This window comes from Lampetra planeri, chromosome 44, assembly GCF_965212315.1.
Source record: "Lampetra planeri chromosome 44, kcLamPlan1.2.h2, whole genome shotgun sequence".
Classification (NCBI taxonomy): domain Eukaryota; kingdom Metazoa; phylum Chordata; class Hyperoartia; order Petromyzontiformes; family Petromyzontidae; genus Lampetra; species Lampetra planeri.
In genome coordinates, this window is record NC_136150.1 from 4,529,877 (window position 1) to 4,593,917 (window position 64,041).

The 64,041-nt window shown below is 50.7% G+C and overlaps 5 protein-coding genes across 5 annotated transcripts in view; 2 read left to right on the top strand and 3 right to left on the bottom strand.

Annotated features, from left to right (window-relative positions):
* Positions 1-2,469: 2,469 nt before the first annotated feature.
* Positions 2,470-16,009, bottom strand: RBM17 (RNA binding motif protein 17). Its single transcript, XM_078614472.1, has 12 exons — positions 15,651-16,009; positions 14,296-14,434; positions 13,820-13,945; positions 13,469-13,638; positions 12,600-12,691; positions 12,171-12,227; positions 10,251-10,383; positions 9,229-9,383; positions 5,759-5,907; positions 5,376-5,474; positions 4,856-4,928; positions 2,470-3,961 (listed from the first exon to the last, which is right to left on the bottom strand). Exons 2-12 carry the CDS (start codon positions 14,416-14,418, stop codon positions 3,858-3,860), a joined length of 1,281 nt encoding a protein of 426 aa, XP_078470598.1. The 5' UTR covers positions 14,419-14,434; positions 15,651-16,009; the 3' UTR covers positions 2,470-3,857.
* A 4,124-nt stretch (positions 16,010-20,133) lies between these two features.
* On the bottom strand, positions 20,134-50,618 carry LOC144732848 (protein polybromo-1-like). Its single transcript, XM_078614473.1, is given in 30 exon segments — positions 20,134-24,286; positions 25,503-25,698; positions 26,578-26,648; positions 27,743-27,874; positions 30,356-30,523; positions 31,471-31,666; positions 32,049-32,283; positions 33,427-33,610; positions 34,206-34,366; positions 34,925-35,070; positions 35,621-35,995; positions 36,701-36,858; positions 37,489-37,668; positions 38,052-38,272; positions 39,007-39,757; positions 40,626-41,077; positions 41,907-42,016; positions 42,453-42,594; positions 43,171-43,462; positions 43,913-44,032; positions 45,081-45,181; positions 45,517-45,605; positions 45,931-46,029; positions 46,233-46,301; positions 46,888-47,001; positions 47,620-47,976; positions 48,721-48,868; positions 49,344-49,441; positions 50,477-50,569; positions 50,571-50,618. Coding segments are annotated over 30 exon segments (5,679 nt in total). The 3' UTR covers positions 20,134-24,113.
* Positions 50,619-54,883: 4,265 nt separating this feature from the next.
* Positions 54,884-57,701, top strand: UQCC5 (ubiquinol-cytochrome c reductase complex assembly factor 5). The gene is made up of 3 exons (XM_078614494.1): positions 54,884-54,973; positions 57,123-57,299; positions 57,562-57,701. The coding sequence occupies exons 2-3, from the start codon at positions 57,146-57,148 to the stop codon at positions 57,642-57,644; spliced, it is 237 nt and encodes a 78-aa protein (XP_078470620.1). The 5' UTR covers positions 54,884-54,973; positions 57,123-57,145; the 3' UTR covers positions 57,645-57,701.
* A 79-nt stretch (positions 57,702-57,780) lies between these two features.
* Positions 57,781-59,584, top strand: UQCC6 (ubiquinol-cytochrome c reductase complex assembly factor 6). Its single transcript, XM_078614495.1, has 2 exons — positions 57,781-57,955; positions 58,736-59,584. Exons 1-2 carry the CDS (start codon positions 57,848-57,850, stop codon positions 58,859-58,861), a joined length of 234 nt encoding a protein of 77 aa, XP_078470621.1. The 5' UTR covers positions 57,781-57,847; the 3' UTR covers positions 58,862-59,584.
* Positions 59,585-62,783: 3,199 nt separating this feature from the next.
* The window catches only part of LOC144732857 (endoplasmin-like), a 13,518-nt gene continuing 12,260 nt past the window's right edge, over positions 62,784-64,041 (bottom strand). Inside the window, exons 18-19 of the mRNA XM_078614493.1 lie at positions 63,720-63,857; positions 62,784-63,068 (exon numbers count right to left, since the gene is read on the bottom strand). Of these exons, the coding sequence (XP_078470619.1) occupies positions 63,030-63,068; positions 63,720-63,857 (177 nt within the window). The 3' untranslated portion in view covers positions 62,784-63,029. The remainder of the gene's footprint in view (positions 63,069-63,719; positions 63,858-64,041) is intronic.

Consider the following 64,041-nt stretch of genomic DNA (forward strand, 5'->3'; position numbering starts at 1 on the left):
ACCGGGTAAAAGGGTAAAGGTGTCGACATGCCAAGGGGTAAGGGTAAAGGGTAGGGTAAAAGGTAGGCTCGTTGCTTTTTACCTTTTACCTTACCTGCTAAAGGGTAAAAGGTAGGGTAGAGTGATTGTATTGTGGTAAGGTAAAAGGTAGGGTAAAGGTAGGCTCGTTGTTTTTACACTTTTACCTTACCTTGCCGAGGCCTACGGTGGAGTGAGGGCTCTCGTCACGGCTGTTAAATGTTCATTTCCTTACCAATCCAGTTTTACCGCCACCCCACGCCCAATGCCAAACTACCACCCAGCGGTCATCGCCTTGGTTATTTCGGTTCTGTTTTTTTCTACTTGACGCAAACCAAAACACTCGCACGTCCCTTGGACGTTACCACCCGTCCCTCCCTCTAGCCAGCCACATAGCGGAACGGGTTTATCCTGCGTATAGAACGACACCAAATATGGACCGTGTAACCGAGATTTAGTGGCCGAGGTGACGGGATGACGAGCTAGATGTCCCGGTGTACTTGAACGGCCGTCGGCTTCTTGGCGTCGGATGGCTCCACTCTGCCCTTTGAGGCCTGGACCTCGTGCCATCGATGACATCGTTCGCTCAAGATGTCTCCGCCTGTGTGGCCACATTGTAAAGCCGGAGAACTCTTCCGCACACCGTGCCCTGCTTCCGTCCACCTGGGTGAAGAACGGATTCTCCAACGGCTCCATCACGGCACCGTCCGGTCCGGCAGTCCGAGGGACGCGTTGGGGGGGGGGTCTCGTCAGATCTGTTGGTGCCACGACCTTTTGTCGCCTCCGGGTGGGACAGTGAGTGGCTCGATTGAGGGAGTGGAGGAGTGAGTAGGTGGTTGGGTGGGCGAGTGGTTGAGGGAGTGGGCGAGATAGTGGATGAGTAGGTGTCTATATATTTATACTGGTAGGAACCGCCAGGTTACACCAGCCCACAGGGGATTGTGTTCGTCCGTCGTGCAGGGAGGGGCTGGGTGGGGACGGTGGGGCTGGGTGGGGAGGGGCTGGGTGGGGGTGGGAGGGGTGGGGCTGGGTGGGGAGGGGCTGGTTACCCCGTGGTGCCCTTATAAAACGCAACGTTTAACCTACTCACGCCGGCTTGTGCCCACCCTCACAGTCGGCCATATTTGCGGAATACACCACGCCGCCGTTGACCCTGGCCATTGACCAAGCAACCCAACGTTCCTACCAGCTCCCTCCGCAGGAATGTGTTAATTTGAAAACGAATTTCTTTAGAACTGCTTTGTGTTTAGTTCGTTTTCCTTCCACCACGCCTCCGATTAGTGCGGTTTGTCGAGGATGTGGCCGTGCCGAGTGCATGCAGACTTCGCCAGTGGACTGGAGCAGGTGGAACCCATCACGGAGGAGCCACTGAAAACAAGATGCCATCGTGGGCAAAGCCGTCGATGCCACCCAGCCACGGTCAAAGTGAGAGGCATTACTGGAAGTGTGGGTGTGCCGGGTGTGAGCATTGCTCCGGCTGAAATCAAGCACCGATTGCCCAAAAAAAGTGGCAACACATACAAGTGACGCAAACGCAGTTGTTAGTATCGGCATCAGACGACCTTTGCTTATCTAATCTTATTAGAATTTATAGACCAATAAATAGTCTTTGCCCTTTGACGTTTAAATTACTTCACTGCCGATGGACGCACACAACACTCGCGTGCAGACCGGTGAATGGGGAGTTGCTGCTGCTGCACGTCTTATTGTTCGGGCTGCCAAACGCTCGAGTATCCCGAAGCAATGTGTCCCGGCTCAATGCATCTCTAGATTCGTGAGATAGGGGGGCAAGGGGGTTGTGGAAAGGGGGGGGGGGCCATCATCGGGAAGAGTGAAGCCCGCTATGGGCGAGATTAGCGGTCGAGTGAGCGTGCCTACGTAGGAGTGGCTATCTAGGAGTGACGTGGTTGACGGAGACGAAGAGGGGGGCTGGCAGCTCACCCACGTGTCACGGTTGAGTCGGCCAGAAATGTGGTAACTTTTAGCTATTGTCGGCCCAGGCAAGTGACTACGCGGTCGAGTGGCCCCACGTGCAAAACCAGGCAGCGATTCAGGTATATGGGCCACGCGACGCCATCCGCCTTATCATGGGTTCCACAAACAACGCAAGAATAACACGAGCAAGTCGAGACAGGAAAACGGCCTCTGTGGGGGGTGGAGGGAGGATAGGGTGACGAGCGGTGACGGTGGTGAAATGTCGTGGCCCGTGGTGATGGCGAGTGGCGGTTGTGATGGAGCTGAAGGTGGTGTTATTGATGCTGGTGATCATGGTGTTTGATAGCTTTCGTGGTGTTGAGTGCTCATGGTGTAGTTAAGAAGTTGACGATGATGGTGGCGGTAGTGATGCTGCTGCTGGTGACGATGGTGTTGGTGTTTGTGGTCATGGTAGCGGTAACGACGGTGCAGTTAAATCACGCCGGTTGCACAAAAACTCACTGCATTTGTCAGACAAATATTTAAAAGAAAATATATTGCAGGACGATTTGAACAACGCCTCTCCTCTGTGACAGGCGGACGGTCTCGCCATTCGGACACCGCACTTTACACCGTGGCGTCTTGAAAAAACACCGGTATAAACGTAAAGAAACCTGGACGCGCGGACAAGTCCCGAATCGACGTAAGATCAAAAGCTTTCCCCACTCGTAAACACCGAGCAACTTACAAACCCTTTCGAACAGTGAAAAAAAAACCAAGACGCGTACGCTCGTTTAAATAAAAAAATAAACGCATCAACCGGGAGACCGTGACACTGCAGCAGTTGCCGAGTGACCTCGCTCCTCTCACGCACGACCGTTTTGCACAGAGGAGAATTTGCAAACGGAGTTGTTTTTTTTTTTTACAAAAACGCGGCTTTCCGTAGCTGTGGCCGTTTTTCTGCGACCAGTTGACATTTGTGTTTGTGCACGCACGCACGCGTTAACTGTACACAAGGTCAACGACGTTACGTCTCTCTCACAAACGCACGCACGCAGGGAAATCACGTGGGCGTGGATAACGCGCGGCATGACCGCTCTCGTCCGTCGCGACCCAGGGATTTAATGCCGTGCCAGTGGTCGAGAGTAACAACGGAGTGGCAGGTGAAGGAGGGAACCTGCCCGAGAGGATGTGCATTGCGGAAATAAAGCGACAACGTTGGCTCGCGTGCAGGAGCTACACGGATTGTTACATTGCATGATCATGAAAAATGGTAAGAGTGTGGGGAAGCCTTTACCCAGCAGCGGTTAGCTTATGGCTGCTGAAGATGTAGTGTGTGATGAGCCCATATCACCCTTGCAGCCGCTAAAAGGTGCTGCCGTTTATTGCAATGTCAATAAAAATGAAGTTATCCGAGGAACGGATCGCGCCTCTGAGTGACGACATCTAATCGAATCACCCAGGTAGTGGTGGAGAAGTGTGGGTTGGGGGTGAATTGTGTCGACATTGTGGCCCCGTATATCCGTTTTTTCATTGGCACATCCGAGCTAAACCAGCACAAGTGATTTTCCATGGTTTTCCATCCTGAGCCGGAAAAAAACTTTGACACGCCGGCCTCGATTAGATATCCCAATCTGGCTCGTGGCCAAGCAGGGCCAGTGGCTGGAGCTAATGATGAGTTAATTGCATGAGACGTTCGTCAGTATGCTGTCAGGAAAGGGCATCACCACATCTACATCTGTCTCGACCAGTTTCACTGCTTGCTACATCAGTGGCAGAGCTCAGCTTCTGCACTCGGCTGGGACACAGCCCTGGCGTGGCTCGGTTGTGCAGTGGAAAAACGGTATGAGAACAACTTCCCTTGCGCGAGTGCGTGCGTGGGAGCGTGTGTGAGCGATTGTCTCCCGAGTCGAGAGAGCGTGGGGTCACACCGAGGTGGCCAGGTCGAGACGGCGAAACTTGTCGAGGTTGTAGAAGCCGGCTTTAACGATGCGACCGCCAAAGTAGCGTCCGTTCAGGTCAACGACAGCTGTCGGGGGTGGTGGGGGGGGGGGAAATGCAAGAATTTTGGGGGAAGCAGTCGGAGGAGGGGAAGTGTTAAACCGTTGCAAAATTACAAATGAGCAACTTGATCCACAACCTCCACAGAGATCCTAGCCAAGCAATGTGGTGAAATGTTATGATCCGATTTGAGAATGTGGCCAATTTATTTTTGTTGCTTTCTTCAATCCCGATTGTGAGAGGGCATGGTGTCACGAGAAAGAGTAGTCACGTGGCTCACAGAGCAGTGAGACCACCTCTCGCGCGCCAGAGAACGTCCGAAATCTCTTTCAAGCGACCTCTGATCCACACCGTGGGGGGGGGGGGGCAAACACCTTCCCACCCACCCTTCCACAGACCGTAATATTTGTCACACAACAGCCTAACCGATATCTTTAATTCTTAGAGCTGGAATTTAGCCAGAATAAGTGCAAAAATGATTTTAATGTGATCGGCTTTTTTTGTGTGTGTGCAGTCATTTGGCGACCAGGCCAAGAGCATCGACTTGCTACACTTAAGAACCCAGTTAAATTGTAGGTGGCCGGCACCTGAATTCAACCCTCAAGACCTCGGCAGCATTGGGTCAGTGCTCGGAAAATATTTATCAGCCCACCGAGCCACGCGGCCGCTAATCAGCGTTTTTTAATAAGAACGCACCAGCGGAGCAAAGGAGAAATGCGCGGGAAAGTTTCCTACAATGTCATTTATTGGCCTACAACAAATTATTCGTCAGCAACAATTTAACCGTGTCCACTGGACCACGTACGACCTGTCTGCTTGAGATGTTTGGGAAAACTTTATTGCACATTTCGCTGCCGTGGTGCTGCTGGTGGACGTGTGGAGGAGGAGGAGGCTGATGACGTCATCGGCCCACGAAGCTTACCTTTGATCGCCGACTCCATCCGCTCAAACTCGAGGAAAATCCGCACCGCGTCATCCTCGGGGGCCCCCGGCATCTTTAGGGAGGCAGAGCAATTTCACGGTGAGAAGGCGCGGGAACTCCAGGAGAACGCGACGGTACTTCCAGAAACACTCACAAAGCAACGAAACGCTCTCCCGAGTCACAGCACAAACACAGCAACACCGGCAGTGCCATGGCCGCTCTCCCGGATAGGAGCACTCGCGCAAGCAATACGCTCCCAACAACGCTCGGAAATAACCGCTCCGAGTCACAACACCCTCCTGAATGATACTCTCCTGGGTCATGAGACATAATACTCACCGGACAAAACTCACGACGCAGTGAGATATTGAAAGCGGAAAAGAATCTGACGAGTCACAACACTTGAGTCACAACACCCTGACGCGTCACAACACTCTTGACGAGACGTGACGTGACGTGACGACACACCCCCCTCCCGTACGTACGGAGCTGGAGCTGGGGTTCACCCCGCGGCGCTCACCTCGAAGATGACGCACTTGATCACCTTGCCGTACTTCTCGCACTCCTCCTTGGTCTCGCTCTCTAGGTCCTCGTCCACCTCGCCGGGCCCAACCATGTTCTGCTCACGAGAAGACGCAGCAGGGAGGTGGGGCTCACGCGGGTTCGAGTGGGTTGCCGCCGCTCCCCAAGGGTAAATACAGGTTCAGAGTTGCGAACCCAGCGACCACGAGCGAGTTTCCCGGCCACGGCCAACATCAATGGCGAGCGAGATCTGAACCAATCTTGGGCCCCTAACCGCCCCCCCCCACCACCACTTTGCCAACCCCAGTGGCTGACAGTGTGGAGGGAGGCCATCATCCAGCCGTGGATTGTACATGGCTGTCCCTGATGAGACCGACGTACCCGCAGCAGCACCACTTTGGTCGGGTTCTTCAGAATCTCCGTCAGGGGGTTTGGCTCCTGTTTTTTGACCGATGCTGGCGATGGCGACGCCGATGCCGCCGCTGCCGACGCCGCCGCAGCAGCCACCGCTGCCGCCGCTGCAGCTTCGGCTGTGGTGAAAGCCGGGGTGCGGAGGGGCGGTAGGAACGCACGGGACAAACGGAACGGGGAGCAGCGAGGAGAGAAGTCAGTTGCCGCACTCAAGAGGTCATTGGTGCCTGATCTCACATACGGCTACCACCCCTAGCCAAGCCTCCCTTGCTGAAGCCAGATCCCACAGTTATTGCACCGATGACACCCATCCCTCTGACGTTTCATCAAGACCACATTTTGTTTTTTGTCCTTCAAGGACCACTCTTCCAGGCTCATCACTGTCACCACCTGGCTTCAGGTCTTCCCCTTGGGTTGTCGACCTCTGGGTGCCACTGCAGTGCCCGTCTCGGTAACCTGCCCTCCTCCACCCTGCAAAAGCGTCCCACCCATCACAACCTCCTCCCCTCTTCCGCGATTATCAGAGCTTGAATTTTGCCGGTATTAAGTTTAGTCATTGGTGACCGAGCTAATCCCATCAACTCTCGGTATACTTCGTGTTGGTGGTCTACCATATGTGTAGTGATTTACAAACCAATATTTTCCCGACTCTAGTCATAACCGAACTCTAAATATAACCATAATATATCAACGACAGATAAGCAAAGACAAAAATAGCCAACTCGCGAGACTTGAGAAACCGGTTTCAATCACCGGATGCCTGAAACCTGAGTTCAAACCTAGTATCTCAACATCTCTGGAAGGTACGAGCTCCTCGCCATAAGCCATTGCTGTTAGGAAGAAACCACATCCCTCAATAGCACGATAATCCCCGTTTACAAGCTTATGAAAACAGCTGTTGACCACACTGCAATGCACAGGGTAAGGGGGGGGCAGGCAGGCACTTGCACAATCACGTGCAAGCCAAACACGCGGGGGGGCACGGGCGACAAAGGTGCAGCACGCTCGGCAAATACACGCTCGTTTCTAGGCAGGGGTGGTGTACGTGATCGGCTGGTTCATTTAATTGTTTGAGAGGAGAACTGATGACAGGCAAGAGAGATGATCGAAGTCACGATCCACGGCGGTGGTGATAGCAGCAGCTGTGTTGCCTTTTTCAATCCGGTTGGACTGCTTAGAATGGCTAGAGCCTGTGCCGATTTTTCCATTGCTACAGACTGGAGAGTATGCAAATGTATTTGCACGTGCACATGCAAGTGTGTATGTGTGCAAAAGTGTGTGTGTATGAGCGGTAGTGTAGCGGTTAGCGCGCTGCGCTATGAACCTAGCGATCCGGGTTCGATTCCCGCTCACGGCCAACACCAGTGACGATTATCTGAACCGGTCCTGGGCCTCCCCTAGGTCGACTCAGCCTGAAATGAGTACCTAGTGTGGTGTGTAAACATCGCCACTGGGGAGATAAAGGCGGTCGGGCGTGGTGCTGGCCACCCACCCCCTCGTGTACCGTTCCGGCCTTCATAGGTGCTCGCTAACAGCACTTGCCCCTACAGTCTGTTAAGGCTATACGGGGGATCTTTATCTTTATTTATCTTTATGCAGGGCATTGGGGTGGCCCATACTCCTCCCTGTGTACCGTGCCAGCCTTCATAGATGCTTGATAACAGCACTTGCCCCAACAGTCTGTTCAGGATATATGGGGGCTCTATCTTTGTATGTATTTGTATATGCCTGTCTGTGGGTATGTTTGCATGCAAGCTAGTACATGCGTGCGAGGAGTAGTGTTGTAGTGGTTAGCACTGCATTGCACTACAAACCCAACTACTGGAGTCTGTTAACCGGCCATGGCTGACATCAGTGGTGAAGATCTGAACCTGTCCCAAGCCCCCCCCCCCCCCCCCTAGGTTGACTCGGCTTTAAATGAGTACCTGGGACGGTGCGTAAACAAACATTAGCACTGTACCTCAACAGGTGCTCGCTAACAGCACTTCCCCCAACGGTCTGCTAAGGATATATGGGGGGCTCTGTCTTTGTATGTGTTTGTATACGCATGTCTGTGGATAACGCTACTCCCCGCACGCATGTACTAGCTTAAATGCAGACAAAGATCCCCCATATAGCCTTAACAGACTGTAGGGGCAAGTGCTGTTAGCGAGCATCTATGAAGGCCGGGACGGTACACGAGGGGGTGGGTGGCCAGCACCACGCCCGACCGCCTTTGTCTCCCTAGTGGCGATGTTTACACACACAGTTACATGCGCACATGCAAACACACTCTCTAGTATGTATCAATGGAAATAACGATCCATATGGTGGATCGTTGTTTTCTGCGTTTTTGTGGTGTAAATGATCAAATGGAATGTTTTAAGAGTTGTTTAAATTTAAGAGCACCGGGCAAACACACTTTGCCTGCTTTAACAAATGCTGCTCGATATTATTGGTTTGGAAAGCCAACATGCGTTCTAAATAATATTTGCATTCATATGTGGGGAGAAAGAATGGAGTTCTGCTTATATTTACTATCTCCAGGAAGCAGATGTTCATATAAAGATTCCATCCAATGTCCTTTAGGTCATTATTTATTTTACCCCGGTTAGCCTAAGTGCCCCCAGGGTATTTACATAGACAGAGTCGTTAACTTGTTTACATTTTAGTAAATTTGAATAATTGGGTTCTGGTCTGTTGACTGGATACAGTACCGAGCGATGTAAATTTAGAACACGGTCTAAATGTGACTGCATCTGGAGACGCTGCAAGTGAAGCAAGACTCTGGCATTATGGAAATTTGATTACTCAGCCCTGCCCTTAATTTAAAGTACACAGCACTCTCTCCAAAATGATCACTAGATGTACACAGTGTCCATAAATGTATCATCCATTATTAAACAATTATAATGACGCAGGCCGTTATGACAGACACAACCAGCAAACTCGCCCTGTCCACACACATACACCCACTACCAAGAGAATACACACAGATCCCTCATATCGCCTTTAACACACTGCTGGGGCAAGCGCTATTCGCGAGCACTTTCCCGCACATACGCACACAACACATCCATGACACACACACCTACCACCTTCTCGCGTCCCAAAGACAAAGATCCCCGCCTGTAGCCTTAACAGACTGTTGGGTCAAGTGCTGTTGAGCGAGCACCTATGAAGGCCGGCACAGCGCACGAGGGGGTGGGTGGCCAGCCCCTTGTACAGACACACGCGAGTGCGCGTGTGTCGCATCCTCAGTGAGCTACGTCCTTGTCGTGTCCCCTGCAAGTGCCCGGCCATGTCAACCATGTCTGGGGAAACCAAAGCTGCAGCCAGCTGGCCGAATCGTCATCCCGGTCAACACGTGATGACAGTTACACCTCCTGCCCAGGCCTGAGCTGGTGCTCTAACTGTGTAAAAGTCTCGTGTTTGCCGAATAATAAAAGCGAGCTCCTCACCCTCCTTGGGCACGTTGTCTCCGATGACGATCTTGCCGCCGCGCTTGCTGGTCTTCTCGACGGACAGCGCCGTGCTCAGGCCCTGCTCGTGCTTGCCCAGGCCCTGCCCCTCGCGGAAGCCGTACTTCTGCATGATCTTGTGCGCCACCGTGCCTCTGCAATGCACGCACGCACGTTCGTTCACACACGCACGCACACCCACGCACGCACGGACACAAGCACACACGCATGCACGTACACCCACAAACACACCGAGACACATGAACGTAAGAAAACACAGATTTGCACACACGCCGTCTAGCCTCTGTATGTGCTATGCGGCAGGGACATTGCCCACAATGTCACGTAATAAATAAATACAATATTTTAACGGCGCAGTGTTTTTGAAGAACGTGTTGAGTTTTTTTCTTTTACACGTGCACAAACAGGTGTAAAGTGGGCATGTGACGAATCATCAACGAGTTAACGCTTTGCAACTAACGATGAGGCCAATTATGCATTCGCTCTGTTCATCTGTTCGTAAGTGGGGGGGGGGGCAGCATAATTCTCATATATATGATCCAACAGGAACACAACTTTAGTACAGAGCCGTGTTGCATTTAAAGCGGAGGAAAATTCATCACATGCTGGTGTGACGTCAGTAAAAAGGGACTTGGTGGGTTCAAGTAGGAAGGGGAGAGGGTATGTCGGAGGGAGAGATGGACCATATTGTATTTGTGTATGTTGAACTTCTTTCGCACCATACTAATCGGAGGTGCGGGGGAAGGAGAGGTTGGAGAGGGAGTCCAAAGGATTGCAGGGGTAAGAGGAAGTGCGGGACATTCGGGTAAAGCAGTTGCCAGCAACCAGAAGGACCAGAAAAATCAGGAGCGGGAGGATCAGGAGGACCAGGTGTAGGAAGACCAGGAGGAGGACTAGGAAGAGGATCAGGAGGACGAGAATGAGAACATAGGACGAGGAGGATGAGGAGGTAGAGGGTCAGGAGGCCGACCAGGAGGAGGACGAGGTGTGGGAGAGCTCACCCCATGTTGGAGATGAAGGAGCTGGAGCCGCCGGGTGGGGAGCGCGGCCTCTCGCCCGAGTCCTCGTAGTTGGGGGGAGGGATGGCCGCTTTGCCCGACATCCGCCCGCGTTTGATCTCATCGTCAGGAGCCACTGTGCATGAGTCGGGGGGGGGGGCGAAGACACACAGGTCAGGTGTGCATTCACACGAACAGAAAGAAACTCGCCATAATAGCGAGCACCTATAACGGCGTGTGTGGGGCTGTCACGTTTAAGTGTATATGCAAAAGTGGCTCCCAGCTCAAACAAGCATTGATCAGATCGAACAGTGCGTGTAGAAATGGATTATTTACCATTCATGTATGCAAATTAATACAACTAATCTGAAACTATACGATTCAAATTATACGATTGAGATGAACAAAAAAAGGCATTGATTCTTAAAGTGAATAGTCACCCATAATCGTACGACATTCATCAGATCGCTCGCGAGTCTTTACACTCACACGCACAACCCAGCGCACGCATCACCCTCGGGATAATCTATTTCTACTGTGGAGATGATGCATCAATATCCAACCGCAGTACTGTCCAGATTATTAGATGCTCCGGAATGTAAAAAACTTGTGCCAGGTGTCAATAAAGTTACACAAATCTGGTCACACGCACAAACGGACACACTCCTGGATTGTAAGACATACCGCCAACTATCGTTGCATCAGGATAATACGGCAATTTATCTTATCCACTGGAAATTAATATGGTTTAATACCATGGTGCATTAAATTTCCCCATCTGCCAAATAATCATCAGCCATTCTCAATCCACTGCTTGATAGAATGATGATGCTCATAACACAGCGGTGTCACGTTGCACGGCAGCACGCACACACACACGCACGTACACCTACACGCCCGGTGGACCCCGGCCCCAAGGCCTCGGACGCAATGTGATAGCACAACATTAATAATACATGCGGCTCGCGGCACCTCCTCGTGTGCGGGCTCTAAAAATACGACGCATTGTCAACTATTACGGAGATGAAATTCGATCCACCGGTGTCGGGGGGAGGACTCGGGAGAGCTGGGTCTTCTCAGCCAGAGCGCTCTGTCGTCTGGCGACGTTTGTGCGTCTGCGTTCGCTAACAGCGGAGCAGTACCAGCTGGAGTAGTCCCTTCCCCGCTGCGCCGGGGGTCGCCTTACCACGCAGGGTCAGCGGGTCGCGCGGCGACAAAACGTCCTTGCGTGCGTGAACGTTACGCTGGCGGGCAGAGAGCCCATCGCGTAAAGATTTATCGCGACCTGATGAGGACGTGGGGGCTTGCGTTTCCTGACGGAATGAGTGTGGCAAGATGGATGGGGTAGGCTGATGGGAGGTACGATACTACTGATGGTGTGACCACACCACGGCTGTGTCCATAAGATTATATGACATTATCCTAGCCCTTCAGCTGTGGGGCCCTAGGTTCGATTGGAACGAGCAAAGCTATAAACGCAAGAAAACACGCTGTCACGTGGAGAAATAGCAACATTTTTACTTTGAGTTTTTCGATATCCAATGCCCCGATGTAGTTCATGATTATCATCCACTGTTGCGGGGGAGTTTGAAGCCAGGAAGGGCAAACGTTGGGTCGGCTGAGGCTCTAATAATGGCAACCTATATGTCGGCCTCCCTTGTAAACATTTATATTTTCACAATTTAAGCAAAAGGAACCATCATACTTCATATGAGGTGCATTATTGTGACGTTACTGTTTGAATTATCCAAAATGTCCTTTGGGGGAGGATTTCCCAGTCTAATCTGAAAATTGGGAAGATCCCCAATCCACGAGGTTGTAGTCGAACTCACGGGCCATAAGCACAGTCGAATCCTCATGCGAGGCATTTGCAGGAGACAAAGCGAGCAGTTAAATAACGGCACACAATGGCATTGGACTCACAGTCTTTGTCCCTCTCCATGAGCGATGATGGTGGCGCGATGGCAGCTCCCATTGTGCCTGGAACCACATTTCCGATAAATTGCATCAGTGCTGGATGTGGATATAATTGTGGCTGCAGTGATATGAACCCATCACATACAAATAATTTTAAATCGATTATAAAAACATTATTACACAGGTGGTACCTACGCGTGCATTACGTGAGGTTAGTAATCGATATTAATCGATATATCAATGCCTCGTACCCCATCGTTCACACACCACGAGCCTGTGTGACAGCAGTGTATGACCAATTTCCACTGCAGTATACCCCACGCTATATATATAGGAGTGACTGATTGTTACTAAAAGTCACCATAACACCGTCGCACAATATCATTGGTCGACCGATGTTGTTAAACATCCACGAGCAACGACGCGAGGCATCACCTCGTTTGCGTTTCTCCGCCTCGTACTCCTCTTCGTCGTCCGACTCGGGTCGCCGTGACATGCCGCTCGCCTCGTGACGCTCCTTCCGCCTCCTGCCATGTGAACGCAAACAGTTAGACAGTTACACACCTTGTCGTACATACCAAACGTACCTACTGGTACGTACCAAACGTACCTACTGGTACGTACCAAACGTACCTAGTCGTACGTACCAAACGTACTTACTGGTACGTACCAAACGTACCTACTGGTACGTACCAAACGTACCTAGTCGTACGTACCAAACGTACCTAGTGGTACGTACCAAACGTACCTAGTGGTACGTACCAAACGTACCTACTGGTACGTACCAAACGTACCTAGTCGTACGTACCAAACGTACAATCACATACAAATAATAAGTGCGAGGATGACCGGAGTTCGCGTGATGGTTTATGCTCCTTGATGAGATCAGCAAGACATTGAGGTTCATTTGTGGCAAGCACTTTGTGTGCAATCATCGCGACCTTATAACGTATTCGTTCGGCAACCAGAAGCCTATGCAGCTCGGCAATCACTGGACGAACATGCTCGGAAAACTTATTGGCAAGTGCTGTTAGCGAGTACCTACGATGGCCCACATGGCACACAAGCAGGTGGTGTCGCCATCACAATGCCAGGACGTCTTTAACTCTTCAGTGCCGATGCTCACCCACACCAAGTACTAATTTAAGGCGGAGTAGGGGAGACCCAGCATCAGTTTCAGATATGTCATTGATTTTGCCCACGAGCGGGAATCAAACTCGGGTAGCCACGGCTTGTAGCGCAGTGTATCTACTACTACAACACGACTCCTTCCCACACACACTTGGCGCGTCACTGGCACTCACTTCTCCCTGTCGTCTATCTCCTTCTGCCGCTCGTGCTCACGCTGGCGTTGTCGGTCCTCCCGCTGCCGCTTCACCACCTTGTCGTAATCGTTGGGGTACATAGGGTCGTACTCATCCGCCACGGGGATCAGCATCTCCCCCATGAAGGCCATCTGTGCGGCACCGGACTCCTGCTCAACCCAGAGAAGAGCGCAGATATTAGCGCAGCGTTGAGGAACCTACAGCCAGTGGGTCAGATACGACCCGCTACATCATTTCGTAGACGGCCCACAATTTAATTTCATATGACCCTCGATTATTTCTATTTCCCGCCGCGAACAGTGGGGGTAAACGGTTCACAGGCGGCACCACCTTGGGTGTGGTGGCGACTGGCGGAGGCGGCGGTGGCTCAGGGAAACTCGTCCGCTCGTCTGAACCCGAGTTGCGCTTGAGGTCAACCACAGGTGCCAGCACTGTGCTCTGCTTGCCCCTCTGGTTCTGCCGAGAAAACAAAAAAAACAAAGCAGTTACATGAAAGTGTTATTGGCATTCCAATAATTATCATCACAGCCATGATCAAGCCATCCATCAATCTATAATTGTGTTAAGCTCTAGAATATATTGTCCCGAGCGTGTAAAATCCAGAGTGGTGTTAAAATATACGTGGAGTGAATGAGCTCATGGGCACGATAGGTGGATTATTATATCAAAAGATCATGAGAGATGGCAGCGGTTTGGGGACGCCTTCATCCGGCAGTGGAACGACCATGACTAATTATGATGACGAGTTTGTTCAAGTGTTAGACCGTAACAAACTTGAGGGTTGGGGTGGAGTAAGGGGTTGTTACCTTGGCCTGTGTGAGCGCCGCCTTCTTAACCTGCAGCTGCGACTGCAGGAGCTTGAAGTTCTTGGACCATCCCTCTGTCTTGGAGTCGCTCCTCTCCACGCGAAGATCATCGTACAGCGACATCGTCGCGCCCTCCTCGCTGCAGCGACACAAGTTGGGGGGGGGGGGTGGGAGTCGTTTTCAGACAACTGGCACAGAGACTCAGAATAGTTTATGATTCGAGGTGCAAACGCTCGCTCAGAGTAAAGCGGCTCAGGAAGGCACGGGTCCAATGATAAGGGTGCGTTATGCATGTCCGTTGAACCTCTTTCGCAACCGTATGTAGCCACCCGTGCTAATCGGAGATACAGGGGAAGGACAACTAAACACAAAAAACATGTATAGGGCGCTTGGTTAAACGCCTCAGCATCTCAAATCGCCTGACATCAATTCTCATTTCAACCATTCTAATGCCTTGCGGGAGCAACTGTCCCTACGTGGCACAAGGAGTATAACAACACGGGCCTGAAAATGCTCTAAACACGTTTCACTGAAGAATTATCAAGGCTTAAATCGTTGACACGTAACAATCGCCATGACGTAGCGACGCTTATGCCAGGCTAGGTGTGTGAGAAGGTTGACTGCAGGGTGTCAGGGGACTGAGAAGACTGGCCGATGCACCACCTGTGCCAGTGTGTACACACACGCGCGCTAACACACACACACGTGTATCACAACCCGCCACTCGCCACTAAGTGACCGTGACATCACCACGGCGCCTGTGCCAGGCCAGGTGCACTTTGAGGCCACGTGAAGTGTCCAAGTGCTCGCTGCTGACAGGAGGTCTCGGGGCAGACCCAGCAGGTGCCATGGGTAGACCGACTGAGATGACTGATGCACCAGCTGTACCCCCTACTGTACACACACAATCGTCCTAACGGTGGCCACTCACCACTGAATAGCGGTGGCGGCAGTGCCAGGCTAGGTGTACTTCGTACAATTACTTTGCACGGGCACGTCAAGGTGTCAAGTACTTGTACGCACACACTCACGCGTGAACACTCACGCGTGAACACTCACGCGTGAACACTCACGCGTGAACACTCACGCGTGAACACTCACGCGTGAACACTCACGCGTGAACACTCACGCGTGAACACTCACGCGTGAACACTCACGCGTGAACACTCACGCGTGAACACTCACGCGTGAACACTCACGCGTGAACACTCACGCGTGAACACTCACGCGTGAACACTCACGCGTGAACACTCACGCGTGAACACTCACGCGTGAACACTCACGCGTGAACACTCACGCACGCACACACCACGCAACCCCCCTCATCGTTCGTTTCAATGAGACTCGGCACTCGCCTGGGCGAAGCCTGGCCTAGGCCCCGGGCGAATCCTCGCTTCGCTCCAAGCCCGCGCGCTTCGCTCGGCGCCTCCCCGTGCCGCTTCCCGCTCGCCCGGGGGCGGTAAGCCGCGCCGCTGTTGCTGCTGCTGCTGCCGCGCGCGTTGCGTCCCACCGCGGCGCTGAGATTGTCAACTCGAGTCGACTGTTAGCGAGCGAAACCCCCCACACACTTAAACTGGCGCGGACGAGGCGTGGATTTCATACAACGCACAAGTGATCGCGTGGAGACGAAGCCGCGCGATTGGTCGGCGCGGTTGCCCACGTGACCGACGCCAGCCAATCCAGCCGGCGAGCTCGCCGACCGTCGCCAATGCGCAGTGGGGGTTTGCAACGCGAACGAATCTTACGGAAAGTGACGAGGCACGTGCGCGCGCGCTGAGCGAAACGCGATTTATAAATGATCCAAACACCAATGAGAAAATCTGAAAAGCTTTCTTGAGTGTAGGAATTCATATTCTTTGGGTCTTTCGGTAAAGTCACGTAGGTAGAAAAATAATATCTACGTGACTTTACCGAAAGACCCAAAGAATATGAATTCCTGCAGTCACGAAAGCTTTAAGTCAATATTTAACCGCATCTCAGGGGAGGGTTTCCACACAACCATTCGTTCTTTGAACAAACTCCGAGACAAGAATGATCGATTCGCTCACTTCTCTGAAGAGATGCCGCGACACCGAGGTAATACCGATCGCCTTTATTTTATTGCATTCTGACCACAAGTATTGTGGTGAATGCAGACGTAATTAGTCGAGGTATTCCGAGCTCTGCGATCTTACATTTATAGTACTTGCAAATTCCAGCTCTAGCCCCGCCCACTTACCCTTGGGTTGTACCCATCTCAAACATATTTAACCTTTGGCTGCAGTTGCTCTCTCGCAACATTTATTCCTGCCTCAGCAGTCCTCCTGCTGTATTTTTCAACGGTTTTACTTAACTTGATTGCTTGTATTCTTAGTTTTTTTCGGTAAAGTCACGTAGGTAAACATTAAAATTAATAAAAGTAATATAAAATAAAAACCACGACGTTTCGGAGGCAACACAAGCTTCCGTCTTCAGGTGTTGCCTCCGAAACGTCGTGATTTTTATTTTATTTTACTTTTATTAATTTTAATGTTTTTCCTACGTGACTTTACCGAAAAAACCTAAGAATATGAATCCTTGCAGTCACGAAAGCTTCAAATCTAGAATTGATTGCTTGTGTTGCAATCGAAACGTCGTGATTTAATTTATTTTATTTTTTACCCACGTGACTTTACCGAAAAAACCTAAGAGTATTGATTCCTGTGTCGTGGTCAAATCTTGTAATCAAAAGTTAGTCAACTTCCTGTTGTCCAATGAATTCAAAATTTTGCGCACGTACTCAGATCCGGTGACAATGCATGTCTGGATCAAAATCTGTATCAATTGATAATTTTATTCGCTACTTTAAAGCAATTTATATTTTGTATGGACGCCCGATTATTTATTTATATATTTGTGTAGGTTAAAAAAACGCCGCGGTCCCTAAACTCTCCAATCGCCTCGCCCAAGAAGCAGGCGCCACGTGTCCTAGGCGTGCCTTGCTCCGTGTGAACGAGTTACGGGCACCCTCCACACAAACAACACATTCCTGCGGAGGGAGCTGGTAGGAACGTTGGGTTGCTCGGTCAATGGCCAGGGTCAACGGCGGCGTGGTTTATTCCGCAAATATGCCCGACTGTGAGGGCGGGCACAAGCCGGCGTGAGTAGGTTAAACGTTGAGTTTTATAAGGGCACCACGGGGTGACCAGCCCCTCCACACCCAGCCCCACCCCACCCAGCCCCATAACTTCCCCACCCAGCCCCTCCCCACCCTCCCATCCCAGCCCCTACCCACCCAGCCCCTCCCTGCACGACGGACACAATAATCCCCTGTGGGCTGGTGTAACCAGGAAGTTCCTACCGCTAAAAGTTCTACATTGAAGATTAATTGATCAAATAATCAATTAATTCAAGTAAGCGTTGATGTGGGAGCAGGCACCGCATCATTGACGTTCTCCTCGACCGTGGAGTTAAACGAAGTTGTGTTAATAAAAACCGTTGTATTTAAAAAAAAACTTTTTTAAAGGATATTTTTCACCTGAAGACGATTGCTTGCGTTGCGATCGAAACGTCGTGATTTTGTATTACTTTATTATTTTTCTTCTATCCACGTGACTTTACCGAAAGACCCAAAAAATATGAATATCAATGAGAAACCTTTTGCAATTAACGGTAGTTGTGGTGAACACACAAACAGACGTGCTCTGATAAATATGATGATGTATTGTCTTTAAAATTGGTTGGCCTACACCAGATACAGCAACAGCCTTCTTTAGGGCCTCGTCTTTCACCAGTGTCAGACCAGAGAACAACGCCAAAGGGGCCGTCCATAAATGACGTCACGCACCTAGAGAGGGGGGGGGTCAGACATTTGTGACGATGTTGACGAGGGGGGGGGGGGTGAGAAATGTGACGTCACATCAAAATGCGCAACTTTGAATAAATATAGACAACACGTTCTACTTAATTAAATAGACTTTTTAATAAATGTTTTCTCCTACAACATCAGAGTGCAGCGCCACATTAAATACGCACTACAATGACAATAGTTTAAAGCGATTTGAAGCATGTTTTATTTTGGGGTGGGGGGGGCAGAGCTTTGTGACGTCATATTTTAGGGGGGGGGGGGTCTGACTTGTTGTGACGACGCGTGACGAGGGGGGGGGGTAAAAAATCGTCCAAAATCGCGTGACGTCATTTATGGACGGCCCCAAAAGTCGAATTGGCAGAAAAAAAACCTATTCTTATTTTTTTCATACTTTGATACTGGCAAGGAGGTCCCAAGAGCAGGACAATGTATCCTTCGTTTATCGGGCTATCCACATAAAAGTCTTCCTTCAACACATCGGCCACCCGGCCTTCTGGGAGTGCATACTTTCAGAAGCATTGAAAGTCAGCACTCCGACTAGCACGGTTGGCTACGTATGGTGCGAAAGAAGTTAAAAATTTATTGATTTAAGACAAAAGCCGTTTCGACGTTCACATACCTTTTCTTGGTTCTTTCGGTAAAGTCACGTAGAAGGGAAATAATAAAATAATGCATGACTTTACCAAAAGAACCAAGAATATGAATCCCTGCAGTCACGAAAGCTTTAAATCAAAAGTTCACATACCTGTCAACCCATACGGTTTACCCGTATTGTTGTACATGGAAATTAAGTAATTAAGTCCATACAGCGTTTCGCCATTTCAATACGGGAAAACACTTTTTTTGTCCGTTTTTCCCTTGTGATAGGAGTTTGTAGGATGAACGTTAAGATTTATAAGGGCACGGGGTGACCCATACGGTCTGAATTGTTCTGTAATAAGACAAGGGCACTGGTAAGGGGTTGACAGGTATATAGTGTTCTTGTTTTTTTTCGGTAAAGTCACGTAGAAGGGAAGTAATAAAATAATAAAAATAAAACATAATAAAATTATTCTCACGACGTTTCGGCCACAACGCAAGCAGCCGTCCTCAGGTGAAGACCAGGTCTGTCGGGGAGACAGCGTCTTGAGAATTATTTTATTATGTTTTATTTTTATTATTTTATTACTTCCCTTCTACGTGACTTTACCGAAAGAACCAAGAAGATGAATCCCTGCAGTCACGAAAGCTTTAAATCGAAAAAGGTATATAGTGGTGAGCAGAGGTGGGACAAAGTCATTGTTATGCAAGTCCAAGTCGAGTCGCAAGTCATCAAATTCATGACTCGAGTCCAAGTCACATGACTCGAGTCCACATCTCATAGGTGGGACAAAGTCATTGTTATGCAAGTCCAAGTCGAGTCGCAAGTCATCAAATTCATGACTCGAGTCTGACTCGAGTCCAAGTCACATGACTCGAGTCCACACCTCTGGTGGTGAGTGTACACTAGTGGTGAGTGTACTAGTGGCGAGTGTCTGTTTGTGTTTCTCCCTTGTGATGGGACTTTGTAGGATGAACGTTGAGATTTATAAGATCACAGGATGCTGACCAAGATCTGAATTAGTCTGTGATAAGAAGACACTGGACAAGGGCTGGACAGGCGTGAATTCAGTATCATCAGAATGATCGAAACCAGTGCAGAGTTTGCTCGACTTGAACCAGTGCTGCTGAAATGATGCACTCCCAGAAAGGCGAATGTGGCTTGTATAAGCGGACTTGTGTTGTGAAAATCCGGATATAGAGACATTGTGTGTGCTGATGGTATTTATATTCTCCACAACGCAGTTTATGATTTAGTTACACAAAATTTAATGATTTGTTCGTAATATAGCAAATTACGATTGGTCGATTGACACCACATTGGACACGACCTTTCTTTTATCCAGAGCCCAACTTTACGGGCGTATTTGTCAAGTTTCTGACATCGTTTCTTGTAGTTTTCAAACACGAGGAACACAACAACGACCACAAGATGATGAACAATGAACATATTTATTTTTTTGTGTTGTTTCCATTACCATTGTCCTTCGTGGTATTATTTTTGTATACAAATTTCCCATAAAATGCAAACAAAAAAACGCTCATGGTTAATACACGCTGACACACACGCAATAACAATAAACACACGCACACGTTACCTTAAACACAACCGCAGGTATTGGTCCAAACACGAGGTCACACATACGAGGATACGATTCAGCAGGTACACGTGTATGGACCACACAAAGATAAATATCCCCCGTATAGCCGCCAAATACTGCTGGGGAAAGAGCTGTTAGCGAGCATTCTATTAAGGGTGGTACAGCGCAGGGGGGAGTTGATCAACAACCACGCCCGGTCGTCTTTGTCTCCCCCGCTACTTTGAGGCTGAGTCGACCTAGGGGAGGCCGAGGGTCGGTTCAAATATTCGCCAATGTAGTTTGGTGGCGAGCGGGAATTGAACTCATGTGGCCCGGTTCGGAGCGGAGTGCGCTAACCCAATGTCCCGCCACTCTGTTTGTTATGCACCACACGCACTCACACAGGCGGAGTACGGTCCCTTCAAATATGAACACAACGACAACTCCCCGGCACGGTACGGCAGTGGAACATTTACCGCGAGAACAGGTAGGAGCATTCAAATTACCACGCACACCCAGAAGGCATGATGACCACATGTGACCCACGCAACTGCCTGCGCCTGTATACGCCTGACGCAGGCACACCTGGACCGCGCACAAATACGAAGATTAATCTCCCGAACAGTCACTGTCGGGGCGAGTGATGTTAGCGAGCACCTATTACGATTGACACGGAGCACGAGTCGGTGGTGTGGCCATAGGGTTGCCACCCCCCCCCCTCCCAACTTGCAGACACAACCTGGACATATTTATCAGTCAGCCAGCGTGTACTAAAACCGTGCAGTTCACTGTTATAAAGTTCAACACAATACCAACAGATCTGGGTACAAATCAATCTGTCACCCGAAGGATGCCAATTTTCGGGACTGTTAAACGCAGACAGCTGGTAAACCCGACGTGGCCAACAGATCCATCATGCCCATAATACAGATCCATGCCCGCCCACCTGTTGTCTCCCCAGTGCCACTTTGTATATGGCCAATGCACACAATCCGTGGCAAGTGCTATCCAGTCTCGGACTGGCTCTGCCTTAAATGGGTCCATGGTGCAGTGTGTAAACATCATCTTTGGGGAAACAAAGATGACCGGGCATGGCGACTGCTACCCCCGACCACACCATGCCAGTCTCTGTGTCTTACTCAATGATGCCATGCAACACTACACACCCAACACCACACACAACCCAACACGCAGCGCGTGCATTTGGCAAGGAATGTCTAAAAATACACGGCTGTTGATGTTTGAATTGACCGTAGTAAATGTTGATCGATTTTTATCTGTTTTTCCACATTATCATTGGTTTGTTTTTCTTACAAATATGCCCCCGGTGCTGGCCTGGCAGGAACACCTGTCCGAATATGAAGAACTACGGCTGCCGTGTCGTCACCTCTAGCCCGAGGATAGGAAATGCGATCGGAGACGGAGATAGGTGGCTTTTTTCGACCTAGTTAACATCTCGCCGGGGTGGCAAGATGTTAACAACTTCGCCTGGTATACAGGAGATTGTGCGTTTGATCTCGACCCTGACGCCTGTATATTTGGAGTTTTCACGTCTTATTTCCCCGTGGTCGCGTGGATTTTTCTACGGGTCCTCCAGTTTCTCCTTCCACATTTATAAACATGTATTTAGAATATTTGGCTGCGATTAATTTACACACAAGCCACGTCGTTGAGCTATCATTCGTGATAGCCAGGTCGCTTCTGAAAAAGAGTTACATAGCTCAGTGGGGCTTACCTGGTAAATAAAAAGTTTAGTTTTAGATGACGCAAGGGAACTGGCAAGACCCCGGTGAGATTCATATTCACTCCATCACATTGCGGTTGAACTCTGCGGTGGACTCTTAAAACTCAGCCTTGAACGGCTCGTCGAGTAAAAAAAAATACAACCGTAGGTTTTCGCACGACATAAATTTTCACCATACGATATCAAATATTACGATATCGGGTTTTAAAAGACTTTGTAACTGTATTATTAATGTATCGTTTTTTGTGATTTTGTCACTTTCAGAACAAATAAAAATAGTATTTCCATCACCGCAAGCCAGCCATAATTGTGTACAACCTAAAACGCTTACAATGCACACACGCTTTTAAAATGTTACGTATTATTGTCATTTGCCAAGTTTTTGCAGTAGGGGGCAATGATTGCTAAACTGAATATAGTATTTCAATTGAGTAACGTGCAGTAATTTTTGCAAATTTGGACCCACGATGCGAGTACACAACGGCCCCCTGTTGCCAACGACATCACGAGGTCTTCAATGTCCACTGTGAAGCAGACAGCGCGCGCAGGGTGTTATTACGGTTCATGCACCCGCTGCAATAACCAGGGCGGGCTGCTGCGTTAGAACCGTGAAACTCTGCAAACAAGCGGGGGGGGGGGGGGGGGGGGGCGCATGCTCAACCACGACCCAAAATCAAAGCAACACGCCATCAGCCGCTCGGAAACAGTCTCGTGAAGAACTACCTAGATTTGTAATTGCTATTTACTCTGAAACGTTTCTTCAAATTTTGTCTGCCACAATCACCTTGATGTTCTCAATGGGGATGGTAGGATTACCATGGACCTTGTATCATGCACTATGTCGTAGCATTGCCATATCGCGGCAGCCCTAGATAAAATAGACATTAAGGGACCGTGTTGGCAGAAGAGCGTTCACCAGGGGCAATATTACCTCGCCCTTCTTTTCATTAACAACCATGCCAAATAGTTTAAATAAAAAAAAGTATACAAAACAAGCTCACGTTTGGGGAAGCGGTCCTTTCTTCTTGGCAGTGAGAAAGAACTGGCAGAATATTGTGCCAGTCAGATATTTTTTAAATTATAGTGAAACCTTGTTCTTCCAAAGTCAACATTTTCACGGTCTAAACCCCCTGTTGATACAATGTCTCATTTTCCACACGAACGCTGACCCTATTGATTTTCCAACGAACCCTAAACCTGTTCAGTCTCACAATGAACGATACAAAGTGGTTCAACCTCTCCATACAGACAGGACCTGGAGCCAAGAAACACCGCATGCTTGATCCTCAACGACGCCAACAACAGCTGGCACCGGGGCCGCTGGCGCCACAGCCAGACATAGGTGGCGCTGAGGTCCGGCCGTCTGTGTCAACAATCGTTGCAAGCGTTACTCCTGCCATTCCTGCTGCATTTGCGCCGGACGCAGAAGCGACTTGCGACGTGATCGTTCTCGTGCTGCCACCATGTTGTCAAAGACGGCAACATCGCTGCCAAACTCAGCGCCATGAGCAACCAGAATGATGGAGATGGCTGAATGATGACGATGGCAGCGATGTCCAGGCAGCAGCGCCAGCTACATCGACCCCGGAACAGATCCGAGCACCCGCCGACCCGATGGTCCCTCTCGCCAGATCCTGTGCAGTGGTGGCAGCGGTAGTGGCAGCGAGAATGATGGTGGCGACGAGGATGGCGGTGGGAGGCGTGGTGGTGGTGCCAGCAGTGGAATGGTGGTAAGTGGTCGTGGAGGGAGATTGGGTAGTGGTAGAGGGGAGGTGGCAGCAAGCACCAGCGACAATGGCGATGGCAGCAAGGACGGTGGTGGTGGTAGTAGTAGCGGAGGGGGATAGGGTCAGAGAGGATAGATATTGTGAGAGGTAGAGGTGGCGGTGGGTGGAAAGAGAGAGGTGTGATGGTGGCGGAAGTGGTAGCGACAATGGCAGTGGTGACGAGGACGGTGGTGGTGGCGCTGGAGAGAGAAAGTGTTGGAGGGGACAGATGAGGCGGCGACGGTGACAGCGGTGGTGGCAGTGTGGGACGGCGATCGGAGGGGATTCACTTGGAGGGGGGGGGGGGGCGGCGTTAGTGTGCATTAGTCGCAGTCGAGCGAGTGCGCCTGCCGGATGTTGAGGGCGTCGCGCAGCATGATGTCGCGCAGGCGCCAGAGCGCGTGCGCCAGGCTGTTGTGCGCCCCCTTGCCCTGCAGCCAGTGCGTGGGCAGGCGCGCTTCCTGCTCGCGGCTCAGGGGGACATCCTCCCGTCGCGCTGCACCGGCAACGAGGGGTGCCGGATGAAGGTCGGGGGTCAAGAGTCACGGGGAGTCAGCGGCAAGCAAAGGGCAAGGGGCGGACGGAGAGGTCAAGGGGCGCGCCCACCAGCAAGGGAGGGCAGGAAGTAGAGGTCGTAGGGGTGGAAGTTATTCAGAAGCAAGACAGGGGAAGAGGAATGTGGGAGGAAGGGGGGGGGTGGGGAAACCAAAATATTGAAATAAGGTTATGAATGCCAACGTTGGCAGAATTAAATTATAAAAATTAAAATAGGCATGTCTTACAACTGTAATTAAATCAAAGTAAATATACAATGCAATAACAAAAAGTTACATTTAAAATAGGAATGAAAAAAATTCTTGAAAAAACTATTTGCAACAAAAAAACCCACCTACTTAATTGGAAAATTAAATGAATGCAAATTACACAATAAAAAAAGCCAAATTGGACAAAAACAAGTCCATACATGAAGCCACTGCTGCTACGGCAGAGAGACCGGCAAAACATCGCCATCATCGCGGTGGTGTGTTCACCTAACCAACTGATAAAATCCAGAGAAAATCGGTGTAGTTGACTGATGCTTCTAAACGCAGAATCACTCCAGTTGCTCTCTCACTGCTGTTCAGTCACTGCTTCGTCACTCTTTTACCTGCTACTACCACGTTCAGTGTTCCCATGAACCTCAAGCCCTGCCAGCTTCATCAATGTCAAGCACTCGTTCTGTCAGAATGACTGTTTATATGAGGCCCCTCAGCCACCCCAAAATCTCAAAAGCCCCCCACATACCGGCAAGCGTCTACTCCCACCGGCTGACGGTGGGGGCACTCATTGAGGTTCTCGTTGAAGGATTATCCTTTTAGCGCTGGCTTTTTACCGCCAGTATAGGAAATCCTTTCATCCATATGGCTGCTTTCATATAGGGTGAGTCCCTAATAGCCACACAACTTTACTCTAAAGTTTCACTCGTATTGGAACATATTTATGAGAGTCATCATGTAGAGCAGTCACATCGACAGAGATCGATCAACTGACAGAAGTAGCTGATGCATTTACGCTTTCAACCCGGGTTGGACCATGCGCGGGCCTGCGCCCACGATTGTTTATCCTTGATCTAAGATGGTAAAAGGACACGAGAATGAATGAGAACATTGGGCCACTGAGGCCCCACTCCTCAACCACAAACCTCCAACCCCGAAAGCCCCCCCCATACATACCGGTGACCGTCTGCTCCCACTTGCTGACGGTGGGGCACTCGTTGTTGAGGTTCTCGATGTAGCGGAGGTACGCCTCCGAGTGCAGCAGGCGCTGGGGCCGGGGCGGCGCCGCCACGAACATGGGCGCCGGCGGCAGTGACGACACAGCCGCCACCGCCACCTGGGGCGCCGGGTACGGGGGGGGCGGCTGCTGAGACTGTGCACACAGTTTGGGGGGGTCGTTATTAATTAAAGAAATTTGCGGGGGGAAGGGAGTAGTTAAAAATTAACCCGTAAAAACAACGTTTTTCACTATAAATCCTTTATATGTGTGGCGGCTAGAGTCCTCTCGTCCTCTGGCTTGAGATGGCTGCCACCTATGGGTCAGATAATTACCTGCCACCATTAAGCAATTGGTAATTAAATATAATTTATTTTTTCCTAAAAAGTGTAAAATTTAGGAAAAAAATTTTCACGTAAATAAATTGTCACGCACAACGAGTCTGTTTGCAAAATGTCAGCTCGATTGGATCACGGGAAGTGGGTTAAAAAACGACCGAAAGATTTGCACGGTCGTAAGCGCGCAAGCAAGCAAGCAAGTGAACTTAATATAAAGGATTTAAATATACGTCGGACGGACGCGTGCGTGCGCGGCGGCGGCGGAGGGATGCGCGCTCGTCAAACTTGATCGGCCGCCTTGCGGCGACGTTGAAAAAGCTACGCGAGTGACCGTTTCCCGTCGTGGACGCGCAAAAACAAAGAGCGAAAAAACCTTGAAAAGGCTACAACCGCCACGTCATTCTCGCGACTGCGGCGTCACTTTTGCTACGTTGGCAGGTGACCCCTCTCGGCCCAAGGGGAGAAAGGAGATTGCCAATGCGGGTCACACTCTAAAAAGGTGGCATACCCGTTGGGAACGGTAGCCAATCAGATACTAACGAAATGCTTATGCCTAATCCTACTAGCCACCCGGGCCATAGGGCTACATCTAACCCTGACCACACTCGCAAACCAGACTTTGGCACCAGCTCTAACCATAACCACACTAGCCAACCAGTGTGGTTATGTTCGCGTGCATGTGTATGTATATGCATACCTGTTGGAAGCCAGCTCCTGGTGTCTGGCCTGCCCCCACTGCCCCCACTTGCTGCCCCATGACACGTCCACCTGCTCACGGCAAACAACCACAGCCACAATGATGACACCCGGCCTTTTCAAAACACACACCACGCCGCTAACCACGCAACGCCAAATCTGCAGCCAATAAGCCTGCTGCTCTCGACTGCGTAAGTACATGCCAAATCCGCAAGCTCTGGTGGGTGCCTTGCTAGGAATTGTGCGCTTTCCCCATGAAGTCAAGTGGCCTAAATATATTTCAACATAGCCATGATCACCACCAGTCACGGTCAATCCACTGCTGGATGAAGGCTTCTCCAAGCCACCGCTGTCTCTCCCGGTCCTGCGATGTAATAATCCACCTGGCATCTGTACAGGAGCTCCTTTCACCGCTCTATCTCCTCGGTGGACATAATGAAATTGTGAAGCTCCTGCTAATTTCACGTTTTGTCACAAGGCACTGAGCACACTTTGGCACCCTCCACCCATTCAACTGAGTAAGACAAATGGCAAAACACTTGTTTTGATGTGAAAGTAAATTTCCAACATCTTACACGATTTGCGTGTAAATGAGCGATGGCCTCGAGATAGAGCACAGCTAATCCTGTGAGATTCATTCATTAACGAGCACCATCATCGTTAGCCACTACCAATCCACTGGTGGACGAAGGCCTCCCCATGCCATCCCCATCCTTCCTTGTCCAGTGTTGATATTATCCATCTCGCTCCTGCACACAAACCAAACTCCTCGCGCTCTAAATCTGGGAACAACACGGATAGGCAACTCCCGGCATCCGCGCTTTTAGATGCGCTTCTGCTGCCGTCTGGAACGCTCTTCCTTCTGATATTAGGAAACCACTGGAACTATGGACTTTTAAATATAAATTCTACCTATGTGACTTTACAGAAAGAACCAAAGAGTATGGATTTCTTGAAGTCACGAAAGCTTCAAATCAAGATAAATTGAAAACTCATTTCTTAAGAACTGCTTTTTGTGTTTAGTTTGTTGTCCTTAACCCGCACCTCCGATTAGCACGGTTGGCTACGTACGGTGCGAAATAAGTTCAACGTACAGACGCACATCTGGATTGAAGCATTCCGCTCCGGTAAAAACACAGAACGTGACGTGGACACAGCAGCCTTACCCGAAGTGATGGCGATGGGCTGGGGGTAAAACGGCAGCATGGGGGCTGGCGGAGCAATGAGGGGAGGGGCCCCCAGCCCCTCTATGGAGCCCTGTAGGCTGACCAGCGAGGGAGGGAAGCCCCCTATGAATCCTTCCCATCGACATGGGGTGGATGGGATGGGGGGGATGAGGCGGATGTTGTTTGGTCGGGTGTGAGATGTGGGGATGCAAATGGGGAGGAAGGAGGAACAGAGAAGGGGGAGAACAGGGAAATGGGGGAAGGGCGAGGAGTGGCAGATGAGAGATGGCCTGCGCATGCACAGTGAGAGCGTTTGAGGTGGATAATGATGATGCTGCCCAAGCGATGTTGTCAAGGCCCCAACAGCGGCGGTGTACAACCAATTAGTACCGCTGGGGCTGTGGCTTCTGGTTCACAGCCTGACGAAACGGCTGGAACATACAGAACCACTCTGATGGTACAAGCAAAAATGTACCCAAAATGTAATTAGGAGGGCCATTGTCCTATACGGAGTGCAACTTGTCTGCTCCGTTAACTCAAAAGAGGTTCTGGGGGTTATTCTCTACACTTGGGCAGCATCATAAATGCTCGATGTTACAAGTTTACAATTCCTTCCTTTCAATGATTAATGGTCTCTGCTCACGCTTACAATGTTTTATGTACGGCTGTTTTTACGTACTTACGTATGCATGTTCGTACTCTATATGTACAGACACGTGAGGGGCGATAGGCACGACTAAAATTGAACACTGAGAGTATTTATAGCATGTGTGTATGCACTCGCAATTAATGCTACGATATTCAATACAGCCACCAAAAGGCCATGGGCACTGAAGCGATTAGTTTACAAATTATAATGGGGCGGTAGCATAGCCCAGTGGTCAGCGAGTTCGCCACTCGTTGCAGAGGTTCACGGTTTGAATCTAGCGGTCGCCCTGATTGTTGCTGCGGGTAGATTAATCACGTGAATAAAAACCACGAGCCACTTGCTTCAAGGTGGATGTTAAAGATCCAGTGATGTAAATCGCAAGAGCAGGCCACTGTGTGCCAGCGTCATTTTACCGAAAGAACCAAAGAGAGTATCATAAAAGCTGTGATAAAGCAATTATTATTTGAAAAGCGAATTTAACGATTTGCCAAGTCATCATCGGAGGTGACTGAGTCCATCAACTCCCTACGCACGAGAACCCGGTTCGAATCATGATTGGGCAGCCAAAACTCGAATTCAAACCCAGGTTCTCAACGGCACTGGCTCAGTGTTTTGGACCTTCCGATCGCTCCCCACGTGCGTTAACCCGTACGTATACAATGTACACAGCCACACGTGTTATACACACACACACAAACACACACATGCGTGGCAGCACAGGGCACTGCCGTTTGTTGCAGGTGGCTCAGCAGCGGACCATTAACTCGTCATGCAAAAGCCTCACGGTCCACACCACACACGATGGGATGCGGTTACGTCGCGAAGGAGTGGCGACCGTGCGGCACCACTGTGCCACAGCCGATGTTTCATGCAACCGCCAAGAGTCGAGGGAAGTTCGTGCACAGCAATGGGGTGGTGGTGGTAGTGGTGGTAGTGGTGGTGGGGGAGATGGGGGGGGTGGCGGGCGAGCAGGGGGGCTGGTCCTGGTCACTTATAGTAAGGGGGAGAAAATCAGAGGTCGCAACCGGGTACCCGATACCCGTACCCTACCCGATACCCGGCTACCCGTACTCCGCCGGGTACGGGTACGGGTACCCGTTTGCGACCCTGGTGTGGCCGGGTACGGGTACGGGTAGACCGTGAGTCACTGGTGGGTAGACCGTGAGTCACTGGTGAGTAACCGTTTGTCACTCATTTTCCAACGTCTTGTCTCTTCTCACAATTCAAGTTCCTAGAATCAACCCACCCGCGCCTGCAACATGGCTTCATCCCAGAGGTCGCAATCAGGTACCCGATACCCGTACCCGGCTGGGTACGGGTGTAGGGTATGGGTACACCCGGGTACGGGTACCCGTTTGCGACCCTGGTGCGGCCGGGTACGGGTAAGGAATCAAAACCCGTTTGCGACCTCTGGAGCAAATGTCACGTGGAGGGGAAAGTTCTCTTCCAGTGACACTATTTACCCAGCAAGTGGCGCAGCCTCACTCATTTGCTGCTCGATTGGGTTGGTTTGTGTCGATCCCATCTGTTGTTGTCCATGTTTTTGCTTACTCGCTCATCGTTTAAATGCTTGCACTTTCGCGTGGTAGTTCGCAAGTTAATTTGTTCGCAATTTAATTTGTTTACTTTCTCAATCACTCTTATGTTCGCTCACTCTCTCGTTTGTTCTATCCCAAGCACTATTGTTCACTAGTTCATTTATTTTCTAACTCGTACTTTCGATTATAATTAATTTGCTTGTTCATTCATCCATTCCATATTTCATCTGCTCGTTTTCTTCTCAATTTCATTAATTTGTTCTCTTGCTCAATTGCTTGTTCACTCACTCACACAATTATTCACTCAGTCATTCACCCCATCGTCCATTCGTCTGACTGCGCGTCCATTCACCCATCTGTCCGTCCGTCTGTCCGTCTGTCCGTCCATCCGTGCGTCCATTCGTCCATTCGTCCAACCGTTCATACCAGCGGCGGTGGGCAGCTGCTGTTGCAGCGCTCCCATAGGCGTCGGGGGCGGCACGACTCCCATGATGGCGCCCCCCGAGGGCGTGCCAGCGCGCGGCGACGCCGACGCCTGCTGCTGCTGGGCTGCGCGCTCCCTCTCCTGCAGCTCCGCCTGCTTAGCCGCGCGGTCTGCACACGCGCCACGCGGGGGGGGGGGGGCGGTGCATGCGGGGAGGCCATGCGCGATCACGCACCACGCCAAATGGCGCGGTTACACGCGCTTCGCATGTCGCATGGACGCATCTCGCAAACTCAAGTGCCACGCGAAAACTACGGGCACACGTGGTGCCGCTCTTGGCGGAAGGGCATTTGTGGCTGTGGTTTGGGAAAGTGGTTGCAGAGCTGCACCTTTACCTTTTTGTTACCAACCTTGTAGTAGGCATAGCAACATACGTGGGAGGTGGGGGCAGTGATGTAGCTATCAAGTCTCAAGACCCATTGAGGATTTCTTGGGTTGATAAAAGGCATTAGTGTGTGCATAATTTTTTATTAAAATCATGCTGGCCAGATGTCTTATAAGAGGTACCCCCACTTTACCCCGCCACACATGACCTGCCGATCGACTAACCACAGCGTACCCATTCATACTGCTGGATGGGCCGAGGTTGGGGTGATTTCAAGAACACTGCCCTCATTGTTTCCATTGCTGCCGCTCTTCCTCTCACCAACGGCCACCTCCCCTAATCACCAGCGCAGCCGGCGCCACCTGCAGACGCAACCCCATGGGGCGCCATGGTGACGAAACGTTAACTACCTCGCCTGGTATGCATGAGGTCGTGGGTTTGATCCCAACCCTGACACCTGTATAGACGGAGTTTGCATGTCTCCTCTCCCTGAAAGTCGCACAGATTTTTCTCCGGGTCCTTCGGTTTTGCCTTCCACATTTAGAATCAACATCACGTGTTTAGAGTATTTTGCTGCTATAAATTCCCACGTGATAAGCTACTTCGTTGAGCCATCATTTGTGGCCAGGTCGCTTCTCAAAAGCAGCTATAAAGCTTAGTAGGCCTTACCCGGTAAAATAAAGTAGTTTATTTTTTGCTCTACAGCGCCGCGCTCTTCTCTTGCTCACTCACCCTCGTACTCGGCCTTCTTGACGGCGTCCAGGTTGCGCCACTCCGTGCCGACGATGCGGCTCAGCTCGCCGAAGGTGTACTCGGGGTTCTTGGCCTTCACCACGGCGCGCATCTCGCTGCTGAACAGGATGTAGCCGCTCGGGTTCGTCTTACGCTTGCCGTCCTTCGCCTTGCCCCGCACCGCCTTCGGAGTCGTCTGTGCCACGGGGATGAGGGGTGATGGGGAGGGGGGGGGGTTACCCCGAAAATTCGGCGATAAAAAAAAACAGCGCAAAAAAAAGTATCTGCCTTGGCATCCGAGGTGGTGACGACATAACTTTCTGACCCGCCACTACTGGACATCTGTGAAAGAGAGCTTCATCGCTCATCAGATTTCTCCAGCATAAAGATTCCGATTCTGTCATTACTTGTGACGTCACGCAGAGGGGGATCGCAACGTTCTAAAGCTATCCAATCAAGGCCTAGAGTATTATTGATTCTTGTCTGTCTGGAACGAGAGGACCATGATAACTCTTGTAAAGATAATACAATAAAAAGCGAGTTTCAGTGTTGGTGGGGGAGGGGTGCCTGGTCTGCACCTGTGGGGTGAGGTACGCGGACGAGTCGAGGTCGCCCGCTAGCGGCGCGTGGAGCTGCGAGAGCGCCGCGTGATCCGCCAGGTCGCCCTCCTCCTCCATGCCCTCATCGTCCTCCTCTCCGCCGGCGCAGCCGGCACCACCGACGCCGCCGTCCTGCTCCGCGAAGCGCGCCTCCAACTCGGCGATCTTGCGGTCGAGCAGCGGCGACGGCTCCTTAGCCGGCGTGATGGGCTTGCTGCACGGGGCACACAGAGACGCAGGGCCGCCAGTCGTTACTCTCTCTGAGGCGGCGCCCGTCGAAGCGGACCGCGGCGTTCATTCGGGACGGTGTCGGACGTTTCACTCCACGTGCCCTTTTTCTAAATACAGTCAACAACAATAACTATCTTCTTGGTTCTTTCGGTAAATTCACGTAGAATGGAAGTAAAAAAATAATAAAAATAAAACATATTTTATTTTTATTATTTCCATTCTACGTGACTTTACCGAAAGAACCAAGAAGATGAATCCCTGCAGTCACGAAAGCTTTAAATCGAAACAATACCTATTTTCTGCCACTATTTTCGTTGTATGTGTTGAACTTTTTTCGCACCGTACGTAGCCAACCGTGCTAATTGGAGGTGCTAATCGTTATCCATGTGTTTGGGTTTATCTGGGCCACCCCTCTCCCATTATGAATCGAGGACCGAAGCAACAAGGGAATTTCTACCGGAGCTTCTTCTCTATAAATATATGGTTCATAGGTCATCACAGTCATTGATTTCACAACACATAGTCATCGCCTCGTCCCTTCTTCCAGATCCTACGGTTGTCACAAAGAAAGCCGACACCGGCAAGACAGGGAATATGATAGTGACGATGATTTTGTTTGGCCAATGAACAGCAACGATTAGAAATTCAGTTCAAAATGATTCGGTCATTTAATTGCTTTGTCTGAATACAGATACACTTGCCTTGAAACCTATATTTGGGGCAGACAATACAATCGAGAGAGGGGACACAATCGACAAAGACAACACAATGGACATGGTACAAATGAGATAATCATAACTGACTCAACGACTATTCTAACTAGACTTTTTATTATATCAGGTAAGGCCCACTGAACCAATTTAGCTCTTTTTCAGAGGCGACCTGGTCACAAATGATAGCTCAAAGACCTGGCTTATCACGTGGAAATGCATAGCAGCCAAATACTCTATACGCACTTTTATAAATGCGGAGGGAAAAACCGGAGGATCGGGAGAAAAAAAAACCACGACTCACTGAGCAGCGGGGGGGGGAAGGGTTAGGACAGGAGGGTGGTGAATGGTCATGAGTCCCAGCGTTTGCAAATCCATCGCGGGGGGGGGGGGGGGGGGGAGTTCCCCTCACTCACCGGAAGTAGTATATCTCGTCGTCGAGGACCTTGGCCGACAGCGAGAATCGCCGCAGGCCCTTGAAGCGCTTCATGTGGCGCTCGGCCTCGTTGTAGCGGCTCTCGCACACGTACACGTCGCGCTCCGCCACCTCGGTGGCGCGGCACACCAGGTAGTCCTTGAAGGCGAGGACGCAGCACTTGCCTGCGACGGTGCAACAAAAACAACGACGACAACGCACACGCTGAGCCGTGGCGGGAGCCCGAGGGGGGCATGGGGGCGCAGACAAAGATCCCCCCCCTACAGCCTCAGCAGACTGCAGGGGCAAGTGCGATCAACGAGTAGCACCTTTGAAGGCCGGCACGGCACACAATTGGGTGCTTGGCAAGCAGCAGGTCCGGCCGGCTTTGTCTCCCGGGTAGCGATGTTGACGCATTATACCAGATACTCATTTGAGGTTGAGTCAACCTAGGGGAGGCCCAGGACCAGTTCAGATAATCGCCACAGTAATTGGTGGCTGTGAGCAGCAATCGAACTCGGGTCGCCGGGTTCGTAGCACCGCGTGCTAACCTCCACATCACCACTCCCGCGCACGCACACACACCTACACGCACACACACACCTACACGCACACACATCTACACGCACACACACCTACACACCTACACACACACACACCTACACACACACCTACACGCACACACACACGTTTACGCACGCGCACACCGACATGCACGATGACACGCACGCACCTACACACGCACACCTACAAACACACAAACACGCACACACGCCGCACCGATGACGGTGTCCATGGTGCAGGTCTCCTCCACGGTGCTCAGGAACACCTCCTTCTTGTAGAACATCTTGGTCGGTTCGTGCTCCGTGTCCTCGGGAGGGATGAAGAACGGCCCGAAGAACCACACCCGCCCATCTTTGTCTCTCCACAGTTTCTCCACCCTGCAGCAGACACAACGGCCCTCTGTGCTCATCGCGAACACTCACCGCCATCAGCCTGGATCCATCCACTGCTGTACGAAGACCTGCCCAAGCCACCGTCATTCCCTGACAATTTTCCAGGGTAAGAATCCACTTGGCTTCTACATCCGAGCAGATTTCATCGCTCCATCTCCCCAACGTTCGTTGCGGACGCGTTGCGTTCCTTGGCTACAACACTGTCATTCCTCTTGATCATAAGCCATCATGCCTTATAGGTCCGACGTGTCCCACGCAAACCTACTTGATTCTCTAAACAGCCAAGACGATTTCTTTAACCTGCGTGCGTCCTCTGATCAACGCGTTCCTGTTTCCGTCTATCACTGTAATTTCAAAACGACGATGCGTCATCTCTCCATGCATCTCTGCGCACATTGTCCGCTATCTATCAGCTTTAACCGCCGCCATCCAGGGGGAGTCGGAGTGTGTGAAACGGGGGACGGCCCCAAGGAAGGGGACAGTAACAAAGGGGGCGCACAGTGGGGATCGAGGGATGAGCGAGGGTCGGGGGGAAATGCTGACCTGCCAATGCGCGGCCGCTCGCGACCCTCAACCCGCGTGTACACGAAGTCCCCGATCTTGTGGTAGCGGCCGCTCATGCCCAGCTGCTCAAAGTACTGGCAGCCGGGCTCTCCGTTGGGCATCTCCACCGGCACGTCCTCCCGCTCCTGCCAACAGCGGGCACGGCACGTGCGCGCACGCACCAGTTACGCGTGTGTGTGTGCGCAAACATCCTGCCAAGACGGTTCGCTCCCGTTGGTGTGTGCGCGTGTTTGTGTGTGAACACCCCCCCTGCCTGCGGGGGTAGCGGTTGCGTTGTGGTTCGTGCACTGAGATACAAACCCGGTGAGACCCAAGCTCAATTCCCGCTCACGACAAATATCAGCGACAAATATCTAAACTAGCCTCGGGCTACTCCTGGGTCGACTCAACCTAGTGCCTGGTACGGTGTGTAAACATCGGCACTGGGGAAACACATGCGGCCGGGCGTGGTGCTGACCACCCACCCCCTTCTATGCTACGCTGGCTTTAACAGGTGCTCGCTAACAGCACTTGCCCCACCAGTCTATTAAAGGCAATATGGGGGATCTTTGTTTTTAAACACCCTGTCAAGACTGTTCACTCTGGGTGTGAACCCTGTCCAGGCAGTTCACGCTGCGTGAACGTTGGGCCTCACACAGCCCCCCGGCGACCACCGATCGTCGCTCCTCTCCGCACCTTGTCGATGATATCGTCGTTGCTCTCCTCCATCATCCCGGCGGCCGCCGCCGCCGCAGCTGCCGCGGCCACCTTGGCCTCGTCGAGTCCTGCGGTGATGGGCCCCACGAGCATCGCCGCCGTCATCCCGTCCCGCGGGCGCTCCCTCTCGCGTTGCTCCCTCTCGCGCTGCTCCCTGTCGCGCTCTCGCGACGCAAACACGGAGGCGACGCGCACCACGGGCAGCGGCTCGTCGCGCGCCACAAGCCGCGCCGTGCTGGGCGGCATGGACCACAGCTTGATCTTCTTGAAGGCCTTCACCTTGGTGGAGTAGCGCGACTCGCACACGTACACGTCTTCCGCGCGCAACCCGTCCGGGCGCGACTTAAAGTAGTCCTGGTGGAGAGGAGGTGGAAAAGTGCTTCCACGTCACGCACAACGACATCGTCGCCTGGCTGGCAAGACAAAATTCTTTGAGCGCTGGTTTTTAACTTTTTGGCAACCCTTTGATAAATCTAGTCAGTTTTCTATAAGTGACTAAGATCAACATAACTGTTTGTGCCTTTTGTTTTGGTGCCATCTTTTGTTTGTAAATTTTAGAATTTGCTTGGTAGTCAAGTATCAATTTGCTTGCTTATGGCTGCATGTGGGATTTGGTCCTCATATAACATTAATGTACAGCGTTATGGGATGCTATTAGCATGAATGACGCTATATAAAATGAAAATATCATTCTGTTAAAGTTTTGTTCATATTGGATAATCTTAACAATAATTATCATGCCCCCTCCCCCCACCCCCCACCCTTTGTCACAGACAGACGCACGGAGCTAAAGTATTCACACTTTAAACCTCAGTTATAAATATAGCTGGGATATCCGATAACAAATTCATTATTTTCTCTACCGATTCTCGGTGAGATTATTTATTTCATGGGATCGCCACAGAAGAGTTGGAAACTATTCGGCAGGATGTCGGGACTGGCCACCGTTTGCAAATGGGGACCAGAGTCCTCGACCACAAAAGTAGATTTTACAACTTTTGGTCGATTGATAAATCAACTTAATGAACCGCGTGTGTGAGACGGGGCGGGGGCTGGTACCTTGACGAACATGACGACGCACTTGCCCAGGATTTTGGAGACGGGCACCGTGTTGTAGTAGTCGCTCTTGAAGACCTCCTTCTCGAGGAACTTGCGTGTGGCCAAGTGGAAGGTCTCCGTGGGCCGGTAGAACCAGCAGCCATACAGCCACTTCTCTCCTGCGGAAGGGGGGGGGGATACGGACACGCAAACACATACACACACACACACAATCAGATCCTATAAATATAACACACATTTGAACGAGATCCACCGTTTTCATGAGATCCAGAGGCATGGGAAATCACAGATGAGCGGGATGTCAGCCAGAACTACAGTCAACAATTGCCCAAGCTCTGGGATCCTATATTGTCATGTTAGGCCCACTCTATGAACGAGTGTTCATAAAAGTGGAAGGAAAACGGAGTGCCCGGAGAAAACTCACCCATGCGAGGGGGTAACAACTCTCAATCGCCGTGGAGATGGACAAAACAAAGATCTGAACAGACTGTAGGGGCAAGGGCTGTTAGCGAGCACCTATGAAGGTTGGTACGGCACATCAGGGGGTGGGTGGTCAGCACCACGCCCGGCTGATTATCTACCGAGTGGTGATGTTTACACGCCGCACCAGGTACTCATTTTGAGGCTGAGTCGGCCTTAGGGTAGGCCAAAGACGGATTCAGATAATCGTCACTGATGGTGGCCGTGAGCAAGAATCGAACCCAGGTCGCTGGGTTCGAAGTGCAGTGCAGCAACCGCGACACTCGGGCTCCCCATACATCCACTCACACACCCACGCACGCACCCACCAGTATTATCGTCCACCCAAAGCTTCTCAATGCAGGCGATGTGGGGCTGGAGGTCCGAGGAGCTCGGCTCCACGTAGACAAAGTCGCCCACGCGGTACATGTTATCCTCGAAGCTGCAGTCCTGGCTGTACGTTCGTTGCCCTCCCGCCCGCGTGTCTGACCCCTCGCTCTTCTTGAAGTCTGTGCGGGGACACAGGCACACAGCCGACACGCATACACAGCCAACACGAACAAGCTCATGATGATGACAATAGGAAAACGCAAACCAAAATACAAACATCTACTTCTCACACATAGTATTTACAAATTTATCTTCAATGAGCAGCAGCATCTATGTGTGGCAACATTAATCAAAAACCACATTGAAGACGAAGAAAGCTCAAACTCACGTGGAACAGGCCCGGGACACAAGAGACTGTGTGTGTGCAGCAACAAGGTAAGAGCACGCTGGGTTCCATCTCTCAGTGAAATGTTTTTAGAGAAATCTTTGAAGAAGACCGAGCGGGCTGAGCGAAGACACGAGGGGGGGACTGGGGGGTGCCGGGAGAAGACTGGGGACTCACCGGACGGGTCCTTGCCGTCCTCGTCGCGCTTGACGCGATCTTCCGCTGCCTCGGCGGGAACCTTCTCCTTGCGCTCCTTCTCCAGGTCGTGCTGAAGGTGCTTGGCCGTGTAGCTGAGCGCCGGCGACAGCAGCATCTCTCCGTTCTTGCACAGCTCATCGCGGATCTTGATGAAGAACTGCTGCAGCTCCACGGCGTCCTCGTAGATCTCCGAGTCCGTGCTGTCCCGGGCGAGGGAGAGAGCGACGATGCACGCGGCGGTCTGGCAACGCCACACGGCTCTGCATGATGTGCGCGGGTGTGTGTACGCGTGCTCGCTAACTGCGTGGGGAGCGGTAGCGTAGTGGTTAGCGCGATACTAATGCGATGCTAACCACTGCTCGTAATCGTATATATGTTGTTTGTCTCTTAACTGTGACTCTGAACTGCGGAGCAGCACAGAAAGTCTGTGCTGCTCCCCATTTGTCTGGGTGAAAACTGGGCGAAGTTTTGCCAAACTCTGGCCAGTTGGCTCAACAACTTCAACAACATCGCTACGAACACGGCCACCAGAGTTCGATTCCCGCTCACGGTCAAACACTAGCGACGATTATTTGATCCGGTTCTGGGCCTCCTCTAGGTCGTCTCAGCCTCAAAAGAGTAGATGGTGCGATGTGTAAACACCGCCACTGGGGAGATAAAGGCAGCCGAGCGTGGCACGAGCCACACCATCCCCTCAAACTAAACTATATTTTATTTTACCAGATAAGGCCCACTGAGCTATATAGCTCTTTTTCGGGAGCAACTTGCCCACAAATTATAACTCATCAAAGTGGCGTATCATGTGGAAAGTTATAGCAGCAAAATACTCTAAACAAATGTTTCTAAAAGTGGCGGGGAAAAAGCGGAAGTCCCGGAGAAAAATCCACGCAACCATGAGCAGAACATTAGCTCTGCTAACGCAACCGCCTCTCACCGGTTCATCTTGCGCGCTCTGTCCAGCACTTCGAACATGTGCTCCTGGAACACGTCCAAACGACGGTAGCGCCCCCTCTCGATGTTCCTCCGGATCGTCTCGAATGTCAGCAGCCGGTCCTGGGTCTCGGCGGCCACCGGCGCCACCACCACGGGGGTGATGGTGGCGGCGGTGGCGGGAAGTTCGGCGCCGGCTTCGACGGCCAGCGGGCAGGACACCACGTCGGCGAGTGAGTCGCTGTAGCAGCGCCCCTCCTCGTCCTGGTGGCTCAGGACCGACACGAAGAGGTTGTTAATGAGCTCGCGCACGAGCAGGCCCACCTTGGGCGCGCCGCCGCCGCCGCCGCCCCCGGTTATCGCGTCGATCTCGTCGTCTTCGTTGTCGCACAGCTGGCGCCTGGCGCGGAGGAGCACGCGATGCAGCACCAGCGCGTCCTTGTAGATGAGCGAGTCCGGGTCGTTGTAGGTGCACGCGTTGTTGAACATGAGCGTGAAGTCCTCCACGAGTGACTCCACGTCCTGGTACTTGCCCGCCACCATGTGGGCGCGCATCTTCTCCATGTCCACGGGCTTCTTGATGGTCACGTAGTAGTCGGGCAGCTCGGAGCGCGACGGCAGCCGCAGGAAGATGGTGCACAGCTTGCGCCCGCGGCGGTCCGTGTGGCTGCGCACGGCCTCGTACAGGTCGCTCAGCTTCTGCTGCAGAGGCGTCAGGCTTCGGATCTTCTTCGGAGACAGCCCGCTCTTGCGGCCTGCGTGGGGGGGGGGGTGGGAGGCGCGTGGGGGTCCGAGGAATGGTGGCAGCGAGTTCATGGGGTGAGTGCGGAGAGCCAAGGCGTGATAGGGGAAAGTGCGGGAAGACAAAAATCATTATGCAGGCGGATCATATGAATGTATATGGATCTTTGTCGTTGCGTGTGAGAAGCGGTGGTGTAGGGTTTGAGCGCGCTGCGTTACGAATCCGGAGGCCCGGGTCAATTTGAAGATTTAGCGCATGACAAGAAAGGAATAGTTTGTACTGCTTCACAACACCACGTTTCTAATTCAAACTAAACAATTTAAACTATTTTTATTTTACCAGGTAAAGCCCACTGAGCTATATCACTCTTTTTAGAAGTGACCTGGCCACAAATGATAGCTCAACTACGTGGCTTATCACGTGCAAATCTATAGCATTCCAAAATCTGTAAATGCATGTTTATAAATGTGGATGGAAAAACTGGAGGACCTAGACAAAAATCCACACCACCACAAGAAGAACATGCAAACTCAAAATATACAGGCATTAGGATAGGAATCGAACCCATGAATAGGCGAGGTAGTTAACATCTTGCCACCTTAACAATAGTGGAGCGCCGGGCGGCTAAAACACAGCAAGGTGGCACAGTAGACAGCACAGGTGGCACATCTGCCAGCCATCTCAGTCAGTCTGTCCCATGACTTCTCGTCAGCGAGATTTTGACACTGCAAGTGGCCTCAAAGTGCCCCTAGCCTGGTACAAGCGCTACAGTGTTGAACGGCGGCTGCTGCTGTGTTGTTGTTGTGTGGGACTGGTATGAGCTGAGCCCCCCCGTGGCTCGCGCGTGCTAGCGAGGGCGACGCGGGGACTGGAATCCTCACCGAGCTTGAGCTTGGGCGAGGGGGACTCATCCTCCTCCGTCAGGGGCCCCATCTCCTTGAGCTTCTCACGGATCAGCCCCTCCAGCGTCACGGCGTCGTTGTACACCTGCGACCCCTCCTCGTTGTAGTGCCGCGCGTTGCGGAACATGAGCTGGAAGTCATCCATGAGCGCCTCCTGGCTGGTGTACTTGTCGGCGCGGATGTTCTGCTCGATGTTGCGCATGTCGATGGGCTCCAGGATGATCTTGTAGTAGTCGGGGTAGTCCTTGCGCGACGGCCGCACCATGAACAGGTCGACGAGGCGGCGCCCCGACGCGGGGTCGCGCGCCTCCACCGCGGCCGCGTACAGGGCCCGCAGCCGACGCTTCAGCGCCGAGTCGGCGTCTCGCCGCTTGTGCGTCTTGTACACTTTCTTGCCTGAGGAGCCCGTGAGCAGGATGCGGCTGATTATCCTGCGAGCCGGAACATACGGGCGAGCGAGCGAGCGACGGGGTTTAAGGATTTTACATTTATTCAGAATCAGAATATTTTTACTGGCGGAATCAAATGCACTATAAAGCTCTTTTTCACACATGTCCACGAGAGGGCGCTTGTTTAAAATATTCGGCAAACTCAAATTGCACTTGGGTCACACCTCATCTCGACCATTCCAATGGCCCTGTTGCGGTCTAGCCAAAAGGATACCTCATGGCAGCTGTCCCTATGCGGCACAAGGTGGAAGCAGCATCGACCTGCAAGTGGTCATAAGTCCACAAATAATAAATGTATATATACATGGAGAGGTGAAGCAATCAGCCTTGTAGTATAGCTGATGTCCGACCCCCTTCGCTCTCAGCAAGAGAGCAAGCATGCAGAGAGCCAGGACAAAAAGTTGATTAAGAGGTTTAACTAACTGGAGATTGCAATCGTGCACGTCACTGCTTAGGTGCGGCAGTGGAAAAACAACCTGGCGCCTCGTGATCTGCGTCAGGCTTGGCTCGGCACGGCCCCGGCATGGCTCGGTTGTACAGTGGAAAAAGAGGGAAGTGATTTAAACCAATGATTAACCCCTTCTCTCTCGGTAAAACAAATATGCCCACTGTTTCTTTACGAAGCCAAGAGTGCAGTCTGGGTCGAGAAGCGATTGTGGAGGTCTAACTATGGCCTCCATGGTACAGGACCACGGGCACAACGGTGCCTGCATCAAACCAGCTCCGCACCAGCCAAGGCCATCACCGTGCGCGGAATGGGAGTGCGCGTGCGGGTGTGCGTGCGTGCGGGTGTGCGGGGGTTGGGCGCCACCTCTTGCGCTTGCCGCTGGCAGTGTCGGGCGTGGAGGCCGTGCTGCTCTCCGGGTCGTCGCCCAAGTCCCGCGAAATGTCCGCAGAGCGCAACAGCAAGCGCTTCTTAATCTGCGCCGCACACGTCAAAGTCACAGACCACCGCGTCAACCACCACAGTGATATAAACCACCACCACCACCACCCCACAAAAACCACCTTCAATCACTACTCCACAAACCACCGTGTCAACAATGGTGATATATTCCACTACCCACACCACCACCACAATCATACAAAACCACCTTTGAACACCACACAAACCACCGCCTCAGCCATGACGATGATATATACCACCACTACCATCTATGGTGAAACAAACCACCTTTGACCACAACACAATTTAACTTAAAACACTACGCAAATCACCATGGAGACAGAGGAGTGGTGATGGAGTAGACAGACAGTGGGGAGACATCAGACAGACAGAAGAGACAGAAAAAAAGGGCAGCAGCAGGCGGGGTGCGGCCAGGAAAGCTTCGGAGGAGCGTGTGGCAGCGGGGCCGACCTGCAGCAGGTGCTGGAGCTTGACCGCGCGCTTGTAGATGGAGGACGTCGGCATGTTGAAGCGCTTGGCGTTTTCGAACATGAGCGTGAGATCGGACTCCAGCTGGTCGGCGCTCGTGTACTCGCCTGCGCGCAGCTTGCTCCTGCCACCGCCGACAAGCACGAGAGACACGACATCAAGAAGCGGCGGCGGGGGCAGCAGCAGCAGACACGGGACTCTCCAGACACGGGACAGTGATTCCATCGATTCTGGAAACTATGAATTGTTTGCATTAGTGTTCGCGATTTGATTTAAGAACCCATTATTTATTGTCTTCATTCAAGACTGCACTCGCATTCTTCAAGCTCCTCTGCCTCCTGCCTACCTCTACCCTCTCGTGCCACTCTACTCCCCTCCATGTACTCTCCTACCTCTACCCATCATCCTCAAGAAACTCCCCCTCCACGCACTCTCCCACACTTGAATCGAAAGCATGAATTAAAAGCATGCGTCAGGTGCAGTCAGCATTTTGTGACCGCAAAACTTAAGCAAAACCCCTGCCTGTACATTCCTCCAGCCATGCCACCAGGCAGCCATACCACCCCTCCAGCCAGACCACCCTTCCAGCCATGCCACCCTGCAGCCTCCAGCCTGCAGCCATGCCACTCTTCAGCCTTGCCACCCTCTAGCAAGAGCACCCTGCAGCCAGACCGCCCATCCACCACCCACACATGCCCACCTGATGTGCAGCAGCGCGATGGGCTGCTTGATGAGCACGTAGTACTCGGGGTACTCCTTGCGGGAGGGCAGCCGCAGGAAGGGGTCGGCGAGCAGCTGACCCTGGGCGCCGCGCGCGTTCTGCACCGAGTCGAGCAGCCGCTGCAGGAGGCTCCCGCCGGACTCGGAGCTCCCGCCGGGACTCACGGCGGCCGTGCCCCCCCCGGCGGCGCCGCCGACGCTGCTGCCGCCGCCGTCGGCGTCGTCATCCTCGTCGGAGTTCGGCGCGTCCTCGTACTGCATGCTGTCGTCGCCTTGGTGGGAAACAAATCGAATCGCGAGTACGTTTTGGTATCCGCCGGGCGTTCTCGCGGCGGACAAATTAAAGCAATCAAATTATTCGTAGATTCGGCGTTCGCGCCGTTCTGACTTGCCAAGACCCTCCTGAAAATAGTCTTCAGACTAAGTGAGAATATCTGAGGTAAACAAAAGCCTAATAATAATAAATTCATGAGAATAATAGGATTAACATCAACAAGATGATGCTTGTGCCAGGATAGGTTCACAAATATGCACCTTTGCAATATTTGTGAACCTGTCCTGGGACCCTCGAACGCGTTTGGCGTGTGGGAGGGTGGCGTATTGACCATTCGCCGTGACCATCATCTATCCACTGCTGGATAAAAGACTCCTAATCCCCCCACCCCCCCAACCAAGCCATCACCAACTTGCATAGTGTCACAATGCACAAGTCCATGCAGTACCTGCGCACGAGCTGATCTCATCGCTCCGTCTCCGCGGCGGACGTCCTCTGGGGCGCGTTCCCTCCTTTGGCTGCCAGTCCGCCGGTAGTCTCGACCGTCGGACGGTGGCGTTGAGACTCTCTATAAAAAGCCACAGCGCGTTGTGAATTACCGCAAGATCCACGCACCACGGCAAGGCTGTAGAAGTACATTTGTTAAATATACGCATCGGAGACAACAAATCGTGCACACGCAACGGCATCTGCGTGCAACACTTTCCAACAGACGTTTGTCCTCCGATGCGTTTAATCAGCGATAATTGTATACGCAGGATTTCACGACCGACACAATGATTTGTAATCGGTTTCTATTCTGTTCGGTCGCGTAGAAGTAAAGCCAATTTTTTACGTAACCCTCAACCACACCTTACGATGAGGAATGCAACCTCCAGCAAAACGTCGAATAAAAAAATGTCAAAAATATTGCTTGATTTTCAATATTTCCTCCTCTTCCAGATCTGTTGAAAAACCAAATCAATTGGGACTTTTGCGCATGGCGTGACAACTTGATTGGATTGGCTCTGTCAGGGAGTGGAGGGTTGTTATCGTTACAGATTGGCATTATACCGTCACGATGATTGAACCCCAAAAGAAACAACGAATGAATGAGCAATAATTCAATTTGGGACCGATGCGCGACAAACGTGACGTCACACGGTGTGCATATGGCATGACGTCATCTCGCGACGGCACACGTTACGATGTCATCACGTTGACCAGCAACCCAGATATTTTGTTGTTCTGGTTTTTTTGTGCGACCCCATTAAACTAAACTATTGAACTAAACAATTTTTTTTATTTTACCAGGTAAAGCCCACTGAACTATACAGCTATTTTTCAGAAGAAACCTGGCCACAAATGATAGATCAATGAAGTGGCTTATCATGTGGAAATGTATCACATCCAAATACTCTAAACTTGATCAAGTTGGCCGGTTTCCTTTCGGGTAAGTTCCTAAGAGCAACACAACTTTAAACATTTTTTTTTTATTAATATTGGCCCATCGTTACTAAAGTTATCGGGCCTCCCTATCCCCATTACCGACAGCCAGAGAAGCGGACAGAGTGAATGCATTCACGCTTTCAATCTTAGTTCTCGTTAAAAATGAATGAATGAATGAACGACCGAACCGTTTGGCGGTTGCTGCTGCTCCTCGTCTTCGCTCTCGGAGCCGTACTGCAGCGTCATGGTGATGGCCGACAGGCGGTCGCCCTGTGCCGAGCGCCGGTTCCTGCCACATCGACGAATCCACGGGCGTACAAAAGACAAAGATCCCCCGTATATCCTTACTGGACTATTGGGGCAAGTGCTGTTAGCGAGCACCTATGAAGGGCGGCATGGCGCACGTATATCAGGGAGTGATGTTTCCAGCACCACGCCCAGGAACAGCTCAGAGTCACCACCGGTGTTGCCCATGAGACTGGCAGGTTCGTAGCACATTGTGATAACTGCAACGCTACCGCTTCCCGCATACGCGCCCACTCGCTCACTCGCGCACGCACACAATCACTGCACTCCTAAATATCCCCACCAGCCGCGGCACCGGTGCACACCACGCTCGCCCACCTTATCCTGAGGCTGGTCTTCACGGGCTCCAGCGAGTGCTCCAGTTCCGTCTTCTTCTGGTTGAAGATCTTCTTGATCGTGTGCGCATCCTGCCGTCACAAAACGACGACAGAAGCGTCTCTCGCGGATGACGGCGAGAACGACGTTCGTGGTCGCGCGGCGTGCGGGTAACCCCACCGTGCACTGCCCCTCGATGAACGCTTAACGTTCCCGGGTGAAGCCGGGCAAATGTTCTAAACTATGGCCGACAGATGGCTCTGTTAATAAACCGCTGTTGGTTCGAGATCCCACTATCCACCAGGTGGGGGTGAGCAGGTGAGGGGCAGCGGGAGATGGCAAGCAGGTGACTGCAAGCGGATGATGGCCTGAAGGGTGGTGAACAGACGCTGGCACGCAGATGTTGGCAGGTCTCACCTTGAAGACCTGAGATCCCGGCTCGTTGTAGTTGCGTGCGTTCTTCACCAGAGTCTCCACGTCGCGAGCCATCTCCGTTATGCTCTTGTAGAAGCCGGTCTGCTGGGCAATCAAAGACAAAGATCTCCCATGTAGCCAAGTGCTGTTAGCGAGCACCTATTAGGGCGTATTGCACACGTACCTTATAAGAACTGTTTGTTTGTTGACTTGCGAACACCTTGAACTTGCGCTCACCATTAATGCACGGTTGGCTATGTACGCTGCGAAAGAATTTCAACATACAATGCCCAAGATTAACTCACCTGGATCCTCTGAGCGATCGTCTTCAGGTCGATGGGATCCTTGATGACGTCATAGTAGTCGGGGTAGTGCTGGAAGGAAAATGAGAGGTTATTCAATGTTGGACGCATGCGACACGGATCCGCACGTAAAACAATCATCCACCTGCCAGACGAGGGCCTCCCCATGCCGCGAGTGGTTCGATAAATACTTCACCCACGCTGGGCAGGCACCCGTTGTAGGTAGGGGATTGAATGGGGCTAGAAGTTAGGCTTACTGTGCGTCAGGCTCGAGCGTTACTGGAGCTACGTACTTTTCAAATCTAGATTGAAAACGAATATCTTTAGAAATAATGTTTTCGTTTAGTTTGTCGTCCTTCCGCTGTGCCCCCGATTAGCACGGTTGGCTCCGTACGGCGCGAAATAAGCTCAACATTAATTGTACATCAGGAGTCTGAGTAAAGTGAGGGCTAAATCTATTGTTATAGTGAGCACGAGGTGAAGGGCTCAAGACAGGAAGGGTTAGAGTCAGGGTTAGGAGTAGGGCTAAGCTAGGCTTTAGTTAGTGTTGGGATGAGTGAGCTAGGGTTTGAGTGAGGGATGAGACTAAGATCACTCTTGCTAGGGCTCGGGCTCAACTGAGGCGGCCTCGCTACTGTGAAAAGGAAGCAGTGCTGACCGTGCGTGACGGAAGCTTCTGAAAGAGCTCGCTGATGAGGCGTCCAGATGGGTCGCTGTACGTCGCCACTGTCTCAAACAGCTGTTCCAGGTGCTCCTTCAGGCCCCGCACACGCTGTGAATGCATGTACACGTAAGCATAGATATACACGCAACAAAGATCACTCGTATAGCCTTAACATACTCCTGGGGTAAGTGATGCTAGCGAGCACATGTGAAAGCGGGCACGGCATGGAAGGAAGTGGGTGGCCAGCACTACACTTGATTCTCTTTGTCTACCCAATGGTGAATTTTACAATTCACACAGGTGCTCATTTGAGGCAGAGTCGACCTAGCAGAGGCCCAGAGCAGTTTCAGATATTCATCACCGGTCTTGGCAGTGAGTGGGAATCGTAACTCAGGTCAACAGGTTCGTTGTGAAGTGCGCTAACCACCACACTACTGCTCCCTGCACATATGCACGATACTCCTGCTCAACACACATAGGAACCGACACAAGGATCCCCCATATAGCCTTTAACAGACGGTTGGGGAAATTGTTGTTCGCGAGTAGCAGCAGCTATGAAGGCTGACACGGCACACGAGGGGGTGGGAGGCCAGTCCCCACATACGAACCCGCACAAGCACGTCCACACGCACACAATCAATCAGAAAAGCTCTTGCATCTCGTCATGCATTGAGACCCCTCGCGCACACGGCCGTGAGACCGCCGCGAAGGGGCGAAGGTGCCTACCGGCTTCCCAGGCATCTCGTCGTCCTCCGTGGTGCCCGCTCCGCTCTCCTGACCCTGCTCCTGCTCAGGATCCTCCGTCTTAGCCTCAGGCTCGGCCTCCGCTTCCGCTTCTTCCTCCTCCTCTTCCTCTTCCTCCCCCGCTTCCTCCTCTTCCTCCTCCTCCTCCGCTTCGTCCACTTCCTCCTCCTCCTCCGCCTCCTCCTCTTTGGCGGTCGTCGCAGCTGCGACAGCGGCGGCGGAAGCGGCGGCGGCACTGGTGGCGGTGGCGACGTCCAAGGGCGGGTGGATGAGCTCGTTGCGCTTGGAGACGTAGAGCTCCCAGAGGCGACACGCGTCGCGGTGTTCCACCGTGCCCTCCTGGCGGAAACGGAAAACAAAAATACAAGTTTGGAACCTCATTTGCCAGTAAAAAATATGATAATTGTTTTTTTACCCTTTTATTTGGCAACATAACTGACACCTTTTTTTTTACAAGGAGTCATGTTTGCATAGACCACAATACCTGCAGTCATAATGCCTTTTGGCATCATCTGGTCCAACCCATGTGAGACTAGGCTCTAAGGAAAGCTGTCTCGGGTGTGGACCAATCAACTTCAAGGACAGTGCATACATTATCAGAGTTATGTTTTTTGTTTGCATTATGACTGCAGGTATTGTGGTCTATGCAAACATGATTCCTTGTAAAAAAGGTGTCAGTTATGTTGCCAGATAAAAGGGTAAAAAACCAATTATCAAAAATACAAGCGAGCAAGGAAGAATCGCGCGCGTGCACAAGAACGAATTCGTAAACGTTTTCCAACATGCGTTCGTCCCCAGAGGGATTCAATAACGTTACATTCTGAGCCACGCGATGAGGTGACGTTAGTTGTAATGACGTCATCGCCTTAACAGTCAACGTGTAAACTATTAGCGCCGCTTTTTTGTCTCCAAGTTTTGGGCAATTGGGCAGTTTCTGTACGGTCAGTCTCTCATAGCAAGGTAACTTTATTTTAAAGTTTTGTTTATTTTACTTTGTAGTCCTTCTTTCTTACTGACAAGACAGACAGAGATGCTTAGTTGGAGAACATTGAAAAGGCAACTGTGCGAGCGATCGGCACGTACCTTGTAATAGGCCTTGGTGTTGTTGACCATGAGCTGGATGTCGGTGGTAAGCTGGTCCACACTGTTGTACTCCTCCGTCTTCAACTTCTGCTGAATCTTCAGCAGATCCATGGGCTGAGACACTACGTCATAGTAGTCGGGGAGGTTCCTGGGAAGAAGCATTCCAAAGTGATGCTGTCATGACGTGAAAAAATCATCCTGCGGCATCACGTGTCACTTGACGTCATCTCATTTGCATCGTCTATTTCGTCACAAAAACTAAATTCAACCACCTTGCCATTAATACTGCGTTATAACACCATTAATAGCATCATCATCAGCCATGAACAATCCACTGTTAGACGAATGGCTCCCCAAATAGTTGCCATCACTAAGTCTTGCGATACCACAATTCCCGTGAACCAAATAGCTGCCTTATAACAAAGCAAAATACCAGTCAATGCCATCTCCACCCCCGTGACGTATGTATGTTAAACTTCTTTCGCATCATACATAGCCAACCGTGCTATTCAAAGGGACGGAGCCACACCTTCCTCCGCAGAGCTGCTGTTGTCTCATCACATTCTACGGAAGAATGGCTTCCTTCGCGCCGTGGGCGAGCGCTGCCAATTATATGGTCTTACCTGCGCTTGGGCACGCGGATGAAGAATTCACACAGCAGTCGCGCGTGTCCATCCCGCGTGTCCCGCAGAGTGTTGTACAACTCATGGCACACGCCCAGCTGCAAAGGGAAGGACCGGAGGATAGAGAGTGTAAGGAAGGAGAGCGTGGAGGACGAGGGAGCGAGAGCAGAATGGGAGTGTAGGGGTAAGGTGGACAATAAGCACAAGGAAGTAAATATGATTGAACCCAGTATGAAACACAGTCTGTCTGGAAGACCCGAATCCTTAGCACAGGTGAATAAATCATGAAGTAAAGTTCATGGGAAGTTATCATGGAAAAAGCGACAGAATTGATAAGGTGACTCGGATGAATCAGTAAGTGCTGAACCGTTGATCACCCTGGCTGCATTACACTGAAATCTATCGGGTGCAGTCAGTTTTGTCTTTTGTTGTTGCTGCTGTGCTCCCACAGAACCACGGATCTAATTGGTAAAATAGCCGGGCTACATGTACGCATGTATGTTGAACTTATTTCGCACCACACATAGCCGACCGTGCTAATCGGAGGTGCAGGGAAGGACAACAAACTAAACACAAAGAGCAGTTATAAATAAACGAATTTTCAACCTAGATTTTCAAAAACCATCTGTGTAACAAATCAAATAAACTCAAAACTCAAGGTAGGAACCTGGGTGCACCCACCCCATATACGCTAACGGTTTTCCAACAAATGTATGCTTTGTATCGCACGAGGAAAAAATGTACCCGTAAAAACAAAGTTTTTCACTATAAATCCTTTATATGCGTGGCGGCTAGAGTCCTCTCGTCCTCTGGCTTGAGATAGCTGCCACCTATGGGTCAGATAATTACCTGCCACCATTAAGCAATTGGTAATTAAATATAATTTATTTTTTCCTAAAAAGTGTAAAATTTAGGAAAAACATTTTCACGTAAATAAATTGTCACGCACAACGAGTCTGTGTGCAAAATGTCAGCTCGATTGGATCACGGGAAGTGGGTTAGAAAACGACCGAAAGATTTGCACGGTCGTAAGCGCGCAAGCAAGCAAGCAAGTGAACTTAATATAAAGGATTTAAAAATCCAAGACAGGGGGGGCCCGGGCGGTGGTGGTGGTGGTGAGGGGGGGTGCGTACAGGATCCACGGCTTGCGTGTGTGGCCGGCGCCGCTTGCGGGGGGGCACCGTGGCGGCAGCAGTTGGGGGGGGGACCTCTTCAGCGTCCCCCCCCGCTGGCGCTACTGGAAGGCGAAGCCGTGCGCCGTCGCTTCACTCCCATGGTGAGAGTGGTGCCCTGTGCAATGAGGCAACATCGTCATCACTACCATCACTGCCATCGTTACTATCATCATGCCCATTCTGGCGAATTGCCCGATGATGCTGGATGCAATTACCAGCGAAACGTCGTACTCAAAAATTGTAAATGTTGTGGTTTCACGCTTCAACACTGCACCGGTGGGTTAAAGCAGTGAACTATTTGTCTTTTGTCAACGTGACACTTTTTTGCTGATTGGCCGTGTCGGGTGGTGGAGGGTTACGACACATTTATAAATAACGCATCTAAACCCAAAAACGTTGATTATGCCCATCATCATCACATCATCGTGATCATCACATCATCATTGTCATCGACATCATCATTCCCATCATCGACATCATCACTATGACCATTGCCATCAACACCGCCATCATCATTACTATCATTGCCGCCCAATATTATTGTCATCATCATTGTAATCACTATCATTACAATCATTATCACTAACATTACCAAAATCATTATCATCATTATCTTCATGACTATCGTCATCACTAACATCACGATCATTATTATCAGTATCATCCTCATCGTAAGCATCACTACTGTGCCATCATTCCAATCACTCTCATTTCTGTCAGGACAAACATCATTGTCATAATTACTAGTTCTGTGTGGCTGAGTGACCCATACATATTTACACACACGGCACACTGCATCGAGTATACATCTTGCTAGTGACGTGTCACCTATTCCAGATAAAAATCTACCTGGAAAATATTCAGCGATACATTAAGCCCAATGTGTTCCTATGTCTCTCAGTTTAATTCTGTCTCTGTAAATATCCTTCTTTGAACACTTTTCAATTATGGATCCTTATGGGTTTTTAAAATTATGTTTTCCCAATCAATATGGTTTAAAACGTCTTTCTTCAGGCACCCTGGTGTACTCATCAAATGTAATTACCGTATCCACAAGGACTCTATCCTGCTCTCGCTCTCCTCTCTATCTCATAATTTAATCCCGATCCGCCTTCAACATTTGTCCTAAATATACACGAGTTGCGTTTTCCGGTGCTCCCTCCAATTATTTTGTATTTTTTCAGCGAACTTGCTCTGCATGACTTTTGATTATATTTTTTGCTCCACATTCCACACTTTCTCTTTGTGAAGTGTTTCAATCATTTCCTCTTCATACTTTCACTATTTTTTGTGTGCCTTTTCTCCGCGTTATTGTAAATAGTTCTGCTCACTCCTATTTTTATCTGCATTCTGTGACTTTCCTTCATGCAACCTCAGTTGTAGCTGTTCAATCTTTAGAAACCTATTTGATATAATGTCAATGCATTGGTTGATTTTAAGGTCCTCGGTTTGTGACAGCTTGGATGCATACAAAGCCAAAAATAATAGACTTTTGGGGCAAGCGCTGTTTGCGAGCATCTCTTATGTAAGCATGTTGAACTTCTTTCGCACCGTACGTAGCCAACCGTGCTAATCGGGGGTGCGGGGGAATGACAACAAACTAAACGCAGTTCTAAATAAATTAGTGTTCAATCTAGAGGATATTAAAGTGCATCGCTCTAGTGGCTTCTTATGAAGGCTGGCACGGCAGACGAGGGGGTGGCTGTCCAAGAACGACGCTCAGCCACCTTTGTCTCCCCAGTGGCAATGTTTACACATCGCACCATTTAAGGCCGAGTCTACCTCGGAGAGGGTCCCATGCCCGGTTCAAGACATTCGCCACTGTTGTTGGTTCGTAGCGCAGCTCACGAATCGTTACACTGCCGCTCCTCCACAGCATGGACCACACAGACGTCGCTCCACAGCCCAAACTCAAATCATACACAAAGCCCCAATGAGACACAAGCCCTTTAATCCACTGCTGGATGAAGGCCTCCCCAAGGGATAGGGGGGGGGTGTTTGACCATACTTCACCACGCCGGTCAGGGCGTGTTTAGAGAAAGGTATGAACTAGAAGCGATTCAGATATCACTCTTAGCCATCGATGTTGGTGCCCGTCAGCCTGGAATCAAACTCGGGAGGGGGGTGGGTCGTTGACTTCGAGTGACTCTCACCGCTGCCCCCAAACACCACCACCACCACCACCTCCTCACCAACAAATCCCCAAACCTGGCACCCAAAACAACACAAAGAGCGCCACAGAGCGCGGTGCGATTTACGCCAAATCGACGAACGCCGAAACAAATCACCACGCAGCCCGCACGTGGATCAGCAGCAGCAGCCCGTGCCTGGTAACGAACCCGCACCCAGCCCACACGGCGGCTCCGAGGCCCCTCACCCTGGGGGCAAGCAGAGAGGCGGCGCGGCGAGGCGAAGGTGGATGAGGCGAACGACGGAGATCGCGACGCGCGCGGGCCTCAGCATTGACAATGGGAGCGGGACGTGCGCGGGGGTGTTTGCGGCACTTTACGACGCTTTACGGCAGGCGGTTGGTCTAATTTACGACGCTTTGCGGCAGTCCCCCTCCCAACTCCCTCTTCCCCCCTCCCAATTCGCCCCCCTCCCCTCTCCCCCTCTCCTCCCCCCTCTCCTCCCCCCTCTCCCTCCCCTCTCCGCCCCCTCCCCTCCCCTCTCCTCCCCCTCGCTCCCTCCCCCTCTCCTCCCCATCTCCCCCTCTCCTCCCCATCTCCCCCTCTCCTCCCCCTCCCCTCCCCCTCCCTCCTCCCTCTCCTCTTCCCTCTCCTCCCCCAATCATTTAATATTTCACGACACTTTACGACCGACGGCTTTTTGGGGAAGCTATGGTTGTTTTAAAATATATATATGTCACGTTATACTGGTAGGAACCTCCTGGTTACACGAGCCCACAGGGGATTATTGTGTCCGTCCGTCTGTCGTGCATCCAAAAATAGGAGGGGTGAGGCTGGGTGGAGAGGGGAGGGTGGGGAGTGCCTGGTGGGTGGGGTGGGGCTGTGTGGGGAGGTGCTGGTCACCCCGTGGTGCCCTTATAAAACTCAACGTTTAACCTACTCACGCCGGCTTGTGCCCGCCCTCACAGTCGGGCATATTTGCGGAATACACCACGCCGCCGTTGACCCTGGCCATTGACCGAGCAACCCAACGTTCCTACCAGCTCCCTCCGCAGGAATGTGTCAATACGGGCAAAACAATGTTTTGTCTATTTGTTTGTGTTTCTCCCATGTGATGGGGTTTTTTAATCCTTTATATTAAGTTCACTTGCTTGCTTGCGTGCTTGCTTGCTTGCTTAGGACCGTGCAAATCTTTCGGTCGTTTTTTTACCCACTTCCCGTGATCCAATCGAGCTGACATTTTCCACACAGACTCGTTGTGCGTGACAATTAATTTTCGTTAAAAAAATGTTCCACAATTTTACACTTTTTAGGAACAAAAAATTATATGTAATTACCAATTGCTTAATGATGGCAGGCAATCATCTGACCCATAGGTGGCAGCCATCTCAAGCCAGAGGACGAGAGGACTCTAGCCGCCACGCATATAAAGGATTTAGAGTTAAAAACTTTGTTTTTACGGGTTAATTTTTTTTAGGATGAACGTTGAGATTTATAAGGGCACGGGGTAACCAATAATGTCTGAATTGGTCTGCAATAGGGTAGGTAGGCACTGATAAGGGGTTTAAAGGAATGTTTATTTTAACACGTAGGCTTTCGCGACCAATATCACCCATAATACAGGTTTCTTTGGGTTAGATCGCGTACACATTAAAAACAACTGTTTATAGAGGTATGTTTACGCTTGTGCCGCCACTGCCAACGCAGAATCAACACCAAATAATTGGTCTACGATGGATTGGTTGGTTTTCGTGTTATTGATTTTTACGACACTTTTTCACGACATCGTGAGCATGCACGTTACCAACGTTGGTGTACTTTACGGCAGCCCCCCTCCTCCCGCCACAACCTCTTGCCCGTGTGGTTTACGACGCTTTACGTCAATTTATTTAACGCTTTTTTATTTCCCTACGTCTCCTGTGGGAGTACTTAGCGCGCGCGATAACTTGTCGCAACCAAACACGAGAACGTCGACATGTTTTCGTGCACGATTATTTATTTGTCTCAAACCGTCGGGTGTTCCCCCAACGCTTTTACGACAGCTCCCGGGCCATGAGGGAGAGGGGAGGAGGAGAGGCTTTACGGCAGAGAAAGTGGGGCGGGGGGATGGTGTGTGGTGGAGCGGTGCATGGTCGAGTCGTCATGCATCGCTCTGCCACCCGCCGCCTTCCCCTCTTGGTCGTCGGCGCGCCGCTCTGAGGAAGCGGCTGACAATTACCGGCGGTGCATTCTGACTCGGCGATTCACGCGGAAAGGACTTCACGCAAGGACACCACGTGCAGCGGGCGAGGGTGGCAGCTTCAGTCGAGTTTTCTACGTGTCTGAGGTGCGTACAGCGGTGTAGAATGTCTCTTTAAGACGACCAAGGCCGTAATTATAACATTCAAATATGCTCAAAATGTCCCCACTAATATATTGCTATAAAATAAATTTCTGGTCACCCCCCCCCCATGTTGATTCCATGGCTATGGCCTTGAAGACGGACAATGATAAATCACGTCAAGTTAAATAGCCCTCGCGACGTTTCGTTGCACGTTCAGGCTTTCGCAACGGGGTGGTATGCGATGGAGGGCGATAATGACAAGCCGCGTCGACGTGACATTGCGGCGATACGGGTGTGGGCGTTGAAATGAGCAATCTCGCTCTATTGCATGCACGGTTACTGTACTGTACGTTGAACTTCTTTCGCGCCGTACGTGATTTGTTGATTAACGCGCCGATACGGCCCCACCGTCTTGTTCACGAGAGAGCTTCTTGACGAAGGGACGCTGTCTGCGCAACAACAACAACAAAACCCCACGGGATTTGACAATTCGTGCGATGCAGACGGGGCATTTCCCGAAACGTCGCCTTATTTTAATCTTTAGGGCAGCGCTGTTGTCAAATGTGTTGCGTTTTCGTTATTTACCGCTGCACGCGGCAAAACGACGTTGCCTTATGCAACCTGTACCACGCGTGAGTCGTGTAACTCTACCCCCGAAGCTCGTAACGATATACAACTCCGCAGGACGTAAGCACAAACATGTAAAAGTCCCTTAGGGACCGTCCATAAATGACGTCACGCACCTAGGGGGAGGGGGGGGTCAGACATTTGTGACGATGTGTGACGAGGGGGGGAGTGAGAAATGTGCCGTCACATCAAAATGCGCAACTTTAAATAAATATAGACAACACGTTCTACTTAATTAAATAGACTTGTTTTCTCCTACAACATCAGAGTGCAGCGCCTCATTAAATACGCACTACAATGACAATAGTTCAATAGTTTAAAGCGATTTGAAGCATTTTTTATTTTTGGGGGGGGGGGGGCAGAGCTTTGTGACGGCATATTTGAGGGGGGGGGTCTGACTTTTTGTGACGCCGTGTGACGAAGGGGGGGGGGGGTCAAAAATGTTCAAAAATCGCGTGACGTCATTTATGGACGGCCCTTTATTTTAAAGACCTCGAGTGATGTGTCAAAGCTGCAAAACCCAGCCCGGGTCTGGTGGAAGGTTGCCTCAGGTCGACAGGGACCAACTTTAGTTTATCTAATTTTACGCGACTGTACCTGGAGTTGTCCAAAACCCTCCAGTGACCACATTTAATAACAGTACAATACTACAACTCTACTGTCGTGGACTGTAACTACGCATGCGTGATGAGTGGGGTGGTGTAGCGAGCATCAGGGTGTAGGGAGCGGTAGCGCAGTGGTCGGCGCACGTGCCACGAACTGAACAACCCAATTCTAGATTTGAAGCTTTCGTGACTGCAAGGATTCATATTCTTAGGTTTTTCGGTAAAGTCACGTAGGTAAAACATTACAATTAATAAAACTAAAATAAAATAAAAAATCACGACGTTTCGGAGGCAACACATGCCTCCGTCTTCAGGTGGAACTTGATACAGCTGTCGTGGCTGTGACGGTGTTGCCTCCGAAACGTCGTGATTTTTTATTTTATTTTACTTTTATTAATTTTAGTGTTTTACCTACGTGACTTTACCGAAAAAACCTAAGAATATGAACAACCCAAGTTCAATTCCCGGTCACGGCTCACATCAGTGGCGTGGGATGACATCCGAACCCGTGCTGCCCTTCCCCCGGCTTCACAACCCCGCACTGACCAGCGCGGTGAAGTATGGTTAAACAACCCCCGTGGTTGACACGGTTTGGGGGAGACCTTTTCGGCTGCTGGTAAGTCACCAGCGAGATGGAAAATATTCAGTGAGAAATGAAGCCCAGCTTACAACGTCTGTACATGTCTCTCTGCCCACGTGTCTCTTTGTGTCTGTGCCCACGTGTTTCTCTGTCTCTGTCCACGTGTCTCACTGTCCGTGTGTTTTTTTGCGTCCGTATCTCTGTCTCATGTGTGTGTCCACGTGTCTCTCTGTATTCTCGTGTCTCTCTATGTCCTTGTGTCTCTCTGTGTCTACGTGTCTTTCTGTCTGTGTCCGCGTGTCTCTGTGTCCACATGTCTGTCTGTCTGTCCATGTGTCAGGGGGTGCAGCGGGCGAGTGGGCGATGGTGTTCTTCAGCAGCACTCTCGGGAGGATTCTCAGTAAAGTTCCCGGAGAGAAGAGGCTGGGTGTCTATCGGTTCCTGCCCGTGTTCTTCGTGATTGGCGGTGCCATGGAGTGGATCATGATTAACATGAGAGTCGGTAGAGAGACCTTCTGTGGGTACCACGCAGGGCTTCATTATTTCTCACTGAAATATTTTCCGGGTGACCGGTAGACTGGAGTTGGTTGCACGTGACAAGTATCCACGGCCTGATAGCCCTGAACAGCGCCTACACTCGAATCGAGACTCGCATGCCACGCGTTTGACCCTTCGTTTGACCCTTCGTTTGACGCCGGCGTCCCGTTGTTGACCTCTGACACCGCATGCTCACCACCGTGTGCGACTAACCGCACGCGACGGCGCGCTGTTTCTTTCAGACGACGTCTACAGACGCAAGCAGTCGGAGCGCCGTTACCAGCAGCGCCTCGCCGAGACCTCGCAGTCCAGCGGTTCCGACTAAGAGTCTCGCCTTTCTCGAACAGACGATCGACCCGGTCACCACCCCACACGTCACTCCGTCTCCGCCCCCCTTTCCCGCCGTTGTTGCTGCTGCCGCCGCTGCCACCAGACCGGCTTGCGCTGCTTGCGTAGAAGCTACGGGCGCAACGAACTGACAGCTCACACTGGGCCGTGTGTGAGACTTTGAGAGCGAGGTTGTTGACAATGCCGGCGGGCGTGACGTGGCCGCGCTATCTCAAGATGCTGACCGCGAGTCTCCTGTCAATGCTGGCAGGAGCGGAGGTGGTTCACCGCTACTACCGGCCAGACCTGGTACGTGGACTTTTTTTTTTCTTTCTTTCTCAGGAGTCCGGCTCCGGGATAAAATGTTCACGTTATAAGCCACTTGGTTGAGCTATCATTTGTGATAACCAGGTCGCTTCTGAAAAAGAGCTCAATTACTCATTGGGCTTAAATTTCGATTTAAAGCTTTCGTGACTGCAGGGATTCATCTTCTTGGTTCTTTCGGTAAAGTCACGTAGAAGGAAAATAATAAAATAATAAAAATAAAACATAATAAAATAATTCTCACGACGTTTCGGCCACAATGCAAGCAGCCGTCATCAGGTGAAGAATGAAACACCACCAAGCTTGGTCCTGCAAATAGGATACGCTCCAAGCTTGGTGGTGTTTCATTCTTCACCTGAGGACGGCTGCTTGCATTGTGGCCGAAACGTCGTGAGAATTATTTTATTATGTTTTATTTTTATTATTTTATTATTTTACTCATTGGGCTTTACCTAGTAAAACAAAGAATCCCACTGAGTATTTTCCGGGTCTCTGGTTAAACCCGAGAAGGTGGCACTTGACTAGAAGTAGCCGCAACCATAGCGAAGGAGGTACGGTGGATGTGGTGTGTTGGGTGCAGAAATACATTCTAGATCGCGAACCTCAAGAGACGCTGCTACCCGTAGTGTATCTGTGTGGATATCTGGAGTTAATTGCCATTCAAGAGTGGGTAAGAGGATATTTCGATAGTGCCACCCCAACAGGGATAAAGAGGGGTTTCACCGCAATGCTGTTGTTCACCGTTGCGGCTTCCCTCCCACACAGAGCATCCCCGAGGTTCCGCCAGCGCCGGGGCAACTGCAGACGCGGCTGTTGGGCATCGAGGGCACAACGGGGACACCACCCGGTGGCACCAGGGCTGCGGAGGAGCAACGCAGCCATCCCTCGTGACGGCGTCGCGTCAACACTCCGTCCACTCGCTCAACCTCGAGCACGCGCACGTGTACGTGCTCGCTCAACCTCGAGCATGTGCACGTGCACGTGTTAACACACACACACACACGCTTCACACAAGCACGAACACGCACAGGAGGCACAGCACATGCACAGAATGTTCTCTCTCCTTCGCGATGGTGAATCAAAAACGATAAGACTTTTTATTTTATTTTAGCAGGTAAGGCCCACTGAGCCATATAGCTCTTTTTCGGAAGCGACCTGGCCACAATGACAGCTCATTGTAGTGGCTCATCATGTGGAAATTCATAGCAGCCAAATACTCTAAACGCATGTTTCTAAATGTGGAGGGAAAAACCGGAGGACCCAGAGAAAAATTCACGTGACCATAGGGAGAGAGACGCGCAAACTCCAAATTAACAGGCGTCAGGGTCAGGATCAAACCCACGACCTCCTGTATACCAGGTGAGATAGTTAACATCTCACCACCGTGGCACCCACTGTTATGATGGCCCACATGACAGCTCTATTGGCTACCCCCCCTCTCATCCGATCAGTGCTGAAGCTGGAGCTGATGCACTTCAACATGCATGCACACACACGCTTGTCGTTTTGTACCGGTTTTGCGTCGCCTTTGACGTTTGTGTTTTTGTTGTCACTGCGATTTAGTGACAACTGTGACGATGTTTAAATAATGTCTTGATTAAAAGTTAAATACCGGAGCAGTCTCAGCTTCTTGCCTTCATCTCCATTCCTCTTTGTGTAAGAATGTCATTCGGTAATCCAAACAAGGCTCACGGAGTCTTAAGACTCAATTTCAAGAGTCCTGAAAATAAGATATTTGGGACATTGGGCACAGTGCGAGGAGACCTTTAACCTTAACTATATTTTAAAAGGGCTGTACATGTACACGATTTGGCATATAAAAATTACTCGTGTTTACCCCAGAAATATTCACTTCTTCCATACTTTTTGCAGGAGAGTTTTTTTCACCAGTGGGTGATGTTGCTGGTGCTGTGTGATCTCAGTTGAGTAATTTGCAGGCAATTTTTCAGCATTGATATGTTTGGCTGATGCCAATTATATTGATCTTAACTCTGGGATGAAACCAGATAACCTGGAGGAAAGCCAAGCGGAACATGGGGAGAACGTACAAAATCCACACAGAAACGCATCCTTGTCGGGAGTCGAACTTAAGGACTTTTTGCTGAGTCAAATTACACTCCTGCACCACCCTGCCACCAATATTTTTACTCAAATAGGTCACAGGCAAAAGTTCATATCCAGATCCTGGATTCAAATCCAGTTATAAAACTGCCCTTGATTAACCTGGGTTCTCAGTGTAGTAGGATGGTCTAAACCAGGGTTTCCAGATTTGAAAGGTGCTCTGAGTCGAACCTTGGAACTTTTTTCCTGCGGCACAAATGTTATCACTTCACCATGTCACCCAAGTGCAGATCAGTGTAAAGAGCTATTCATTGCGGAGATAGATGGGAGGTGAACAAAGAGGTGACAGGGAAATTGATGGCATAGAGCAGTGGTGGCCAACTCGTGTCTCCTTAGCCGCATGCGGCTCAAATCCACCACATCCGGCTCTATCGAAGGGGCATAATGTAGAACGGTCCTATCACAGTGACGGTCTCCCATCCTGTACCGAAAGCTGTCAATATATTTGCCAAAATATACTTGGCTCTTTGCAGAACTGATGCGTACTTTTGGCTCCTTGGTCCGTTACGGGTTGACCACCGTCTGGCGTAGATAAATGAAGCAATCAGGATAGGAGAATGCTTTAGGAGGACCGACAATTTTCATTAGAGAGAAAGCACAGTCTGGCTAATAGGTTATTCATAAGGTTTACTGAAGCTGCCATTTAACACCACATTTAGCACACGATCCGTTGGATTTACAATCACGTGGGTTTAGACAGCCCGGAAAATGAGCAGGGTTGAGCCTGGATAGTGCTTCGATCGGCAATTGTCATGTACACAGCAGGTTGCTGAAGGCCTCAAGGATGTTGCAGCCAGCAGATGGAAATGCAAAACACAATTTTAGAGGACGTTGGCTGTCACCTGATACTGGTTGTAATTACTGGCGAGACGTCGTACTCGAATTTTAAATGGTTTACTCTCTGGTGTGCTGTACTACTAACGAATTGGCACGTTTTGTGGAGGGGCCGTCCATAAATGACGTCACGTACCTGCGGGGGGGGGTAAGACATTTGTGACGTGACGAGGGGGGGGGGGGGTTTGAGAAATGTGACATCACATCAAAATGCGCAACTTTAAATAGACACTACTTAATGAAACTAACTTTTTAAAAAGTTTTCTCCTACATCAGTGCAGCGCCACATGAAATACGCACTACAATGACAGTCTAAAGCGATTTGAAGCATGTTTTATTGGGGGGGGGGGGGCAGAGCTTTGTGACGTCATATTTGAGGGGGGGTCTGACTGACGCCATGTGACGAGGGGGGTCAAAACTCGTCCAAAATCGCGTGACGTCATTTATGGACGGCCTCTTACGACAAATCTAATTGGCTGTTGGGTGGTGGCAGATTTAACGATACATATTTACGCCATCTAACCCAAAACAAAACCTCCATTATGGATGTTGGCCGTCAAAGCCTTCGTGTTAAATATTGTACATGTTCCTATATCTTCAACCCAGACTGGTGAAATATGGTAAAATAACCAGCAATGACCGACGTGCCGAGATAAACCGGAATATAGCACTGGATTGACAGCACGCGTGTATTTTAGTTACAACAGCATCAAGATACCGCTCAAAGGGGAAACGTCGACTTTGTTTATGCCACAGCCCACAAGGGAGAATAGGATAAAGATGCAGCAGGTGGTCATGCCTAACACAATCGCAGCTACGAGGGAACCCACCCACCAAACGGAATCTGCTCATATGCAGGATCTCGAGATGGCAACAGCTTTGCAAGGCCTTCATCCAGCAGTGGATATTTAGTTTAACAAAGTGACAACTCGGAGACCAGGATAGTCTTATTTCCAAGAGTGAACTGGGGCATTCATCTGCCAGTAGGGGGAGGGGCGGGCAACGATTTCTCCAATCCCAAAAGTAATTTGTAGCCTATAAAGAAAACCCATTGAATTGAAAACCCAGCCATTAGGCAGAGAAGCTCCCGATCCTAAAATTGAACACAGATGCCACATTCGCAGCCACGTCGGCATTTGCCGATTGCCATCGACCAGGAATGTTGCGGTCGGCGATTGAACATGCACGTGGCACATTAAAATCGATGTCTCTCCAACCACCCCAAAGTGCCGTTCTGTAAAGAACCTTCAAGTACACGTGTGCGGTTATGAAAGACACCTGCCGAATTGTTTACCCTGGACAGCCTGAGTAAAGTCTCTTGCACAAAGGTCCTGCTTGGGATGTTTGCCCAGTTCAAGGATTGCCCCCCCCCCTCCCCCTCTGTGTAGGCAGCAAAGTGTTCCAATAAACCCAGGATGAGTTACCGTTCAACTAGGCCGACATGGCCTGTTGCATCACAGGACCTTGCCGGATGAAGGGATGGGAGAGGCCTCCATATACTGAAGTGATGTGGCCGATTGCCGAATTGTAAACGGTTCTTTGTATTTTAACTGCGCATGATGCTTTTGGATAACTAAAGGTATTGCATTTGCTTTGTAAACCAGTCTCCTAAAATGGTTTAGTTGATAGCTTGTAAAACGTCTCAACCAAAAGATAGCCTTTCGGTAAAGTCACGTAGGAATAAAATAAATCACGACGTTTCGATGATTGCTTGTGTTGCAATCGAAACGTCGTTCTTTAATCTATACCTACGTGACTTTACCGAAAGAACCAAAGAGTATGGATCCCTGCAGTCACGAACACTTCAAATCTAGATCAAAAGCGTTAAAATAGACTTACAACAACAAGGCACAGAGCAGACAGTGAATGACATTTTTATTAAAAAGTCAAAACAATTTCTTGCGACAGGGAATGGCATGAGGACACCCCAAATAATATACACACACACACAGCAGACGTGTCGAACCCACCTATTCTGTACAACCAGACAATTCAGGTGGAAGCAAAAAGGGTTTCAAAATCCATCCCCCTCAGCCCCACACCTCCACTGATCCCCCCCAATCGACTACCACCCCCCCCCCCCCCCGTGGTGCCAGTGTGGGGCTCAGAGTTCATCTTTTTCAGCTTCTGCTTTTTCCGAATCCTGCAAGACACGGGTGAAAAAGGAAACCATCGGAATAAAAAAAACAATTTTTGTGAATGAATGTGTAGGTGTACATAGGTTGATGCGAGCACACACACACCTTGTAAGTGCAAATGTTTACATGTAAAGTATATATTTCGTCACTAACATTGCCTTAAAAAGGGACGATCGAGTGGTAGTAGCTGCAATTTAGTAGAATGCGATTTCCTATTTAAACAAGACTTCCTGGTGAAATGAGCATGAAGGTGGTGCATGCAAACATCTCTTGTTTACAGCCATGAGCCAGTGGTGAATTCCACTATCCCATGGCAGAGGGGCTAGTAACACAATCGCTGTTTCACTTGCATAGAAAGTGGTACTCGTTTAAGCAACCTCTATGGAGAACTTCTTTTCGCATTGTACAGAGCCAACCGCGTCAATCAAAGTTGCAGGGGAGGGGAACTAAACAAAAGGCAGTTCTAAAGAAATACTTTATGGATGATAGGCCCACTAAACCCCTACCAAGGATTTTTTTAAAAATAGATACATTGATCCTCTTAGTATTGTCCATTTTGCTCTTCCATCAGACCAGCCAAATATCAGAGAATCCGAAAGCTTTAGCCAGAGATGAGTAATGGTCTCAATGCCCCGTGACCACCAGCACCCACTTACTGTGGCATCCTCATCAGCAGCCTTCTTGTCTTGGCTCCCAACGTCAACATCCACCACCTCTTCATCATCATCAGCGTCATCGTCGGCATCCTGGTCCTCACTCGCCTCCTCAGCCACGTCCTCCGGCTCCTCATCAACCTTGACGAAGAAATGGAAGGACGGTTTATCGTCATTACTGGGTTCATATTCGGCTACAAGCCCGGCAAACCCCAAGTTGTATTCCTTGCCATGGCTAAAATCATTGGCTACCAGAATCGGGTGGAGGGTTTCAATCACGGCCGGCTTAAACTGTTCACAGGATTTTTAGTGGCGCTGGCTCCAT

Excerpts from the sequence above, each read along its gene's own strand:
- RBM17 (XM_078614472.1), bottom strand. The coding sequence starts at position 14,418 with ATGTCGCTGTACGATGATCTTCGCGTGGAGAGGAGCGACTCCAAGACA. Across the intron at positions 12,692-13,468 it reads GAGATAGACGACAGGGAGAA|GAGGCGGAAGGAGCGTCACG; the intron begins GTGAGTGCCAGT and ends TTCACATGGCAG. Across the intron at positions 5,475-5,758 it reads CCAAAGTGGTGCTGCTGCGG|AACATGGTTGGGCCCGGCGA; the intron begins GTACGTCGGTCT and ends TCTCGTGAGCAG.
- UQCC5 (XM_078614494.1), top strand. The coding sequence starts at position 57,146 with ATGGTGTTCTTCAGCAGCACTCTCGGGAGGATTCTCAGTAAAGTTCCC. Across the intron at positions 57,300-57,561 it reads AGTCGGTAGAGAGACCTTCT|ACGACGTCTACAGACGCAAG; the intron begins GTGGGTACCACG and ends TGTTTCTTTCAG.
- UQCC6 (XM_078614495.1), top strand. The coding sequence starts at position 57,848 with ATGCCGGCGGGCGTGACGTGGCCGCGCTATCTCAAGATGCTGACCGCG. Across the intron at positions 57,956-58,735 it reads GCTACTACCGGCCAGACCTG|AGCATCCCCGAGGTTCCGCC; the intron begins GTACGTGGACTT and ends CCTCCCACACAG.